The sequence below is a fragment of the Rhinolophus hipposideros genome, assembly GCF_964194185.1.
Source record: "Rhinolophus hipposideros genome assembly, chromosome: 4".
NCBI classification, from domain to species: Eukaryota; Metazoa; Chordata; class Mammalia; order Chiroptera; family Rhinolophidae; genus Rhinolophus; species Rhinolophus hipposideros.
The window spans coordinates 86,818,059-86,890,147 of NC_138050.1; positions in this window are offsets into that span (position 1 = coordinate 86,818,059).

The following is a 72,089-nucleotide window of genomic DNA, read 5'->3' on the forward strand; positions in this document are numbered from 1 at the left end:
ATTTTTGTCTCCAAAATTCTCCAAATAGAATTTCAAATTCTCATTCACATGGAATGAAGGATGACTTACCTATTTGGAGAATTTGAGGAAAAAATAACAGTTCAGAAGCTACAATTTCTTTCTGTATTTTATCTGCCTATGCAAAGAGTGTGATGGTATTCCCAGATCTAGTTCTGTTTTTTTCAGGGTATGTGGGCAAACCTTATGAATTCTACAGGAAGAGCTGGAGACCAATCCTGCATCCCTCCCCATGTGAGAAGTGTGGAGGCACCAGTTTGGGGGTGTTTTGTGTTTCAGTCCCAATCGTTCAGTTAGATGTAACATCTAAGTATCAAGATTTGAGAGGAAGTATATTGTAGGGGTCTTGATTGTGTCATCACAGCTACACTGGGTTCTTTATTCTTATCAGCGATAATCTTTAAATCTCTACTTGCCATTTTGCTTCTTTTTTGGTCTGTACCCAAAGGGTTGTGAGTCATTTCACTTTCCTAATTCAAAATAGCTGATTTAGTAAGTAGTAGGAAGTCAATTAAAACCAGCTCTTACATTTGTTATTCCAAACCATAGGTTTTGATTTTATACCTTAGCACTTGCAATTAGCAAAAGGAAAATATCATTTGAGGTGAATATGAAATCATTGCTTCCTTTACCTCATCTCTCCCCTTAAATAATCTGTTACTGTTAGCCTGATATTTTAAAAGTAATTTCACAAGATTTGTTTTAAGTTTTCTAGACTGGATAGGTCCTGACTAGCTTTTACCTTAAACTTCTAAGATTGACAAAGGCTAAAATTTAAAGATTATAACTGTATATATTATACATGTATATAAATATATATGTATGTATTTTTACATATACATAACTATTATGAAAAAGAGAAAGAATCCTTATTAAAACTTCAACATATATGTGTGAGCATCATATGTCCCAGTTTTTAAACTTCATGTATGTGTCTTAAGGTTTATAAAAGATTCCCTTTCACTATCACTTGAAAATTGTTTTGAAAGTGGGACAAGAGTTGCATAATTAAATGACAAAACAAAAACTACATTGAATCCTGTCGTCTCAGAGCTGAAGGTTTTCACAAATGATTTAGTGTTAGCTCCTTATTTAACATTAGCAATGTGTATTTAGTGTTGTGACTTGGCCAAAGACAGAGACCCAGGTTTCTGACTATTGAGACTGTATTCTCCACTACCCAATTCTTACAAAAAGTCATAAAATACTATGGGGAACTGATGATATTTATGTCAATCATATCATTATTTCCAGATTTTCTTCATTAGCATTATGAAATAATGCATTCAGCTATTTCCCTTCCATCTTTTCCTTCAAACACAACATTTTTCCCTGGCAAATAAAAAATGCATAAGAACACTTGGATCTGTCTTCAGGGTTTCTGTCTATTGGCAGTTTAAGATAAGCATACCAATAAAGGGAGATGGCTTCACAGCAAGGTATCTTGGCCACATTTCAATTTTTGTCTCTTATGAAGGAACATGGCTTCCTCTCAGGAAACTGTACTACAATACAAAGGTTAGAGCAATTGCGAAAGCCTTATTTTTAGTTATCAAAAATGATACTTCAGGAAAGACTATTCTATAGTTTCTCTTCTATATATCGCACAAAACTTTAGCTTGGAACAATTTGCAGAAAAAATAGCCACAAAATAATATTAAGTATGTAGAGATAGTTTAACAAAGTATTGCCCTTTAGAAAGATGTAATATAACAACTATATAAGAATACTTTTAAAATGTATGCTAGTGCATTACCTAAATAATGGTAAGCAGTGTATGTGTTCTCAGTTTATCACTTTCATACAAAGAGATGCCTGTAAAATACCTAACAAGATTGATTGATTTCTTTCTGTTTCTCTCTTTCTGTCTTCCTTCCTTCCTTCCTTCCTTCCTTCCTTCCTTCCTTCCTTCCTTTCTTCCTTCCTTCCTTCCTTCCTTCCTCCCTCCCTCCCTCCCTCCCTCCCTCCTTCCCTCCCTCGTTTCTTTCTTTCTTTCTTTCTTCCTTTCTCGTTCTTTCTAAACTTTCTTTTTTAAGGAGGAAAAATAAATTATTATTATTATCTGAAAAATGAATATAAATTTCTAGATGCCAAATGTAACTTTCCCTCATCTTGTTTGCTTGGATTCCATGCTGATGACAGTGGAAAACTAGAATGAATTGGTGATGTTGAAGATTTTCAAAGAAAGCAGTTTGACTTACTTCAAATCCAAATATTTCATGACAAGTTAAATAAAATATGAACCATGTCTTCCTAACCGATAATGGAAATCGATTAGAATCTGGCTTAGTTAAAACTTCTCTAGATATGTATAAAGAAAACAGCAGTTCAAATTCATGGAGTTATTTTATGCCATGACTTTTTCCCTTCGTTGCTCCATACCTACCAACATTGCTAACTTCAAGGCACTGATTCCTGGGATGGATAACTCTATGAGGCTAGTACCATCACTATATCCACTTTTCAGAAAAGTTATGAATATGCTAGGAACATGAGTTCAATGCCAATGACAACGTTGAATTCTACTTGAAACTGGCTAAATGCAAGATACCCTTTTGTTCAGTTATTGCTTCTAGGTTAACAACTTGATAACAATGATTTATCCTAACAGTGAAAGTACCGCGATCTCTACTACCTTCCACCAAGTACATCAATTATATTAGAACAAAAGAGGGAAACTATGTAGCAAGGTCCACTATACACTCAGATTACAAAGCAATATTTCCTTAAAAATTATTTTGTATTTGTGAACCTGTTTTTTATGAATTCTACCACATGGGTTATTGTGTGTGTGTGTGTGTGTGTGTGTGTGTGTGTGTGTGTGTGTGTGTGTGTTGTTGTTGTTGTTTTTGCAACATAATATTTAGACATAACGTGTGACTTTTGTATTTTTAGAGTTCAGGCCACATTCGGTGCTGCTCCTAACCAAGAAGATAGCTGGCCTACTGTTAGAAATGAAGTGTACTGATCCATTTCTTTTGTATTTTCTTTCTGCTTCAAAATGATGCATTTAGCTCTTGGCAGGAAAATACGTGTTTTCATCCTGAACTGGCATCTGGAGTCCTAGCCACTTGTCTGTTTTTGATGTACCCATAGATAGAGAGTGGTCTCTTCACCATGACCACAAACCTCCCTCTACCTCCATGTTCTCTTGGCTTTGAGGGAACTCTGGGTTCCCTGCACACCACATGCTGCCCTTGAAGAACAAACATCACTTAAATTGCTTTCTCCTGCCAAAGTCACTGAACAATTTTCCTATACGCTGTTGAAAATGAACTTTTTGGAATTTGTCCCAAAAGCTTGCAGATAGTATTTACCACTAGCTGCCTGTTGTCAGGGGTTTCCTACCTTGGCCTTTCTCACTTCTCTACAGTCCCCTGAGGTAAAAAAAAGTTGGGATTTGTCTTTTCCATACTTTTATGATTCTGTCTTCTTTATTCCTTTCTTGGGCATCTAGTAAAATTCTAGTATGCCAGTTGGCCAAGACAGAAACAGAAACTTGAAAATCCTTTACTTCCCAATGAAGTCCGACTTACAAGTTTCTTATCTATTATTTGGGGAGTCAGAAACTAAATATTTCCTTTTTTTAATGTGTTTGAGTTTCTGATCTAGCATTTCTGTAAGTTCTCCCTATTCCTCAGACCCCTCTCCTCTCTGATGGTGACTTTTGAAAAGGGCATGAGCACCAAAAGGCAATGAGGAAAATATAGGAGTATGTTTAAATCTGTTTTCTTATTATATATTTCTCTACTAAATGCATAATTTTATTAGTTATGTATTAATAGTTTATACATTTTAATGCTTACTTTAGATTTGATTGCTTAAAGTGTAACAGATTATAAGCTATGACTTATTTCAGCTCTACAAAAAAGGTATAAATATGAAGAAAAATGTAAATCAGGTACTTGTAGTGGAGAAACAGTTGGGAACATGGGACTAAGAAACTCTGAAACAGATTGCAGGTCATATAGATTCACTAAATTTTACATCAGATTTTAACTGTATTCCAACATTGAACAACCTGACGCAAATCTCCCCTTTGTTTTCCACATACTACCACTCTAGGGTAGACCTCCCTTATGCTTCCCTGAACGGAGATAGTACGCTTCACATCCTAAACCCCTGCCTCTGTTTCTGTCAACTTTTTTTCTCCCCTGGACATGTGCATGTTTAGTTTTCCCAAAACTCAATTCTATGCTCAAATTACAGCGGTACTGTTTTGTTTTGTTTTTTTTTTTTTTCCCCTCCAATAATTTGTTAGTGCATTGCTCGGGCATTAACTCTTTATTGCCAGTCAAAGCTTGCTATACCTTCATTCCTCTAGCTTTGTCACCATTGTATTTGTTTATTTGCTTTTGATAATCTCTTCTACTCCCTACTCATCAGTCTATTCTTCCCAGAGTTACACTGCTGTTGCTCTTTTCATTTTCTTCACAATTACGATCGTCTTTTTACTGATAACTCTTAATTATTTCCCATCTAATCCACTGGGCAGCCTCTTTCACTTAACCACGTGCATGCAATGTAGATATTTCAAACTAAGAATCCCAAAAGTGAAAGACTCTTTCCCCAACATCTGAATGTTCTCTGTTTACTTTATCTTTACTAATGGCATCACTGTTCACCTACTTCCAGTCAATAGAACAATATCGTGTCTTTATATCAGCTCTAATTCCAAGCTAGCTTTTGGTGAACAAAATTCCTTTTTTATAGCTTTATTGAGATATAATTGACAAATAAAATCGTAATATGTTTAAGACAGGAAAATGGTTTTTTGTTTGTTTATTTTTTATGACAAAGCATATGACACAATATTTAGGCTTGTGAGCTAAAGGCTCTGAGGAAAGTTTTCTTGAGCTGTCTTTATGAAGTATTGAGTGAGCTGTTTATATACAGAAGTATAAGCTTTCATCATGATTAGGCACCTGATTCCCCAGATGAACAAACTGTTTGCATGGAAAAAGAAAGTTTCCAATAATTTCCTTAAAGAAATAGTGAAGTTATTAATGATTTATAGCTTTACGTCCTAGGCAAGAAATTCTTTGAGCAAGCTGCTACTTTGACACAGATATTTTCAAATCGAGTTCCATCTGGTGTGATGATGAGGATGGGCTCAATTTTCAGTCCCCGCCTTGTGTCATTACCCAATCTGAGCTGATTCAATTCATTTTATTCACTTGTATACCAAAAAACAAGAGAGCACAAATTATAGGAAAGGACAAGTTTCTGTCTCATGTGAAGAGAATGCAGAACCAGATAAAGGGTATCAGCCAAATGACCTAATTTAATTATTTATTTTCCTGGATTTATTTCATATTATCCAAGTTCACAGGAAAGTCTAGGGCTATAAGGGCTACTGCATTCTTCCCCTGAGATAGCACATGCTCGTTCTCAAGAAGTCAATATTATATCTAGGGATGTTCTGTTTTGGTCAATGGCTTATCTAATCTCATGAATTTCTAGGGCAAGTAGTACTCTGGCCTCAGTGATCTTGTGTGGCTTCTTAGTTCCCATAGGGTTATACTGTTACAATGATCTGAATCACAGATGGATAATTTGTCTCCATTTTTGGGACCCCTTGTAAATTGTGAAATGAAGAGAATTGAAGACAACCCTGAATTCCCTTTTGTTGGTTAAGTTTTGGGGTTATAGATCATGGTTAGGCATTTTTCTTCTAAAATTTAGTTATCAAGTATTCAGTCTATTTTTATGATAGTAAAAATCAATTTGCAAAAAAGACCCTGGGTCCATTTGAATATGAGACTCTCAGGAAGGCTGACAACTGTACCAAGATAAGTCTCTGTCATATTTCTGCAGTAACCTATAGGCTTCAGTCCTGCAAATCAAATACCAGTTGTTAAGGCCTCACCTCACAATCTGGTTTTCATAAAATGTACAATTAAAGGTAGCTAACTAGTACTGTAGAATTTCAGTATCGTTCACAAAGAAGAGTGAGGTGCTGACAGTATCAGATCAACTACTAAAGATCTGAGTCAGAAAATTCACCTAGTGAGCCTTGCTACTAAATTATGAAAGACACTGTATATATGAGGTCTAACAATTATGTTTGTGAACTTATCCTAGAAAAAATGCTGCATACCTCATTGCTGAATATCACTACAGTCACCCTCAAAGTACTCCCCTTGGGAAGCTATCCACTGACACCAGTGCCTAACCTACCCTTCAAAGAAATTTTGGAACTCTTTTTTCTGGAATGGCCATTAGAGCTGTCATCAGATTACCCTTGCTGTCCTGAATATCATCAAAATGTCTTCCTTTCAATATTTCCTTTATCTTTGGGTAAAGAAAGAAGTCAGTGGGGGCCAGATCAGATGAGTACAGAGGGTGTTCCAATACACTTATTTGTTTAAAGGCTTAAAAAGTTCCTCACAGACAGTGCCATGTGAGCTGGTGCATTGTCGTGATGCAAGAGCCATGAATTGTTGGAGAAAAGTTTAGGTTGTCTACTTTTTTATGCAGCCTTTTCAGCACTTTCAAATAGTAAACTTGGTTAACTGTTTGTCCAGTTGGTCCAAATTCATAATGAATAACCCCTCTGATATCAGAAAGGGATCAGCACCATCATTGCCACAACTTGGCAAACTTAATCGTCAAACCTCCTATATATAGTGTCTTTCATAGTGTTTTCCCAAGCTCTGCATTTTTGAAGTTTGGTTACAAATACATGTTTCTACAAAATGGCCCCAGATTTTTTTTGTATAAGATATTAGAGGAAGTTTTATGTGTTTAAATGTCTTTTTGTAATGTTTTCTTCTAAAATTGTGTTCACTGGTCGAGAACATTAAACTTGAAGCTATTTGTTTCTCAGTGGAATTGGATGAAACCAAAAAAGTTGACTGAATTTTAGAAGCCAGCCAAGTCATCAGGAAACTGTAGCTAAATACTGGACTTCTACCAGGGAATAGCTAGGGATGCTAAAGCAATAATCAGGAAAAGGGCCTCTTGGGCATCATCATTAAGAGCTAATTAGTGTCTTCTAAAATTGAAACCTTAAACCTGAAAAGAGAAAATAAAACAGTTATAAAAATGAAGAACCTTAACATGTATTAAAGCGTGTTTCAGGATCTTGTTCCCTGGGTCTTGGGCATAAGCTTCAGCTGTACTTAGATATCTACATGAGCCTGAAAGTGTCAGCTTCTGGATAATTTCTAAGAATTCTCAGTTTAAAGTCTACTGACAAGAGGATAGTTTGTGTCTCTTAAAATAATAGTTGTGATTCCAACAATCTACCTCTTTCAGTTTTGCTTACATGCTGGCAATGTCCTTTTCATAGGAGTTTGCAGGCTTTCTTTGGTTTCTCTTCCAGAATGTCAGGTCTCTAGGAATTAATCATGCAACTGTTAATATAATGTTGTGGAAGGTTCAACTACATGTCCTGATCAAAATTGGTATTTTGCCAAAGTCCCTGAGTACAGTATCTGAGTATGTTTGAAGCTTGTTTGCGATGGAGGAGAGTTGATGATCAGAGTGATGTCCCTGGATCAGTGTATTGACCTATTACTAAGTCATAAGGGGTAGATGAACCACGGAAAGAGTTAGTTTCTTTGACATTAAAACTAATAATAAATCTTAGGCCATGGAAGATCAATATTAAATGCTTTGCAAATTTTAGTTTCAGAATTATGTAATTTTTCTTTCTAACTTTCTTCAAGATTGAGTATAATTTGGACAGTGAGATTTCTAAATAAGTAGCAAGGATTTGTATTTCTCTGTATTATCGTTCACTTCAAATTAGTGTTCCTGTCACTGCCGTGATAGACTGGAAATTCCTGATTTGGAATGAATAAATAATTTTGCTAACATTAAATCAGTAGCCCTCCATCAAGTAAAAGCTTCATTATAAAAGTAAGGAAAAAATGACAAAAACATATTTAAAATTCATTGCAAGGAGTACTATGTTAAACTCATTTGAATGTGTTCAAAGATACCCTAAGACTGGGCCTTTTGTCGATATCCCATCTTGACAGGTTTAACAGGATAACAGTAATAAAAGATGAGACACAAGGCTGAGATTCCTCAGCTGTTTTAGTCAAACCGTCACTCCCATATTGGTTGAATGTAGTATCCTAATTATCTTTCCTGTGATGGAAAATTTGGTGGAAAATTAGTCCAAGTTTCTTTAGGGGGACAGGAGGTAGCGTATCTGAAAGTATGTGAGTTTATTTTCATGTAATGTATAGACAGATTTGTTCCAGTATATATATATTTTTTTTTCTTTTTTTTTTTTCCAATCATGGTGCCAGTCTCTGGAATTCCATAATAGCTTAGAACTTCTTTAAAGAATTGGACTTTTTGGAGTGTTAAAGGGGCCAAGATCTTAATTAAAGCTCCTGTTTTTCATAATGATGACCTCATAATGATGATAAAACCTTTCCCTTTGCCTCTCCAAGTTATCTTTTTGTGTGCAAACTTCTGATTATATAATGACTATATACTTCAAAAGTATCAGTGTAAAGAGTTCTGTAATCTATTCGATATTCAGAATTGAAATTCCTGGTGATATCAAGAATGCTTGCTGCTTTGAAAGTATTACAAAGTCATATACTAAATGCAAAATATGTCTGCTACTACAATAAACATTAGATCTCTTATCTCCAGCCATTTGTCAAGGTCTAGAGTCTGCATTGTGTTCTGTCACCTGTGCTGATTGGGTCTCTAGTAAAGAGACATATACTATGGACAAGTTGAATTCTGTTGTGATAAATCTTGAAAATTTCCTGTTATGATCTTCAGATGAGACTAACACATGATATTATATCTAAATTTTCTATAGGAATTTATAAAATAAATATGTTTAAAGCAGCAATGATAAATCTCAGCATATATCAGTTATTTTTATCCCCCTATTCTGATTATGGAAATGACGTGTTACGACGTAAAGAATTTAATAAATGCATAGAAATGTGTGAGGGAGTAATAGAATTTTATAGGAGATAAACCTACTAGTTGATAACTATTGAGCTTTTAAATGAGTAACAAAAACTGCTCAGCATGAGGAACTATCAAGGATAAAAGACAATTGAAATCCCAATTCACAGAAGTTTCCATTGTTTGAGCTAAAGTCCTTATTAATGTGAAACAGGGTGGGTAGGCTAATGCCACAGAGTAAAAAGAAACATTATAATAAACTGTGGGTGTCTGATGATTCCCATGAAGTCAAGTCAGAACAGCATGGCTTGCACAGATCACTTATTCATGAATGAATGGGGAGTTATTAAAGAGTTCATTTTAAATCATCAAATGGTTGTTTCTTGCTTAGAGGTTAAGTCACTGAAAATTTGGTTAAATTATACATATACAGAGTGATTTCAAAAAAGTAATGAACCCATTGCTTATACTGGTCAGTAGTAAGATCCAGGAATCTTCTAAACATCTATTGACCAGAATGGAAAAAAAAAAAAAAAAAGATATGAAGTGTCATATTTTAAAGATTCACATACTTGGAATATATTATGTTCTGGAGTAAGTCGCATCTTTTGTTTTGAAAAAAATATAACTTTGTTTTAAAAGCATGTGTTGAGCTAATTAAATGTAAATAATCAATCTTAGCCATCACATTATTTATAGATCATAATAAGAGGTGATCCATATATTGAATACAAGAACCATAGGGATTAAGGTCTTGGTTAAAGACTTGTGGAAAATGTAGAGCATCTTAGTCAACCTTGGAGCCATAATGCTACAGGTATATTTTAGATCTGCCCAGGAAAAGGCCGATAAATAATTAATGAGGAGAGCATTAAAATAATAAAAGCAGAGTGCATATAAACAATTATAAAATGTATAGGCTTAGCTGGTCCTAAACCTAAAAATTCTTCTTGGATTCAGTATCATGGAAAGCAGGGGATTGCTATCTTCCTTTTATTGTCCTGGAGAACTGAACAATATTTTTCCTGTTGTGTTTTGTTTCTTAGAGGATAATTACAGTGATCGCCATGAGTACAAGGTGTCTTTTTTTTTTTTTTTCCTGTTTGTTTGTTTTTTCCTACAGGCTTTCATTGATTGGTTTTGGTCCTTTTTTGCCTTCTTGTTCTAGAGGAAAATGTGCAAACTGGTAAATGTATGAATGAGATAATCTAAATATTAATATATTCAAAACTAGTAAGTCTGCTAATATCAGCAGAATATCCAGACCATAAAAAGTCCATGAACTCCTGGAGATCTTTCATTGGAGTTTAATTCAGACACAAGCAAAGTAGTAGGTCAAGATTCCAATTACCATTATCCACTGTATAACGAACATTTAGTCTACAACCGACCACCTATACAACGGTTGTCCAATAAGATTATAATGGATAATAAATAAATAGTTTGTGATGTTGAAAAAAAAGGCTGGACCCGACTACAATATTGGATTTACTGCTAGGCCTGGGTGGTTTAAATACACGAGGAGGCACAGCCATGTGCCAGCTCACACATGCACAAATACACACTCACTTCCCTTCCCTCTGTTTCTTTTTATTTCTCTCTATTCCCAGTCCTCTACCCTATTTCTCTCTCTCTCTCTCTCTCTCTCTCTCTCTCTCTCTCTCTGTCTCTCTCTCACTCTTGCTCTCTCTCCTTCTCCCCTCCCCCTTTATTATTTCTCCTGTCAATCTTTATCTTTCTAGGTCTCTATTTATCTGTGCTCTTCCTTTCTCTCCTCTTCTCTCCCTACCATCTCTCCCTTCCTCCCTCCCTCCTCCTGATATCTACTCCATTTCCAACAGTGCTTCCCTCCACAGTCCTCCATCTGCCTCCCCATATGTGTAGAAATCGTGCATGCACAGGGTGTATATTTTGTACCATGTTTTTACTGGACCTTTCCTGTGTTAATACATGTTTAGATACACAAATACTTACCATTGTGTTTCAGTTGCCTACAGTATTCAGTACAGTAACATGCTATACAGGTTTGTAGCCTAGGAGCAAGAAGCCATACCATCTAGGTGAGTAATAGGCTATGCCCTCCAGGTTTATATAAGTGCACTCTATGATGTTCACACAATGACAAAATCAACTAATGACACATTTCTCAGAATGGATGCCCACCCTTCAGTGACACATGGAAGTGCCGATGACAGACCTGATTATGAATAGAGAGAGTCCTCTCAAGAAAGAGGACTCCATGAGAGCATTTAAACAATTACAAAATAAATGCATTTCTCTTAAGTTGTCAGGAGTGGTTTCAAAAGAGAAAATAATAATAATAATAATAATAATAATAATAATAATATTCTTTGGTTGGAGGCACACTGGTGAGATTTATTGTCTGATGAATACATAATGTCTGAAGTTTGTTACACAGATTTCTGCCACTTGAGTAGTCAATCCTTCCAAAGGATTGTGTTATAGTGGAAGAATGTAAGGTTAGTATTGTATTGTAGTATTGTAGTCCATGATATCAATATTTTTTTCTAGTGTTGTCTTTAGTATTTAGAAAATAATTATTCTGGAGAGTTTAACAGCAACAACAACAACAACAATAACATCATCTGGGTTAAGTGCTTGGTTCTTTTTCAGAGCACTTGCATTGTTTACCCACATTATTTTGTGTCCTTCTGTTTCTTAGGAGCAAAGACCAATCTCAGATTGTGAGACAATCTTAACCTGTATTAGTCAGGGTCTTCCCTGAAATCAGAAACAATGAGATGTGTATAGTATAAACAGAGAGATTTAAAGAATTTGGCTCATGTAATTATGGAGGCTGAATTTGGCTCATATGATTATGGGGGCTGACATGTCCAAAATCTGCAAAGTGGCCACCAGGCTAGCAAACCAGGGAAGAACCCATGTCATAGTTCTTTAGGAAAGCTTCCTGCTGTAGAATTCATTTTTGTTCAGGGGAAGTCAATCTTTGTGTGCTATTCAGCCCTTCAGTTGATTGATGAGGACTACTCACATTATTCAGAGCAATCTGTTCTGCTCAGAGTCCACTAATCTAAATGTTAATCTCATCTAAAATCACCCTAACAGAAACATCCAGGATAACATTTGACCACCTATCTGGGCCCCATGGCCAAGCCAAACTGATACATAAAATTAAGCATTGCAAGATCTAAAAGAATAACAATATTGAATTTTATATATTGTTCATTTCCATTATCAAGATATCCTTCACAGAGTACATTTGTAATTTCAATTTCTTTTGGAAATATGCTGCCCCAAAAAACAAGAAAAAAAACCTTTTAAAATACATATAATTTGATTTTTTTTCTAAGACACTTCTCTAATAAATAATTGTTCTCACATCGAAAGTTTCCCCAAGTGGCCACTATAATTTTGGTAAAATTTTGTCATTGAAAAAGATAGTTGACTGGAGGCTGAGCTTGTCCTATAAATATGCCAGTCTGGCAAGACTTGCAGGGCTTGTTGGCCCTTGGGACTAGAATGAGAGTCAAATGTATTTATTCTCAGTTTCTTGTCTATGAACTTCCTCTTATAAACTCACAATAGCAAGTAGAAAGGAAAGGACAGTCTAAGAGATAAATGATGATGCTCTTGGTAAAAGGACAGATTTTTACTGACCTAAGACCAAGAAAGTAGCGTTTTAAAATTGATAAGATGAGCAGATGATTACTTTATTTATTTATTTTTTCCTAGGAGAGAAAATTGTCTCAGAATGTGGGAGCTTAATGAAAGAAATCGGTGCTCAGTCTCAATGTGGGACCTACTTCATGCTCGTGGCCAAAAAGTCACTCCAAGCATGAGTCTCATAGAATCTCTAGTAATACAATCTTCTGAAAAGAGTCTTAGAGTCTTAAGCCTTAATGGTCATTTTGGCAAGACTTCCAGGGCTGTCTACTCTTGACTACTGACCAGAAGTCTAATTAGCAAAAAAAAAAAAAAAAAAAAAAAAGAAAAAAATGCTACTGATCAATTGGTGCTGAATCTATAAACTTGCAGCATCCAGGGAGAGCTACACCTCAGAAGAGCTATAATAATGAATCAAAATAAGGAAGATAGGAAAATATGTTAATGGAGGTTTAGGGTATACGTTCAACGGATTTACCATAGGCCGTCTTAGTCAGGGCACTGGTTGCCTAAGTTTGTACACAATAGATTAGAATTGTTTCATGTGGAAAGATGAAGGTCTTAAGACAAATATGAGAAGAAAAATGTTGTTCTGATAATTGGGCTTTGTCCAGGTGAAAAACCTATTGTCTCTCTGAAAGAGCTGGCTTAATGAGCATTTTTATTTTATTTTATTATTTTATTTTATTTTATTTTATTTTATTTATTTTATTGCTAACATAAATTGTAAAATTTCATGAAGCAAAGAGCAAAGATAGTAACCACTTTAGTCTATCGGGTAAGAATTTCTTGAAGCAAACAGTTGTTATTACAAAGTTGATCTCAGTTCTCAGTCAGAACATTTGTCATATCATTGTAAGTGGTCTCAGTTATCACTGTTATTTTATATTGTTTTATGACTCATTATAAACTTATGTTTAGCCTCTCATAGTGATATATATTATTGTACTTATTAGGTTTTTGTCTTATGTACCTTTGTGTTCTGTGAAGAACCTAGTATAATTTAACACACAGATGTTTGTTTTAAATAAATAAAAAGTCCAAAATGTTTTTTTGGTTTAAAGTAAAGATTTGATAAGTTTAATTTTATCTTTGGTACAAATTGACCTATTAACCAAAATTAGTTTGTTTAATTAAATTTCATATTTTGAAAGATTGTTTTCGTTAAAAATTATTTCAGTAAATTGATAATTTGAATTTTTATTAAAATTATATTTCTTTTTCATTAGGACATTAACTTTTTCTTCAGTCAAGACCTAGTGAAATTATTAAAATAAGAATATGATAAAAGTATAGGTAGGCCATTGTTTACAGAAACTGAAGAGCGAAGTTCCCCTACCTGAAAAATGTTTTATAGATATTATTTCCTACAAAAAACTTTTGAAAGAGGCAAGCTACAAGAAATATATAAGCTGGACTGAAACTATTTGAATTGTTACTCTTGATCCTCAATGATGGAGTAACATGGAGTTGAGGTAAATACTCTGACTTTCATATTAAAATTACTTTCACAATTAAATTTCTTGCTAGTGTTTATTTGAAGGTAACAGGACCAACAAAATGTAAATTTAACACTAATACTAAAAGAGTTGGACTAAAAATGGTAAAGTAAGGTATTGAGGTTTAAAAGTAATCATAGGATGTTTGAGTCATAATGAATTTCATTATATCTAAAGATATGTGGAATAAATGAAACATCTTAGACTCTTTGGTTAAGAATTTAAGTAACATATTAAGTTTAATGATATGCTCTTTTATATTTTTGGTGTTAGTCCTAAAAGTGGAGAGGAGTCTAGTATGCGGCTATACAAAAAGATGAAATACCACCACTTGACACAACAATCTTGAGATTATCATGCTAAGCAAAGTAAGTCAGACAGAAAAGGTCGAGAAACATATGACTTCACTCATCTGTGGCACATAAAACTGAAATAACACAAACAAACAAAAAATTTCAGACAAAGACAATAGTTTGGTGGTTACCAGAGGGTAAGGAAAGGGTAGTAGAAGAAGGTAAGAGGTCAAATATTTAGTAATGGAAGGAGAACAGACTCTGGGTGGTGAACACACAATGTGATATATAGATGATGTATTATAGAAATGTACACTTGAAACCTATATACTATTACTAACCAATATCACCCCGATCAATTTAGTAAAGATTAAAAAAAAAATACTGGAGAGGACTCTACTGAATTTTTAAGTTAGCCTTTCCAGTGAGCAGTAACAGCATGTATTTATCTGGGATTCATGACAATCTTGTCACAATCACAGTATTGTGACGGGAAACTTAATCATGTTAGTTCTGTACCAACTTAATGAAAAGTGGTTTTATTTACCTCATTAGGAGAATATTAAAATCATTTAAAAAGTTATTTCACTGTCTTTGACTTGAGATTTCCCCTATTTTTTATGAACTCTGGTTGAAGTGGAAAAGTTTTTAAATTTAATTTTAAGCAAAAGATTAGCTCTATTCACTTATTCTCCTTCATAAGGTTCTTTGCTTGTCCATTCTTTTATGAAAATAATCATTTTCTTTCTCAGTTAGAAAGTGTGAAAGGTACTTATCTGTGGAGAATAATAATAACAACAACAGAATGCCGTTTCAAAATGTGATGAAATGTAATTAAAAATTTATAAAAATCCATAGTGGATAGATAAAGCAAAAGCACAGTTTTTTTCCAACATATATTTGATAAATGATGTATTAAAGCTACATTTATTTTACGTGAGTTCAGCCATTCAATCACATGACTCCTGAAAAGTTTTTTAGGTAAAATATGATAAAATACCAGTTTGTTCACCACCCAAAGTCAAGTCTCTTGTCAACTATATATTTGACCCCCTTTGCCCTCTTCTACTTCTCCTACCCTCACACAATATACAACAGATGTAGTATGGAATTTGTACACTTGAAACTTACATTATGTTATTAACCAATGTCACCCAATCAATTTCATAAAATTAAAAAAAAAATTAGTGAAAAATATCAGTTTGTGCAGCTTGGCTCTAATATACACTTTTCATAATAAGAAAACATTTACTGTGTGATCCAAAGAATTACTCTTACCAGTTGGATAATCATAAATGAACTTCTACTGAAATGTTCTCTCTGTTTCAGTATTAGCTAACAAGAACTAAATTTTCTTTTATCTTTTTTTTTGACATTTTCATAGAATAGAATAGCTGTTGTTTATTCATCAGTCATGACATTCATCTTCTAATTTGTTTTAAAGGACATCTGGATATATTCTTGTATTTCTTATATTCAAGATGGGAAATACACTGCAGTATACATCCTAACTTTTAGATTTTGTATTATCAAAACTACTTTTCGTCTGATTTAGTAATTCTTGATTAATCAGTATGTGAAAAAGGACACAAATATATTTGAATCAATTACACGGCACCCTGTCTTTGTAACCTGTAACTCTACTGTTTTCAAATACCGATATATTTCTCATAACTGTCACACTGTTGACATTTCAGATTTCCAGGAGATCAGTATTTCCCAAGGCATTTGAGGGTAAATGAAAATTTGAATATCCACAACACACACTTAAAATAATTAATCTACATTTTAATGGCACATGATTGCACTTCTGAAGGCATCAAACTCTACAGAATTTTATTTAATTATTTATATAAACTATATTTTCAATTGTGGGATTTCCTTGAAAATCACATAAAATTTTCAAAAAACCTTTAGAACACAGAAATCTCGGAATATTGTATACTTAAGCAGCTTCATACTTACTATCTAAATGATGGAAATGCATAAGAAAACAAAACTTTAAGTTTTGTTTGCCTGTCTGACTTATAATGGTTTTAAATATGTATGATATCATTTAGCTGCTACATTTATTGTAAACAATGGTTACACATGACATAATTTCCTATTTTAAATGTTAATAATTGAATATTTAAAGAGTATTTTAATGAATATGTAATGGTAACATGCAATTTTTTTTAGATTTTTTTTCGTGATTTTTCTTTTTTTTTTTTTTAGTTTCAGGGGTACAAAACGATGTAATAGGATGGGGGAGAAGGTAAAGGGACTAGAACACATGTAATTTTTATTTGTTGTATAAGATTATTTTTACAATAAAATATAAACTTCTAACTGAAGCAAAAAGGAAAAATAATGCTTCTAGAAATACTTCTTTTTGCTGCTGTTTGCTTCATGCTTGTAATGCCATGGCTTCTTAAAAGTGAAAGTGATAAATTACTATCAGTCTGTGACAGTTTTTTGATATGTCCCTTTGTACATGAGAAACTAAGTTGAGACCACCTGAACTCATTTCTCTTGGGATTTTGAACTATAAAAAATGGTTTTGTTTTGGACTCGGTAGGGCTCTGAAATGAAAATGCCATTATGTTGAGGACAGCACATCAATCTAATTTGCTACCTGGATTTCCAGTTTCATCCTTACCCAGCTGAGACTGTTTTCTAATATGCAAGACAATATCAGCCTTACTTCATTCACACTGTAATCATATTTTCTAAGTGACTTTTATATATATTAGCGGGGTTGGAACATAATTTTACTATTTAAGTTGTCACTAATGAATTAATCTAAAATTCTGAAAAAGGGAAGATTGAAGTATGTGGGTGCTGTGTGTTTTTGTGAGTGCAGTTGATATACCAGCCAAGATGACACAAAGGACATCCCTCCAATAAGCAAATGAATAGGTGGGAACAAAAAGCTATTATTATACTTTGTTTAAAAACAAACAAACAAACAAAAAACAGCAAAAAAGAGGTTCTCTAATTGTGTAGCAATTTTAAGCAAAGTAGGAGACAAAACTACTGATCTCTGCATTTCTATTATAGCATTGTGATTAAATATAGATTTTATACTTATATCAGTGAAATTCCATATCATTTTATCACCCTAAAAGAACTTAAGAAATATAATCATATTATGTTAATTTTACAGTAATTGTGTCTATGAGGAATTGACACATAAAATTCTTATTAAACAAGAAATCTAAATTGACGAGTGTACCATGATCTCATATTCATTTTAAGTGCCTATTACACATGCATATAAATGTTTGTTTTAATGTTTCTCTAAACTTGCATGTAATAAATCTGATGGGATCAAATGCATATATATGAATATGTACACACACATACACACAAATGGTCGAAAGATGCATTACTCTGCCAGCATTTTGTTTTTTGATGGATTAAATGTCTATGTTCTAGACAAGAGTTCTGTTAATCTGAGGTACATAAGTCCTTCAGTATTTGATGTAAAATTCTCTGGTGTGTGTGTGTGTGTGTGTGTGTGTGTGTGTGTGTGTGTGTGTGTGTGTGTGTTTTAGAAGATACATAAGTATCATCTCATAAAATATAATAAGCCAAAATTCTTAGAACTGGTAATCTCTAAAGTAATTTTATTATTCTAGAGCTACCATTATTAAAATTACTCTTCTATCCATTTAAACATATGTATATGAGGAGAAAAGAACTCTTAAATTGTCTGAAGTATGCACAGGTATCTTAGAGTGGCATTCCTAGGAAGTAGAATTCAAGGACAACAGGCATCTCAGTTCTTCGTATCAATTATGGTTCCTTCAAATGATACTCAGCATATATTTTTAAAAGCCTGAATTGAAGTAACTATTTATAGTTTAGGCAGACTTTTGTATTTTTAGCATTGTAGATGGAATTAGGTTGTTTCATAGGAGGTTCAAGCCACTCAGGGACTAATCACAGCAGGAAAACATTCTTAACACTGAATCCCAGTATGAAGTTAGTCACCTGTGAGAAGCTGTAGTTCTAGAGTGATGCAGTACTTTCATAACCACATGAAAGCAGAGTTGTAAAGGGATTCAAAACCTGAATTCATTATTTTCCTTCCTCTGACCTCCTGCTAGATGCCTGCATTGGTTGAAGCCAGCCAGAGCCAGAAGGAAGGGAATCCCAGGTTATGCATTGTGTGGAGCACTCAGTCTCCCAGTCCTCAGAGCAGGAGAGGAAACGATGGAATATATGAGTTAAGAGGAGCAAAGGAGAATAACCACCAAAGGGTACCATTTTCTTAAGGCTTATTCAAAGTTATTCCGAACAAAACTACTCAATCAAAATTCCTGTAATTAAACACAAGAATCTACAACACCAAGGTAAATTTCTGAATATTAAACTTTGGAAACCTCAGAAGAATTACCTGAAATACTCCCAGCAAAATGACTAAACTTTGCATATCTTTGTTTATCAACATATTTTAACAGTTTTCCCAAAGAAACAAGCTCCCAGAGATGAATTGCAATATTTTCTTAGAAAATGTTCTCATACTGCTTGCAGTTTTGAAATAGCAAGGTTTTCTTTTTCTTATTCCTTGTATGAAAAAATACCTGTTAGTACCATTGTTAAATTAATTTCCTGCTCAGTCTGTATTTCTACTAACAAAATACATTATCTTGCTTATAAAATGACTTTAAACCTGGATAAAACATGAATATCAACAATGATTTCATTAAAAGTACCCACTTTTATAGTATAATTTTCAAAAAAGGTAATATTGTGACTTTCATGAAAATATATAAAATAAATATACATCAATTATTTTATTTAACTCATTAATGAGGAAACCAATAAGATGTTAAACCTGGTAATATAATGTTTGACAGTTTAGGCAGAGTTTTGTATGATTTACAAAACTGGTTAATGTCTAACAGGGCCATAAACCATAATCTTTATTGTTATTGGTCCCAATGGATGAAAAACACATCCATCTCTACTGGTCAACAATCTACAAGTCAACCTCTGCCTCTATAGAGTTGTAAAATAGACAATAACACATCAATCCCAACACTACGCTGACAAGACAGTCAGTATTCTCTTTTACCTATTTTTGAACTTAGAACAATTTTTAGATACTTAATAGCCATCCCAAAAAAAATGGCAGGTCAACAGCATGTATAATATTTGGAAGCATAGGCACTTTATCATTATCTAAATATAGTAACTGAAGTAAAACTCCACTGGATGAGATTTATTTAGATATATAAATTAGATATATTTACGATATACAGATGCTCCTTGATTTTAATGTGGTTACATCTTGATGAAACCATCATAAATTGAAAATATAATCAGTCAAAAATGCATTTAAAACCCCTAACTTATCAAACATCATAGATTAATGTACTTTAAATGCGCCCAGAAAACTTACATTTGCCTACACTTGGGCAATTATGAACTTGAGTTTCATCTCAAGAGCAATTTCCTTCCTCTTCTTTTTTCTCACCAGAAGCAGGAGACAGAGATAGGCATTTTGTAGACATGATAGAATGTGAAAATATAGAACATAACATCCATAAAATGCTGGCAATGCAATACACTGTATTATCTGTTGTTCACCCTCATGATTGCATGACTGGCTGGGAGCTGTGGCTCATTGCCTCTGTGCATCAACACAAGACAGCTTCATTGGCATTTTGCTGGCCTGAAGAAAGGTCAAAATTCAAACTATGGTTTCTACTGAATGTGTGTCACTTTCACACCATTGTAAAGTCGAACAGTCTTAAGTGGAACCATTGTAAGTCTGAGACCATCTGTATTTCACTGAGATAAATATATTCAACAAGTATGTTCTTATATTAAAAATTGCAACAGAGAAAATCACAAGCAGGCAAAGAAGATGAAGTTTTAGTTAACTAAATGTTAAAAAAAATAATATTTAGATCCTTGTGATTGTAAAACATCTTGAAGTCCTGAGTGAAGGTGGGAACGGCATTGTGTTTATAAAAGAAAAAGGCATATATAGTACAATGTTGGTCTCAATTGTCTCATAATACAGGTAATTGTTTAAAGAAATCCCCTGCACCCAAGGATAGTAAGTAACACAAAAAAGAAATAAACATTGTGTGGTAAATTAATGCCCCAGCATGTAGCAACAACAATAAAGGCAGTTCGGAATGGAAGAGTCAGGAAGACTTTTTGAATCAAATAAAATTTGAAATGAGACTTGTAAGAGAATAAAATTTGGATTATAATAGGAATTCTGAAAGGCAGTAAAAGAGATCGAAATGATTCATGATGTGTCCATTCCCAAATAATGAGTATTGATTCTATATCAAGTATTGTCTAGCCACAGAAAATATAATGGTGAGCTGGGTGGATGTCTCTTACTCTAGTAACATTTTTGTTATATGTGCCAACAGTTGGCAGGCAAGTAGTTATGTTGGCTATAGTTTATTTTTTAAAAAAACTTCAGTGTGTAAATAAATAATATCACCAGGCAAGCTGTTAATGAAGTAAGCTCTGTTTATTACCATTTACTATAATAAGGGAGAGCACAACTATGACAGAATCTTAGGAGTATCTTGGAAAGGGAAGAAGGTCCAGGACATATTTAAAAGGATTGGGCCTGAGATCAAATGTTGGAAGAGAGCCCGTCAATTAGGAACTTGTTGAGATTGGGCACAGTATGTGATCTTATAGTTATGAATCGATTAATCTGCAAAGATAGGGTCCTGAAGGATTATTGATAGTTAATATGGTGCTTAAAAAGAAGTGTTACTTAGCTGAGTAGAATGTTGTCACAGATAAATTAATCTGCAAGAATTTCTAGAAGCAAAGTGCGATACGACTACTTATGGGTTTATAATTGTTTCCTTCTTTATTAGTTTTCTACCAAAAATAACAAAACACAAATGGTCTCAGTTCTCAATCTTAAGAGATATTATACACACACACACAAACACACACACACACACACACACACAAACACACACACACACCATGTTTCCCTGAAAATAAGACCTAGCCTTACCATTGGCTATAATGCATATTTTAGAGTAAAAATTAATATAAGGCCCAGCATTACACTATATTATATTATATTAGACCCGGTCTTATATTAAAATAATATAATATTTTATATTAAATATAAATATTATAACATATTATAATATTATAACATTAAATATAAATATTATAACATTAAATATGAATATTATAATTACAATATAATATTAATATAAATATTAAATATTTATAGTATAAATATAAATATTATAACAAAATATTATAATTAAACATATTATATTAAACACATTCTTATATTAAATATATATGAGAGAAACATATTGTGAAGACCTTGAAGCAGGAAGAAAATATGACATGACCTAAAGAATGTCAGAGGGCTTTTAAGACAAGAACAAATTTAAAAAATAGAGAGAAATCTAAGAAGCATCAGGTGAATTTGGGAGGTTGGAATTGTCAGGTCTTTTCAAGTTCCGTCAAAATAAGTCACAGAGTTAGGTATTGTTCTAAGTAAAATGATGAATCCCGTAAAGATTTCAAGAAGGGCATATATATGATCTGTTTCAGATATGAAAGGAATCCTCAAGTTGGTCTGTGCAGAATTAATGGATTGAAATGGAAAAAGAAGGAAACCAGTTCAATGGCTAATGGTGATAGTCACTTAGACATGGTGCTTGAGAGAGGAAGATGGATACAAATAAATATATTTTGAAGTGATTAGCCTAGATTTTGAATTTGCCAAGAATTATGATAGGAGCTTAGAGGAAGACTGTGAACCAGGAATAAATATTTCTAAGAAAGATAGCAGCTCTCATTCTTCTTTTCCCAAAATCATCTACCTCAGAGAGGTAGATATCTTATGGCTTTGTGTGTCACTGGGGAAATGGCATCATCAAGGAATAGCTACATATCAGTTAAAGAAAGGGATTAGAGGAACGTGTGATAATAGTGTGAGGATATCTTGGAATTTTCTAATAATTAGGGAGAATTCAAAAGATAAAAGTGGAAGTTTGTATGGAACTAAATGGTGGCAAGTTTTATCAGGTTAATGACAATACTGAGTCATATACGTTAAGAATGGATTTTCAAGGAGACTTGTACCTAAATTAAATAGGAATACAAGATCTAATAAAATTAGTCATGGAGATATAAAGTATAGGTTTCCTTCAAGAGCCTCTGAGAAACCCATTAAAAATTTCATGGAAGGTTCACATAGGAATCATTTGAGAAAAGATTAAAGAATGCTAGGGTAAAATACTTACTTTAATCTTATGGCTTGCATTACATAAACGATTATGAAGATAACTTTGTTTCTAAAACAGAACTCAGCCCACTGCTAACAGCTGGTTGGTGACCTTGAGCAAGATATTAAATGCCTGCTCATTTAACTCTATAATTGGTATGACAACTGATTTCATGTCCACTTGATGCTATTGCTTAGAGACAAACCTACAAAATAATGTGTTTAGAAAGTATAAATATCATAAAAATATGTAGTCATTGTTTTTTGTTGTTATTTACCTCCTCATTTTAGGGTGTTGGCAAATGTTCAACGCAGTAGTACTTCTTGTTACAATTTTCAAAGCACTAGAGAGAGAGAGAGAGAGAGAGAGAGAGAGAGAGAGAGAGAGAGAGAGAGAGAGAGAGAGAGACAAGAGAGATTAGAAAGTGAGGGGAAGAAGGGATAGTCTTATTCTGGTTTTATAACTATGACACTTGTGAGCTTTTGCTTTCCAAGAGAGGGATGAGACAGACGCACTAAAAGAAGCAATGTTGGAGAAGGAGCACCTCTTCTCTTTACAGTGCATCTCCAATTCCTGAACTTGTTCCTGAGACACAGCTCCATTGTTAGCCTTGCATTTTGGGAGATACCATTTCAGAATTTTTACAATAAGTTCCTCCCTTTTTTTCTAAAAGCTTTTCAAACTAGGCTTCTGTAACTTGGACTCAAAAGAATCCTAAGTCCAAAGCTATTACATTGCCCTTAGAATGAGATACAAAGACTTTGCATGGTCTCCTGGCACCATCTGGTGCTTCTTTCCTTCCCCACTTCATTTCTTGCCAGTCATCTCCTCACTCGCTCTGACAGAAGCAAATCATCTGCTTTCCATACCCTCAAAGTTTGTCTTTCTCATAAAGTCGCTGCACTGTTTCTTCCACTTTGTCTAGAAAACTCTGCTTCCAGTCATTTTCCTAGCTGACTCCCCTAGGTAATTTAACCAGAAGGTCAGCAGCCTGGAAGGCCTTTTTCTGACCACCCTCATAAAGCAGCCTTCACATTATCACTCTCCATCATATCACTCTCTAATTTTTCAATTAAAATTTAAGGTTTGTGATATTAGAGACATTTTATGTTTTATATACTACTGTTTCCATGTGACCTGAAGTAGGGAATAGACCGTAATTAGCATCAACTATCTGTTCGATGAATAAAAAATAAAAATGTAAGGTATGGACTTTTATAGATATTTCAGGAAGAACGTTACATGGTTGTAGTTATTTTAGGAAGTTACAGAAGTTGTAGTGTTCAATATATGTGAGAGTATAGAGGAGTCAAAGTCAGACATTAAAAATTGTTGCAGCAATTGGAGCCTCAAGTGATGATGATTTTACATGAAGGAAATCAATTAATATGACATAGAAAATAAAAGAAGTGATACATTTCCAAGAAAGAGGTAACTGGCTATGAAAAATGCATCTATTTGTCTAGGTTAAAAAATAAATGTAACTTGTTAGTGGATGAGAATTGCTAATTTTAAGCTGATTCTTTACATGCTCCTTTTGAACAAGAGCTAATACATGCTTGGTGCCAGGTAAGGGGAAGATGTGAGGAAAGCATTGTATGTGCATATTAATGATGTAAAACAAACACATGCTGTGTGTTGTTCTTATAAAAAAAAAAAAACGCCTAAGTTATGACAAAATTTCAAGCCTACATGCTTTTGCTTTGAACTGTGCAGACATCAGATGTACACTGCATTTTAGAAGAGCCCTTTTTTGTTTGTTTGTTTTATATTTATATGCCTACTTTGCATGTAGGCATATAAATAAAATAAAATGTTTAAAATATTTTTCTTTTTAATTAAAGAATTCAAGGAATTACAAAAACATTTTGTGGTAGACTAACAGTGAGAAAATTAAAGTCTATGAGAAATGTTAGACATGATACCAATGCCAAAGTTCATGAAAGGTTTTGGATTCTCCTTGTAGCTATTAAAATAGATCAATCAAGAAAGAGTAACATTCAAAAGAATAGAGATCATTGATGATAATTATTAATACCCAGGAGTTCACAGTGGCCGTCTACCCCTCCTTTGTGGTAGAGAAATGCTGTGTCCTATGGAGAGTAATAATAAATATGGGACACTTGGGGGCAATTCTAGTACTTATTTGGTCAGAGAAATGGTCAGAGCAATCCATAAAAAATAGAGGATTAAGGAAATTCTATATAACAGAAGTCCCAGAGAACATGGTGTCAGGGTGTCGGGGTACAACATCTGGAGATTGTTTTACAGCTTGAATGTATAACTCTGCTCAAGTCCAAACTGATTCCTTGTGTTCTGTTTTCTTTCTGACAGTAGACTCCTGGACTCATCCAGCTTTTCTCTCTTTTTAGGAATGTTGACACATCTCATATTCTCACTATCTTTCTTAATGCTTCTGAAAAGAAGGCACAGGTAATTTCATTTAAAGTTTAGCTGCTAACTAGTATGTGAGAACATCTCTAGTTTTAAGCCTGAGTCAGTTTCTCACCACTTTTGTCTCACTCCCATTAGCCCCCTGTTAATTCTCCCCCTACACAGATCCCCACATACATATCCAAACCCTTTTTTCTGGTGCAATCTTAACAAAGCTGGTAAAAATATTTCCTTCAGTAATTTGTCTTTTAGAAAACCCGGGGTATAATTCAGGCAGAGCAATAAATAACTTCCAAACTCGGATGGTTATTTTCCATGTTTTATGATATCCCAACTTTGTGAGGGCTTTCTAAGATACAGGATTAATGAAAGCTAACCCTTAGTAAAGTTCTTACTAAATGTCAGACATTGTAAAATATTATTACCTATATTTATTTTTTTAAACTTTCATAGCATCTCTATTAGATAGAGTCTATTAACATTTTTTACTCATGAGGGGACTTACTGATAAGTAGAAATGCAAGGCACATGACAAAGGCAGGATTTAAACCCAGAAACAGGAGTTCAGAGACTTTTTTTTTTTAAATCAGTATATTATATTAACAATTAAGTACTTAAAAAAATCTTAGATTCAGTGTATATGGAAGTTACACAAATCAAGGAAGCAAGTGAGGGTGGGTCAAGTTTGGTGAAAGACCTAACTTGGTTACATGAGATACAAAGAGAATGATGGGGGCAGTCCATCTACCCAAAGATTATTGCATTCTAATATGTTTTCTGTGACTAAAAATAAAGCGATATTGAAGAAGGAAAACTTTAATTTATCTGAGTAACATTTTTTAAAATTATTACTAAGAAGTTAATTTGGATTATAATAGAATAAATAACAACCCCCACCATCACCACAATCACAAAAAAGAAGATGTATATGGAAGATGCTGTTTCATAATAATTTTCCAGGAGTATTTACACAAAGCCTAAATAATATGTGTTATTACAGAATTTTAATGATTTTTTTTATTAGAAACTCTACAGGCTATCTATTTATGTGGTAACAATTAAAAATGGACTTGTTTCAATAATGTTATAATCACTATGTATGGTGCCAGGTGGGTACTAGACTAAATGGGGAGATGATGGTATCAATTATATAAATGTCTAACCACTATGCTGTATACCTGAAACTAACATAAAGTAACACTGAATGTCAACTATAAGTCAAAAAAAGATTTTAAAGAATTGTGAATTTAAAAATGGACTTGTGTTAGACATGACCTTGCTTTCCATTGAGAAATTCAATCTTCAAAGTCAACTGTATACACACACACACACACACACACACACACACACACACACACACACACATAAAATCTGGATTATATTTTTTAAAATGACATTTTGATTTCTAAATTTTATTAATCTATTTTATATAGAGAGCACCATACCCTCTTCAAGTTGTCATATGAAATGTATAATCAAAGATAATTTTGATGCTGATGATGAAATAGAATTTGGTTAATTTGGTTAAAAGTGAGTTAATTTATATAAGACTCTATTAGGAAAGAAATGGCAGAAAAGTACAACGTTTTATAAAGATAATGAAATGAGTTTTGATTATAAATAAAAAAAACTTAGCCTAGTTTTGTCCTGAAGTGTTTCTTGTTCTAGAATATATAGAGGATAAAAAAATACAATATTTAAGTAGATACAGAAAATTGTAGTTCTTAGAAAGTAAATTATTTGCCTCGCTTTATAGGAACTGCAAATAATAAATCTAAAGGCAGTATAAATGTGTGAATTTCTTTTTACCATGTTTCACATTTTTATGTAGAAAGTAATTTTAAAAAGCAGGAGGGAGCTTGTGAATTCTTTGCTAACAAATACATACTAATGCAAAACTAAAATTTTGTTTTCTCTTAGAACTGATAAATTGCTCTCAGATTATTTATATCTTAACAAGTGGTACTAAAATTGTAGTTCTTATCTTCTGTACTGTCTTTACAGATAGAAGATTTCATGTCTCACAAGAATAACTTCTAGTCTGCTGATTTTGTCACACCCTTGATTGTGGGAAAGCTAAGGTTCCTTAAATTCTGTTACTTTCTATTATAATATTACATAGAAAGAAATATTATATTGCCACTTTGATTAATAAGTAATCAAATTTGTTTCTCGGTAACTGCAATCATGCTTAATCAGGTTACCAACTCTACTGATAATTTTTGATATTGCCTTCCCAAGATCAAGCTAAATTTAGAAGGAAAAAACCAATTAGTTTATCTTTCACTACTAAAGCTATCTTTGAATTTTCCCAGAGGTCCTTTGAGACAATTTCAAAGAATTATTCTTTCACCGTATAAAAAGAAGGACATGTACTAGATAATTTGATTTGTTTAGAATGTTTCATATTTCTCAATTAGATCCAATACTGTTGTAAGATCTTCATGGGAAGAGTTGTTCAATCAAAGGAGCAATTTTATAAAATACTTTAACATAAATATTTCAGATTGTGCACTTGGCAGAATAGATTCCACGCGTGAGTGTGTGTGTATGTATGTGTGTATCCTCAGTAAAAACAAGTTCTTTATAGCAAAATGTAATTAAATTAATATGCGATAATTATTTTATGCAAAAGAAAATATTTACTGTCCTACATTCCAGTACACCTTAAACTTACACAATGCTGCATGTCAATTGTATTACAATAAAGCTGCTGGAAAAAAATGAAAGAATAAAACAACAAAAAGAAACAATAACAAAAAGTTAATCACAATTATTTAGCCATATTATCAACAAGAAGTTTTAACTTTCTTCTATTGCTTATCTGAACACTTAGCTATATAAGCTACAAGCTAGACATTGTGTCTTCAACAAAGAAAAACAGTCTCAGAGCCTCATGGAAAAGATGATACCAAATGCTTTTAATTAATGTTCTTTCAAGAAATTGATTCATTAACACAAGTTTTAGAGCTTAAACTGACATCACTTAGACACCTATAAAGAGTGTACCTACTACAAAAGCAGTCAGAATTTCCTTTGTTATAGAAGCAGGCAACAATAGGATGCTGATTGGTGAGCACAGACTCCAAGGAACAAGAGTCATTTATTAATGATCCAATGAGAGAAATTTAATTGCAGTTATTTATTTTTTTAGAATATTATCAATATTATTTGTAATGTTTCACTTGCTCATATTTATATAATTCCTTCTTTCTTATTAGTCTTCTAACTCTCAATTAATAGAGACTATCATTATATAAATGAAATATAACATTTTAAATGTGATCTAATTCTCACCAAAATTCAGAATTTAAATAAAAAAATTTAATTAATCTTCTACTGTTTTATGATGATGTAGTTATTTGAACAGAATAAATAAGGAGCATGCAATCCATTAATTGTGCAACAAAGGTTACTCCATATAGTATGATATTTGAGAAGTGTTCATTCGCCTGTAATTATGTCTGACAAGCTCACCATTAAGGAATAAGTCACATACTGATAATGTAGAGTCAATGCTTATAAAGCTCTTCCAGGAAAAGTCACCTCATACCTAATGTGTGCATATATATTCCTGAATCTCATAATTGATGATGAAGATCATTTTCTGGCAAGCCAGTGATTTTGACATTTGAGGAACAAAACAAATTTTCAACAAAATCTATAAGAATTGTAAGAGAAAGCTCTAAAGATAAATTTTGAACTTGGTTTTCTCGCCTCCAAAGGGAAGAACAAATAAGTCTTTTAAAATGTCTAATTCTATGTTCCTTAATGAAAAAAAACAAAACAAAAAACAACTCTGACCTCAGTAGCTGTTCATATTGTACATTCACAGAGCACGTTTACATTTAATTGACACCACTTGTTCTATATATGTAAATAATCAGGGCAATAAAATAAAATGAGCATTTTTGTCATCAAGAATAATTTTAGAACATTATTTATGATCAAAAATCAGGGACTGTTAATAAAAAAGAAAATTATACACAATTTAGAGGTAGGAAAAGAGAGCAGAGTACAACTTTCCAGTGTCCTTCATAGTCATTGTAAAAGGCACACTTGGTGATCACTTCAGTGAAGGGGGACCTGTGTTAGATGTAAATATTTACTATTAATTAAGGACACAGGATCTGTATGGGTACATGCCAACTTGGAGACCTAGACCGGGGGAAATATGAATAATTTCTGTCTAGTCAAAGGTAATTATAAGGTTGCAGTTTTATTGCTCTGTAGGATATTACCAACAATTTTATATGTGACCTAGTAAACTCTTTCTAATATTTGTTTTATAAAAGTATGTATTATTCTAGCCCCTCAAAGTGTTTTTAATCCTTATTGATGATTTGGAAATACTGCTCAGTATATCTTTATTTTATATTTTTACAAAAGTCATGTTTTTAACTTTTGGGAAACTATACTTTAACAAGTCTGAAATTTCAGCACTTATTCAATGATAATTGTTTTCATTGAATATATATATATATATATATATATATATATATATTTTTTTTTTTTTTTTCTTTAGAATTTATTTGACTCAGGTTCCCTAGCATCTGTGGCGCTGCCAGACCCTCAGAAGAGTCAGAGCTCTATTTGTTCCTTGGGCTTAATACTCACCCACTTAGAATATGTGCCAGGTTTTCTGAAGTCAAAAGGCTAAACAGAAAAGAGAATGTGCTTTTATTTATTTTAGAAATAACCATATCCTCCAGCAAAGCAAAACGACAAATATTTACAAAGCCTGACTGTATTAGTTACCCATTGCTGCTGTGATAAAATACCACACACTTAATGTTTAAAAAACAACACTAACTTATTATCTTGCAGTTTTGAAGATCAGAAGTCCAACATGTCTCATTGAGTTAAAATCAAGGTTTCAGTAGGGCCATGTTCCTTCTGGATGATTTAGAGGAGAATTCATTTCCTGAACTTTTCCAGTTTCTAGAGGTCACATACATTCCTTAACTTATGGCCCCCTTCCTAAATCTTCAAAACCAGAAACAGTTGGTCATTTTTTTTCACATTGCATCACTTCTCACATTCTATCTTTCTTTCTCTTTTAAGACTACGTGGATAATCCAAGATAATCTCCCTGTTTTAAACTCAACTGATTAGTAAACTTATTTTCATCTGTAACCTTTAATTTTTCCTATGTATCATATACATTCACAGATTCTGGGAATTAAAACAGACAGCTATGGAGGAGAAAGACGTTATTCTATCTACCTTACTAACTAAAATAGGAGGTTGAAAAATTAACTCATATAAAATAAAGGTGTCTTGGAAGTATAGTCCTTGGTAAAGTCAAGAATATTTCTTGTCTGATTCATTCTTTGATTTATTCACTCAGAGGCAATATGCTGTACAAGAAAAGCCAGGATATAAACGTCATGAAGAAGGAAAAATAGAGTTTGAATTCATTTACGTCTTACAAGGTATGTAATGGTGGGGAACCATTTAGTCTCTTTGAGGTCTCCTTCTTAACTTTTTAATCAGGAAAAAAGATGACTGCAATTAAATCCACATCAGAGTGTTGATACGAGGACTGGGTATATGATAATTAATATAAAACAGTCTCCGGGTGCCAAAGAAATGTCATCAACAAATATCAGCTATAAGCAGCATAGCACAGTGCCTGACCTAAATAGATTTTCAGTAAGTAGTGTTTATTCATTAATTAAATAATTTACTTAATCATTATTCTCTCAAAAAATGTTTTAAGCTCCTGCTATTACTATGCAATACCAAGATGCACACAATATGTAGCACATGTCATTTCTAAAGTATTAAAGTAACTTTGTGTGATATGACTAAAAAAAACAGCACTGATGGTGTATTGAAATTCTTACCATTTCTCATTTGATAGTTTTAAGAAATTAATCTCAGAGAGATTAATAAAAATTAGCTGGGTCCTATAAGAAAGTTAAGAAGTGTTATAATGGAAGATCTCTTATTTTCAGACTATTGAATTTCTTGTGAGGATAGTTTTTTTATTAGGTCTATTGTGAATTAAAAAAAAATTGAGTTGCCATGGCATCATGAGTCTCCAAATGCTTTACAGATTTAACACCTCCTACCTTGTATCCATAAATTAGCCACAGACTTCGCTGTATTGTCAGTACTGTCTTTTAAAATCAAGTATTCATATAACTATGGGTGTTATAAACTGACTTGTGAAAAAATGGATCTTATTTTACACAAGATGTATATTTCTGTCATGCATTTAAAGGTTTAAGGTATGTATATGTACAATGTATTAAATTCCTTTAAATTATTAAGTGATATGAAATTTTATTCAGTTTCACAATTTATACCTTAAATAATTTATATTTCTAAAAGTGGACTCTAGTTGTTCATTTTAATCACATAGTAAATAAAATTTTGTTCTTTATCCTAGCTCAGAGAAAGTCTTGTCATCACTAGGAAAGCTATTTCCCTAAAAGTTGATTTCCAAATTCCTGAAAAATGCCAAAACATTTTTAGTTTAGAAATGTTTGTTGAATATTTTACACAAAGTGTTTAAAATAATATTATCTTCTTTAAACAGAGTGCCTTCCAAAGATTATTTTATCTTTCCTGATGAATAAATCATGGTTTGACACATTGCACTATAATACAATATAATTTGTTGGACCTCTTAAGCTATGCAGATATTTTCCTTCATTAAGAAGTTCCCGATCACAATTCCTCAAAAACATTTTGTTTTAGTTGAAATAGTATTAGACTACTACTCAAACACACAAAGTTCCCAACTGTCCAATAATAATTTTAGGGATATGGAGCAATTTACCTGATGTTTTTAGGTCTCAGTTGGCTCATTTTGAAAAGCGTTTGACATCAACCTCAGCATTCCTTGTTGAAACACTTCACACCTACAAATCCTGGTTTTTCCAGTGCATGGGAATCTCCTTCATGGGGTGGGGAATTCATTAGAGATTTCACCCAGGTGGGTGCAGGACTGAGATTAATTGTGTTGCTAGGAAACCAGTACTAGATTTACTTGGGATTATTTCTGCACAAGTTGTATGTTTGGAACGTTATGACAAGCAAGAGATCCAGTTGTCCTTTTCCTTAAAGACAATTAATTAGACAAGTAACTTCACAATAATGAGTAGGGATAAGTAGTTCTCTAATTGTCAAGTGCCACGTAATTAAGAAGACATAATTTTTGCCACATTCAGGGTTGTGGAATTTTTCCCGATTGTTGGAGGAGTGGTGCTCAGTGAAGGGAAATTTTGCCCGAAGCAGGGGACATCGGGCAATGTCTGGAGACATTTTTGTTTTTCAAGATGGTGGGAATGGCTGTGCTATTAATATTGAGCAGGCAGAGACTAGGGATGCTGCTAAGCATCTTTAATAGAATAGAATACAACAAATAATTATCTAGTCCAAAATGTCAATAGAGACACTTTTGAGGAGCCTTGATCAAAACAAATTCAAAAGTTTGAGATTATCATATTTGTGTTCTTTTGTGCCACTCTTATTATGATACTATATTGGAATTGGCATAGATGAGACTATATTTAGAGTGTCAGATAAAATGTCCAAACTGGACACTTTAGTAGCCTGAACTAAACATTATAAGAAGGCATGGGCAATATTAAAAGATATTGGAGTAATTAAATATACTTTATGATTAAATTTGTGAAGCCAGAAAGTAAACAAGTTTTCTGACTATGACAACAGAATAGATGGTAGTTAAAAGAGATAAATAGATTCCAGGAGAAGAAGCAATTTTGGGAGAGAAGATTTTAGTTGGATTGATTCTTAATTCTCTAATGTCCAAATAAAAATAGCCAACAGATAGTAAGACAGAATTTAAGATAAAAAAAAAAAATCTGACATATTTACTGAATATATAGCTCTTAACATAGTGCCGAGCATACATTATGTGTTCAATGTTTATTGAATGAAATAATAAATATACGAAATATTATTTTACGCTTTATCCCTTCACCTAGAAGAAACAAATGTGTGATTCCTCAAACACAATAGAAAACCTTACTGCCCTGTTGATAATACTTTGCCACAAGTTTCCCATCTATTCAACCAGCTCATCAAGTCTGATTCTCACTTTACCACAGCTTCTCCCTTCTGGAGAATCTGCAAACATATATTTTTGGGTGATTATCATCTTTAATATAGCCCTTAGTTCAATCTTTAGACTATGCTACCAAGATCCCCATATTCCTTGACCTTAAACCTGAATCCGTCTGAGATATGGCAATCATCATGCACATGTCAAGGCTGTAGCTGTACCATTTTGTAAAATGACACTGATGTTTTCTAACTGTACACTTTGTATATTCTTATAGAAATTGATGTATATAGAGACTTTTGTAATAGCAGACAGAGTAATTATCTCTGTAAATCCACTCATCCATAAAAGCAATGAAAATTCTGGGAAAATATCAAAATTATATTTTTAAGAACTCTAGAAATTTAATGAAGACTTGTAATAATCTGAGAAGTGCACATTCAAGGAAAACTGCCGAACCTTGGTAAAAACATCAGAGTTGTGGCTTTTTGACTTGCTCTGTTCACATTTGCTTTGCCCAGTCCCAGACAGTCTTAAATAACTATCTATTTAGCCTTGTAACTCTGGTAGCTGTGGAAACAAGCAGCCTTGAAGTTACCAAAAAGAGCATAGAAATAGGATCTCCTCAAAAATATATTAAATATTAACTTAAAATGATTGGAATTAACTATTATTTCCCATGGAGATATGTTGCCGTTCTTGTCAAAGATAAATTAACTGTATAGGAGGATTTACTTCTGAAAATTAAATTTGTGTCTATAGATCTACATGTTTGCTCTTATGCCAATATTATACTGTCTTGATTTCTGTAGATGTGTAGTGTAGTAACTTTAGAAACCTGAAAATATGGGTCTTCCAACTCTTTTTTTTTCCCCAACATTATTTTGACTATTCGGGGTTCTGTGAATATCCGCATAAATAAAAGGATCAGTTTGTCATTTTGGGCAGAGATGCCAGCTGGGATCTTTGAATCTACAAATTTTCTTGAATCTGTAGATCATTTGAGGATGTATTGCATCTCGACAGTATTAAGTCTTCTAATTCATATGTCTGAGATGACTTGTTCTATTACATAGATATTCTTTGATTTCTTTCAACAGTGTTTTCTAGTTTCAGTATATAAGTAAGTCTCCTTGGTTAAATTTGTTCCTAGATATTTTACTCTATGGATGCCATTATAAATGGAACATTTTCCTTAATTTCCTTTAAGGAATGAAATTCCTTAATGATTGTTCATAGCCATTGTATAGAAATACAGTTAATTTTTGTATATTGATCTTGTAGCATGCAACCATGTCAAACTCATTTATTAGTTCTTGATAATTTTTGCTGATTTCTTAGTATTTTCTACATATAAGATCATATTATCTACAGAGATAGTTTGGCTTCTATGTTTGCAGTCTAGATAGATTTTATTTCATTATCTGCCTAATTTCTCAGACTAGAATCTCCTCTTCAATGATGGAAAAAAGTTGGCAAGAGCTGACTTCCTTGTCATATTCCTGATCTTAGTGTGAAAGCAGTTTTCTACTAGTAAGGATGAGTTAGTTATGGGCTTTTGGTAGATGTCCTTTATTAGGTTGAAGAAGTTCTCTTCTATGGCTAGTTTGTTGAATAGTATTATTATAAAGTCATGCTTAATATTAACAAGTTAATTTTCTGCATTTTATATGAACATACAATTTTTGTCCTTTATCCCACTGATATGGTGCATTATAGTAACCCACTTTGGATGGATAAAACCTGCTAGATCATAATGCATAATCTTCTTTATATGTTGTGGTTGCTGGATTCAATTTACTAGTATCTTTATATATATATAAATATATATACACATATATATATGTCTGTATATATGTATATATATGTACATATATATGTATGTACGTATGTATGTACATATGTATATATGTATATATATATGTGCATATATATACATACGTGCATGTATATATATGTATGTATATATATATATATATATATATATACATACATACACACATATGTATTCATGCTTGATATTGATCTGTAGTTTTCTTATCAAGTATTTCTCTTGTTTTGGAGTCAAGGTAAAAGTAATCTTTTGAATGAATTGGAAATTATCTCCTGTCTTGTTTTTTGGCAGATATGGTGAACAATCGATATTTCTTCTTTAAAGCTTTGGTAAAATGCATAGTGATGGTATCTTGGTCTGGTTCTTTGCAGATAGATTTTAAATGACAAATACAGTCCTTTTGATTGAGGGAGTTGCCTTGGGTAAAACATTTAATGGAGAGCTAAAAACTCAGCAATCAGGATATTTTAATGAAATATTTAAAAGTGAAAAATTAATACAAATTATCCATAATTAACAAATATCAAAATACCAAGTGAACATTGCTATTGAGGTGTTTTTTTTGTTTTGTTTTTATTTTTGTTTGCCTCAGACTACTTTATGCCTGTGCAAGGCGCTGAATGTGTGGTTTATCATACTGGACTCTGGAGTTGTGAATCTTAGGCACAAATTCCTATAACATACTTATGGTATAGTAAGCACATAACCACCTCTGTAAGTCCAAATTTTCTCATCTATAAAATTTGTATGATATCATCGGTTTCTTGATAGTGTTTATGACAGGGTTAAAGAAACAAAGTTCTTGGAACATCTTTTGGCAATTTATAAACATCCAATACATGACATACATAGTTTTAGCTCTTATTTATGGTTATAGCTACATGTAGCTGTATGTAGCATATATGAATATACATATAATGTGATATATGTATATATATATATATATATATATATATATATATATAAAATGTCAATAAAAAATAAATGATGATTAAGCAGAGAAGAAGCATGAGGTTTATTCAATTTATTGCTGTGATGAGAGGACCGCATTCACAGAATCTTGGAAATGTTTCAGATATAACAGTGAGTAAAAGGTGTTTATTGGATTTAGGAATGAAGACTGGATGATTTTAAGGATAGTCTTAAAGGGAAAATTAATTTTGTTTGGGGTGGTCAGAGTTTGACATAATATCTTTGTATCGTGTATCAAAGAGAAGAAAAAGCCTTGTTGTGAGTCTTGGCGAGCACGTCATTAAACCAGACAAGTAAGCTATTTGTTGTTTTCTACCCATCTTCTAGGAACAGTGATTTCCTAGAGCATGTTGATGTTTTATTTATTCATTTTTTATTGTTATTTGCACTTTTTAATACAGAGTCAGGAGATATTATCTTGCCTTCACTTTTTTCTCTCTCTCTATTGCACACACGTCTATGCGTTTATAGAGGTATTATACACACACAGATAATAAATACCTAAAGTTGTTTTAAGTGTCCTGTAAAGTAAATTTAGGAATTTCTAAAATGTTTGATGCTCTAAGCTAATCTAAAATAATTTCCCCACTGCTAGGGACTCTGTTTGCAGTCACTGCTCCAATCCTCCTTGGATTGGGCCCTTGTAGGTGCAGCAACACCCCGTGTGTAGTTATGCTCTCTTTAGATAAAATGACATTTATTGTGCATTATCGTTTTTTTAACATAAGCTCAGTTCACTGTAATGTGTGATACTTTTTTTTAAAGTTCATTAAGAATTATTAATCTAAATTAAAACTCATTGACAAACAAGTGACTATCTTTGAAACAGGGTAGTTTACAGAGTCATTGATGAGTGTTTATGTGTGTGCTTTTTGTAGTTAGCTAGTATGTTTTTAGAAAGCTACTGCTTAACTGGAATTTTACTATGTTCTTTCAAGGGATATTTTTTAAACTAGAATCAGCTAAGATTTTTTTTTTTTTTTCAAAAATACTTGCAGCCATCTAACTAAAACAGCAAGGCTAGTGGCATGTAAGAGAGATGTTGTAACAAAGCTTGGGACCCAGGAGACCAAGTTGCAGTCTCTTGAAAAGCTTATTTGCAACAGCAACTAATCTACTATGTATTTTGTTGTTGCTATTAAGCTGTGGAACAAAGAGTTTAAAAGATAATACCATTTGTGCTACTCTGTGGTTTTACTTTAATAAACATATGTTTTTAAATGCCTTATAATTACATGTTATTGAAATTACAGTTAAATGAAGGAAGGAAATATGAATTAGATTAAAAGCCTTGCAACTTCTGGAGATTTTCTTGAAGAATAGTATACAGCTCTATTTTTTGTTAACTATCAATATCTGAAACGCATGAGAAAGAATACAAAAGTCCTTACATACTGTGCCTTTCTTTTCTGATGGCAATTAATAACATTCCCATAATTGGTAAACACAGATACGTGAGTGAAAGTGCATAAATCTTCACCAGATCATATAACGTAATTATAGAAAGAGGAGGAAAACTAGATCTCACAACATGACCAAAAGTAACAGCACTTAACTATTTCAAGTAAAATGTTTTTTAATTCTGACTTTGCGTTTGTGGTCATGCTGAGAAAAAGTGATACTATGTTGACAGTATGAAAACAGACACATAAAGAACTTGGAGGAAGATGGATTTGTTATTGTGTTGTTTCTGGATAACAATGATCAAATCATACATATAAAATACAACAGTCACGTTCTCCATTGATAAAAGTATTTCAGCTTTTCTAATTGAATGTTAAATAATAAGAATTAATTAGGTTATATCTAGAAAGTGATTTCATTTTTTGGAAGGGAGGTACTATTAGAGCATTTGCGATGTTCACTGGTACTACATAGGCTTGCATTTTTAAGTCCTACATTTATTTATTTATATTATTGCAGGGTGAGTATAAGGTAACTATTTCTTATGTTTAACTGATGAGATTACGTAACAGGAGTAAGTAACAAAACGTGAAGAAAGGAAATAAGAACAAAGAGAGAATCTGTGTGAGAAGAAAGGGAGGGCCAGAGGACAAACAGGGATCCACTCATTTATTTGCTATTCATCTGTATTTATAGAGCATATGAGAGGCCACAAACTCAATATCTTGAACTATATCTAGACCATATCTATATCTAGACTGCCTTAAATTCAAGTTACAGGATGTTAGAGCTTAACCAATAATGACCTTCAGGAAATACAAAATCTCCTTGTTGAATTGGAAGGCAAAACGTATTACACAGTGCTGTGGGGTCATTAAAACCTGAAATTTATCTTAATAAGTGTAAAGACTGAGTGGTTGTTTGAAAATAGAATCAAATTTGAGTGGGAAACAGAATCCAAAAGGAAATAATTTAGAAGGAAATTTGAACAGATTACTGAAAATGTAAGGATGTTTTGCACAAGACTTTTCTAGGGAATACAAGCTTGATGACCAAAAGGCAGCCATGGTCATAGATAACCTATGACTTCATTGATATGACCTTCTAGAAAAAGAAAAAATAATAATAAAAATAAAAAAGATACGGACTGTAATTGCAGGGGCTGATGATAGGAAAAGGGATTATGATGAAGTAATGAGAAAACTGTTGTGGGTTATGGAAGCAACCTATATCTTAAGTTAGACATTAGTGTCAAAGTTCATTTAACTTTACATCAAAAAGGGTAAACTTTGTTCTATGTAAATTATGCATTAATAAAAATTACTTTAAAAAATTTAAAAAGGTTAGTGAACCAAAATTTAAGTGGTTAGTGATATTCATACTGGAATGTTCAGGTTGACATATACTGATGTCTGCATTGTATTTTAAAATGCAGCAAAAAGCTAACATGAGTTGAAGAATGTCAGAAAGATAGAGAGGTATCAATCAATAGATATGTTACAGCAAACATAAAAAACATTCATTGTTCATTGTATAGTTTTCTCAAATGTTGCATATATTTTTAATTTTTCTTAAGAAAATATTGAGAAAAATTACACACACAAACCCATGCATAATTATAAATGCATGGGAAAAGTTTTGGAAATACAGTGCAATCACACACTACAAGAACTACTCCTAGCAATGTGTATGATAACTTGGGAACCAGTGGGACATGGATGGTAACTTGACTTTTGTCCTACATATTTCAAAAATTTTATTTTATCATAAGACTCTATATTTTATAATTTTAAATAAAATAAAATAAATGGGGATGGTAATGACATTGTTTCACAAATATATTGAAAATTGGAGGTTGTAGAAACAATGGCTTTAACACCATGTAATTGATAGCTAAGAGAATTCGGTCCCCTAATCACATAATCTTAAGGGTTAACAGAGTTAAAGGCACATCAATGTGGGCCCTTACGAGAGGGGTCACAGTAAAGCTTTTCAGCCCTCTCTACAATTCTTCAGTCACCCTCAAAACGTTATTGAGAGACCTCACCATCGATATGATTTTCTTGCACAGGAATAGAATAATTCTTGCAAAAGGAAGAGTACACAATTCTGGCTTCTCCAACTCCCCCACCCCCTCTTTTTTAATCCTCTTTTTTATTTCCGTCTGTATGGCTGAATCAATGGGATAATTGGAAGAAGATCTGTTTCCTTCCATAGATCCTTTGCTCACATGAAAGGCATGTTATGCCATGTCTCAAGGTTCTAACCTATGTACTCTATCTGTAGGTATTAGTAGATTATGATATGGTGTGGAACTATGAGAACAGAAAATGCAAATGTTGACATCAGCCTAAAATGTATCCTTCATCAAGTTCTAAAAAAAAACAAAACATTGCATTGGAGGATTAGACCCAAGCATAGAATACTTATATAGAATGGTATTAAAAAAAAAAAAAATCATCCACTGTTTTTAAATCTTTCACAGATATCTCATGAGAAGTAGTAGAGGTAACTCAGCCAATTCAAGGGTCAGGTACTAATGGCTTTCTACATGTAAATAGTACCTCAAGAAAAATCAAACTGCATTCTTTTCAAAACACATATTAAGAATATTTGTTGTTGGTCAAGTTCTGCGTAGACACTATGTGACACATGTATTCATCAGTTGAAACAACAGGAGACAGGGTCAGCCTGACCAAATTGTAGACTGCAAGTAAAACTTATGGTGATCTTCTTTCAATCAGATATCCATCATATAGATCTGTGGAGGATGGGAAAGATAGCTCCTAACTTTTCATTGCTATATGATACTAAACATCTCCCCAAGTCCACATAAGAAAGGAACAGAGCTGGGTTATGCACTGGGATCTAGGACCAATAGAAAGTAGGAAAAAAATACAAGAGCTTATAATAGTGATATTTTAAAAAACAAAATTATGAGGCTGATTAAAATCTTCTACTAGTTTTTTTGCACTTAAAATGATAAAAATCCATATTATGGACGTGGCCCTGAGTGAATTCTCTCCTGCCTCCAGCCCCTCCTCATCTCATGTCATCCTCTCCATGTTTTTCTAAGATTTAGCCACCCTGATTTTTTTTCAATTGTAAAGCACACAAAATTGTCTCCTGTTCCAGAGTCATATCCATAGTTGTTTTGTTCTGCTCTTGTTATAAATCTTAGTCTGTTGTAACTTTTTTAGAGAAAGCTTCCCTACACCTCAGTATCATTTAGGTTCCTTTCAATACATTCTCTCATAGTGTCAGCTGTTTCCTTCATAGCACTTATAAACATTTTTGATGTACGAAACTGTTAACCAACTTTCTCTCAACTGATCATAAATTCTAGAACTATGAACACAATTGCTTTGTTTGCTACCACATGATCATTAACCCACACAGTAACTGCTGCCTGTTAAGCAACGAGTAAATATCTGTCCAGTAGCTAAATATCCTGTTATTGATATAAATACCATCTCTTTCTTGAGAACAAATATCACCTTGCTATGTGCAATGACAGAAATCCGTGGCACAGAATTGACATATTGCTCTTAATATATGAAACTCGATAATAGTTTCAAAATAGACAGCAAATAATCATTAATTAATCAGTATTTATTGAGCTCCTACTAGGTGATTGACACTGGGTTAATCATTATATTTGTGGATCTCAGTTTTCTATTCTGTAAAATTAAAGTATTGTGTTAGGTGATATCACATATTTTTAGGCACTTATATTCCTGACTTACAAAATATTCTGTTTGCCTATCAATGTCAATTCCATTAAATTAGGATTAAAACAATAATAACAACAAAAACAACAAAAAACAGTGTATTGCACACTACATTCCTTCAGGGAACCTGTTAAATGCAAGCATTAAATAGCAAAACCTCAATTTTACCACAAAAGGTTGCAACAAATTCTCAAATTTGAGAAAAATATGCCGAGATAATATTGAAAATGTATGCTTAAAAATATAAGATAAATATGTCTTTTGTAGACTTCAAAAGCTTCATTAAAATTAAAATTGATGGAACTGATGCTTGTATGTCAGAAGATTTCTAAGGTAACCAAGACCGTTTTCTAGTGAAAGAGGAAAAGAATTATGATTGACAAGCTCATGTTATCTCTAAAAGAAATAGTCTGATACCAATTTTATACCAGATATAATATTTATTGATAATATTAGGCTATCATTTTCACACCTATTATCACTCAGATTTTAAGTTGACACTCCATATTTTCATTCCAAAATTCACCTAATAGAAAACCATACAGAATGATATGTTGAGGGATGACGACATAATGTTTCCACAGAATAAAAGTAATAGATAGATCATTTCTGAAACGACAAAAAACAAAATCAGTAGAATGCATGTTGACTTGTTTTATTCAGAATTGAACATCTTTAAATATCAGCATTTATAATGGCATGCCAAAGAAAAAATAATATCTTACTTGAAGGTAAAAATAAACGATAAGGGAAATTCAGGCTTATTAACATCTCAGAGCATTTCTGGGACTGATTTAATTAAAGATCGTGGAATAAATTGTACACTGTTCCTCAAAAACAAAATTTTATAAAAAACCTTTGGTATTTTTAGCCTACATAGTACATGAAAGTTTAATTTTGTTTATGTGAAATTTTCACATGCTGAAGAATGCCATATTTACAAATCAACAAATTATAAATGATTTAGAATATTAAATCAAACTTATATTTGTAAAATGTTTCTATAGCAATAAGTATTCTTACATATAATTCAAGATCTTCAATAGCCCCAAGGTAGAAGACAGATCCCATGGCAAAAATAATTAATTTCAATAGCCATTAAAGATGACAGGATTTGACTGCTTGGGTTCATTTGGCTGTTTTGACTACCTAGGATAAAATGTCTTCTAACACCATATTTTATTTACTTTATTTTATTTTTATATAGAGACATGGTATATGGGAAGTTGTATCTGAAGATAAATGAGTAACTTCACTTCCTACACCCTATAACATATAAACAGTCTCTAAATACAGTTAGTAAATATTATTATATCCCTCTTAAGTTTGTTCCGCGTCTTTAATGTTTCTTTCTTTACTAGAGACAAACATTCAAGACAATAAATGCATTTAGTAATAGAGTGATAATATCTGAGGTTTCCGTGAAAATTCCTCCCAAATCATCTCCTTTATGAAACCTGAGATTTCTAGGACTGCTGTGTTCTCCTCCTGAGGGTATAGAGAAGAGAGTGGAGGAGGGTAGTTAGGGCAGCTGGAAAGGGGGCTGATGTTTTCAAGTATGCTCAGCTCTCTTTATTTCTTTTAAGAGCTTGGTTACATATTGTCAACAAGACAATAACTTTGCAATGTTTTCAAATTGTTGCCACGCAGCAGCCTACCTGTCTGTCCCCTCGTACCTACCCTTAAAGAAAGGAGAGTCTGTGAGATGGATCCTTTCAGGGACTTTGCCTCACCTTTGTGCTTACACCTTATGTCTCCCTGTTTGGCCCCAAAGGATGGCTGGTTAGTCAATGACGGGTAAGATTCCTCAAGGAAGGAACAACCTAAGCCAGGCACAGTTGCATAGGGGCCATCTGGAGAACTCACGGGATTGATAGAGGTGGGCACAGACCCCCACCTGCCCTGGCTAAGGAGAGCTTCTGCCTCAGTGGCTACATTAATTCCCACATCCTGCTTGGGAAGAGATTCAATGATGTGATAACATCAGCTTTCCATCTATTCATATTAGAAAGTTTCAGCATAAAGGTTTTGTCCTTTGGGGAGATACTTACAATAATTACTAAGACATCTTGGGACTTTTGGATCCAGCTGCCTGCAGGCAAGCATGACTTGTTTGAATCAGTTTCTTAGTATAATGTGTGAGATTTACAGATCTTGAGATTAACAAGCTTTACTTACTTTACCTCCTCATTTGTTAATCAATAAAAGCTATGTGTTGGCCCAATTCGGGGCTCAGTCCTTTGAGGCTCGAGTCCCTTGGCCTCGCTTGCACTCTATTCTTGGCTGCAGTCTTTCTTAACCCTGCACCGCACTCCTCGCTTCCCACAACTTTTGTCGTGCAGGACACGACGTCAAATAACCAGCAAAATGTTTTCAAATACCAGTAAAATGCCCCTCTTCCTCTGAGATAATGATTCCATGAGCAATTATACTTCTACTTTGCAAATTTGTCCTGATGTTATCACAGAGGTTCATCCACATAGGTTCACCTATACCATGGGCAATTTCTCCAAGTTCAACTTTTGTTTCATAATGAGACATTCATATGTTGAATTCACAAGGTTTTGGACAATTTAAGAACCCCTCATGCAGGTAGAAAGCAAGGACAGATTGATCAATAACTAAATACTTCTTGCAATCGCATTGGGTAGGAAAGAAAACAGTTTTATGTGTTTCTTGTAGCCTGAAATTTCTATTATGTTGCAATAAAAGACTATATAAATTAAATGGAGTACAATTGTCCTTTAAAAAGAAGACATCCCTAATATTGGATAAGCACTAGAACAAAGGGTATAGTGTGTAGGGAAGAAAGATGTTGAGGATGAAAGCAGTTGCTGTTAAGGTTTCAAAGTGAAGCATTGGTCTTAAAAGTTTGACACTAATATTTACCTGTATCTGATGCCAAGAGCACAAGGTAGACAAAGACTATTTTTGTTGTTGTTGTCGTTGTTTTTTAAGGGATTGATGAAAATTTACAAATACCAGAATCTTAAGACCCATTAAGTTTCTTGAGACCCAGAAATCTGGCTTTATTTTATTTTATTTTTTTCTTTTTGATGGAAGGTCTAACTTTCTCTTGCTTTTAAGAGTAGCGAGCAAGTTAGATTGGTCAGACTATTCCCAGGTATCCCCACATCATGGCTTATGGTGGGGTGTCTACTTTATAATGAAAATAAAACTTTATTATGTCGGGTCAGTTTTTAAGTGAGTGACCCTCTGTACTGAGAGGATGCAAAATAGAGGGAATAGAACGTGTCAGTTAATGAGCACATGTTCTGTACTCTATTATAGAAGATACTGATTTTACTGTATCATTGCAAAGACTCTTAGAGGACAATGTTATTGTCTATAGCTCAAGAATAGTACAATGGGACTCGGAAATTCAGTAACTTATCCATGTAACCCCAGCCTAAGAGACAAACCTAAGACTATGTTTCTAACATCAAACTCCGTTTGTGATAGTACACTGCCATTCAGTATACTATGTCAACTATATGTCAAAAATATGTACTTCCAGGACTTTTTTTTCCAAGTCAAGTTGTTGTTCTTTCAATCTTAGTTGTGGAGGGCGCAGCTCAGCTCCAGGTCCAGTTGCTGTTGCTAGTTATAAGGGGCACAGCCCACCATCCCTTGCAAGGGTCGAACCGGCAACCTTGTGGTTGAGAGGACGCACTCCAACCAATTGAGCATTGGGAGCTCAGCGGCAGCCCAGCTCAAGGTGCTGTGTTCAATTTTAGTTGCAGGGGGCTCTGCCCACCATCCCTTGAGGGACTCAAGGAGTTGAACTGGCAACCTTGTGGTTGAGAGCCCACTGGCCCATGTGGGAATCCAACTGATAGCCTTCGGAGTTAGCATGGAGCTCTAACCACCTGAGCCACCAGGCCGGCCCTTATCATAATGTTTTAATTTCTGATGTAATGTTCAAAGAAAAAATAGCATAAATTATCCATTCATTTTTATATTGTGCAATATAAATTTGAAAGGCAAATGTAAATACAATTTATATGCAAAATCACCAAAAATATATAATTTGTATTGGGTAACTTGTACAAGCATATGTATTTTATTGTTGACAGAACAATGGAGATAATGCACTAAACTAACTGAAGTGTTTTTATTTCACTTCATGAGCTGCTCATAGTCTAACAATACTCTGCTTCAAGCTTACTGAAGATTAAAACAGCGTTTAAAAAAATGAAAAAAAAATATCGGTTGGCTTATCTTCCCCTCTCCTTTTATGTCTTCATTTCTAGCATAAGTAGCTGTCTACAGGAAAAGCAACATAAGGAAGAAAGGATATGATTGAGTTTCTTGGTGGTTCAGGTTTTGTTAGAAAGCTATTGTTTTCTTCCTGTGTTTGAAGCAAATTATGGTTTGAATGGAAGGTGTAGCCCACTAAGGTATGTTTTACAATCAAGGAGATGACTGATATTTAGGGAAAAATAATGTAAAAGGCATAAAACTTATACTATGTTTTGATATATGGGTAAGATACAGGATATAATATACTGTAAATCTTGAGAGTATCACGTGTCAAAATCTCTTTAGTCTACATTATTAGTTCCTATAAAATCAGGACTATCAACTACTATGAATCATAAAGATAAATGTTACATATTCATATTTTTATTCCAGCAGGTTGAAAGTAATCAGATATTTGTTGACTACAGTAATTTTTAATACATATATTAGGATCAGAACACATTTTAGCAGGTCTCTTGCAATTTGTTCTAATCTAAGACCACAAAATGGCAAGTGCTTTTTTTTTCCATTATGATGACACAATGGTACTGAACATATATTCAGAAAAGCATGTGATTCAATATCATTTAAATTATTTTAAAGAAAAGCCCAATATTTCAGCTTAATTTATAATATTTGAATTTCTTAAAATCTGTAGTGTGCAATAAAATATAAACTTTTAATTTAAGTGTAAAGTTATCTTTAGAACACAGAAATACTCCAGGTTAAGGAGGAAATTTGCACTTTGTAAAACATTTACAAACATCTGCCTTTAAATGCACCTGAGTCAGTGGCCATTTTTATCTAATTTTGTTCTGTATATTTGATGTCTCAGGGAGAAAGAAATAATAAGTCTTACTTCATGAACACCTGAACAAACCCCAAATCTAGATGAATGACACTATTACCTGGATAGATAATCCATTTTTCTGTAGTGACAGTCCTCCCTAATATTTCAGTAGTGTTGCTTTCTGGATGTAATGTTAGATGTCCGAATCTATGCGTTAGTCCCTGAAGTGACAGTTAAAGAAAGGTATTACAGATGAATATTTAATAAAAAGCAAATATAACACTCATAAAGCAATATCCTTTTGGTATAATTAAGTGACAAGCCAATAAAGAAGTAATATTCTTATTTTAATATATTTATGATAAAAAGACAATGGTGTTTTTCATCTCTTTTTCTCCAAACTAGATCTGAAGAACATTTGATAAAAACAACTTTAATATAGCAGATATTTTCAAAAAAGGTAGGGGCAGCAGCATTGAATTTCCATTTATTATGTCACATAACTGATGTCCTTGGGGATGCCAGTAGAACTGGGTAATATCACATATTCATAGCAAATAGCGGCTTACCCAGGAGGCTTTTTCCTGTATAAATACTACTATACAATTGATATAATGACATGGTAAATGCTATATGATCTTAAATGAATACTACAGATCAGAATACCGATGCATAGATCAAAAAAAAAAAAAAGGAGTATTTGAAACCTCAAAGCCCCTATTGAAGTTGGCCCAATCTTTGGGCATTACATTGTATTTCTAAACTTTTCTCTTCAAAAACTTATACAATATATATACAAGTATATAAACCATATATCCGTCTTTTATTTTTTTGAATGTTTGCCAAAAGTATTTATTCTTCCATTCAATTTTATAGAAATGTAAGGAATCCCATAACATAAAATGTTATTATTTTCTTTTCTTTATGCTTAGGTTCTATCTGGTATCATTCCCTTTTAGCCTTCAAGCTTCTTTAAACATTTCTTTCATCAGAGATTTTATGGTGACTAATTCTCTCAGCTTTTGTCCAGCTAAAAGAATTTGCCTTTACTTTTGAAGGTAATTTCTATAGGATATAGAATGGCAGGATTCCTTTCTTTCTCTTTCAGCAATTAAAAAATAATACTCCTTTGTTGTCTGGTCTTCATTGTTTCTATTGAGAAACTAACTTTCTTTCTTGCATGAAATATGTATATACATATATATGGATATATATGTGTGTGTATATGTGTGTGTATATGTGTGTATATATACATATATACATATATACATACAGATATATATGTATATGTGTGTATATATATATATATATATATATATGTATGTATGTATTGTTTTTCCTTTGGCTGCTGTTGTCTTTGGCTTTTAGTCATTTGACTCTGATATGCCTATGTGTGGCTTTATTCGTATTATTTTGATTGTGGTTCTCTGAGCTTCTTTGGCCTGTAAGCAATTTTTGAGTATCATTGGCCACTATCTCTCCCTTTCATTTTTTCCTCCATGTGTTCAGTTTAGATAATTTTCATTGAACTGTTCTCAAGGCCACTGGCACTTTCCTAAAGTGTTCAGGGTACACTTAAGCTATTCAAATGAGTTCTTTATTTTAATTATATATATACATACTTGATTATATATATTACACATATATGCATCTATATACATATATGCATACTATATACATATATATACATATACATATGCATACTATACATATACATATACACATATATACATATACATATACATATAGTATGCATATATACATATGCATACTATATACATATATATACATATACATATATGTGTGTATATATATATATATATATATATGTATATGTATATATATATATATATGTGGTGTGACTGAATAAAAATGGTGAATGCCGAAGTGATGTTAATTGTGTTTTTTGACACTGATGCAATTGTGCGAGCTGAGTTTGTACCCAGGAACACTACAGTGAACTCTGAATAGTATAAGGGCTTATTAGAATGTTTAGGAAACAATGTACATAGAAAACAGCCTGAGAAATGGGCGAAAAGTTTCATCCTCCATCATGACGACGCTCCATGTCACATGTCACTTGTTTTATGGCAATTTATCAAATAAAAACATTATAGTGTGGCCTCATCCACCTTACTCATTGTATCTGGCACTGTGCAACTTCTGGTTCTTCCTGAAAACCAAAATGACCATGAAAGATACATGTTTTGAATTGATTCAGGACATCAAGACAGCCACAACAGCATAGCTAAAGACACTCATGAAAGAGGACTTCTAGAGCTGCTTCAGAAAGTGGCAAGAACAATGGATAAGTGTGTTCAAAGCAAGGGGGACTGTTTTGAGTGGCATTAATGGCAATGTGTCTTTTAGTGTAATATTATTTTTACATAAACATTCATATTTTTATCATACCATATATATATATATATATTTACATATTAAACAAATCATATGTATATATGATATATACATACATATGATATATGTGATATATATACGATATATCACATATATATGGTTTGTTTATTTTATTTCTCTTGACCTTCTCTTTGAATTTTGTGGGACATTGCTTTGCACAAAGAGAAAACATTGTGAGAATCAGCATATACCTGCCCACCCTCATCTTCAGCAGCCAACGTCTTACACTGTGTGACGTCCTGGGATAACTTAGGTGGATATGGATATGAGTGATCTTGTCCTTTGGTGCGGTAGCTCCATTAACTTAGCAAGGGACTGTGGGATGGAGTAAGTGGGTTGTTTTCAGGATCCACAAGATTCTAATATTTGACACGATCTCACTTGTCTCCATTAAAGTTATTTAAAACACCAGATTATTCCTCCTTACACCCATATTCATATTCATATTTATATTCATATAGGAGGCAACACTCTCAAACTCATTTTATAAGGCCAGCATTACCCTGATACCAAAGCCTAATAAGGATGCTATAAGAAAGAAAACTTCTATATCCATAATGAAAATAGATGCAAAAATTCTCAACAAAACACTAGCAAACTGAACTCAACAACATATTTCAAAGGATCATACGATATTATTATGTGGGATGCATTCTTGGGGTGCAAGGATGGTTCTTCATATGCAAATAGATAAATGTGATACACATTAATAGAATAAAAGACAAAAATCGTATCATTTCAATAGATACAGAAAAATGCATTTCACAAAATTCAGCATCCTTTTGTCATGAAAACTACAATAAATTTGTATGGAAGGAAAAACACCTCAGCATAATAAAGTCCGCATATGACAGATAATATCACACTCAACAGTGAAAGACTAAAAGCTTTTTACTCTAAAACGAGGAAGAAAAAAAGGGTACACATACTCCTATTCCTATTCAACTTGGTCCTGGAAGTCCCAGCCAGAGCAATCAGGCAATAAAAACAAATAAAATACAACCAAACTGGAAAGGAAGAAGAAAAATTTTCTTTGTTTGATGATGTCATAATCTTGTATATAGACTAGCTTAAAGACTCCAGCAAAAAACATAGACCTAATAAATGATTTTAGTGAAGTTAAAGGATACAAAATTAACATAAAGAAATGAGTTTCATTTCTATACATTAACAATGAATGAACTATATGAAAAAGATATAAAGAAAACAATCTCATTTACAGTACCATCAAAAAAGAGTAGAATACATAGGAATAAATATATCCAAGAGAAATAAAAGATCTATATATTAAAAACTACTAAACATTGATGAAAGAAATTAAAGAACAAGTAAATGGGAAGGTATTTTGTGTTCATGGATCAATAGAGTGGCTATTGTTAAAATATCTGTACTACCCAAAGCCAACTATAGATTCAATGCAATTCCTACAAAACAATAGCATTTTTCAAAGAAAAAAAATCAATTTTATAATTCTAAATGGAACCACAAGGGACCCTGAAAACTAAAAGCAACCTTGAGAAAGAAAAAAGCTGGAGGCATCACATTTCCCAATTTCAAGCTATATTACAAAACTATAGTAATCAAAATAATATGAAACTGGCATAAAAACAGACACATTGACTAATGGAGTCCAGAGATAAATTCACACATATATGGTCAAGTAATACTTGACAGAGGAGCCAAGAATACTCAATGAGGAAAGGATAGTGTCTTAATAAATAGTTTTGGGGAAGTTGGATATTCACATGCAAAATAATAAAATTGGAATCCTATCTTACACCATTCACAAAAAATAACTAGAAATAAATTAAGATACTAAAGTGTGTGACCTGAAATAAAAAAGCTCCTAGAAGAAAACATAGGGAAAAATATCCTTTACATGGGTCTTGGCAATGATTTTTTGGATATGACACCAAAAGTATAAGAAACACAACAAAAATTAACACTGGGATTATATCAAACTAAAAAGCTTCTGACAGGCAAAATAGACAACAGAATGAAAAGGTAATCCGTGGAATGGGAAAAAAATATATATATTTGCAAATTATATATCTGATAAGAGTTTAATGTGGTTTTTTTTGTTTTTTTAAATTTATTGGGGTGACAATTGTTAGTGAAATTACATAGATTTCAGAGTTTAATATTGAAAATACATAAGAAACTCATCAAACTCAATAGCAAAAGAACAAACAATCCAGTTAAAAAAATGCACAGAAGAACTGAATAGACATTTTTCCAAAGAAGAATACAAATAGACAGCAAGTACAGGAAAAGGTGCTCAATATCATCAGTTATCAAGAAAATGCACCTTAAAATGAAAATGATATATTATCTCACACCTGTTGGGATGATATGGTGTGGGATGAATGGCTGTGTATCAAAAAGACAAGAAATAAGAAATACTGTCAAGATATGAGGAAAGAGGAACCCTTGTGCACTGTTGGTGGGAACATAAATTGGTACAGCCTCTATGGGAAATAGTACAGAGATTCATTAAAAAATTAAAATTAGTACTACCATGTATTACAACAATCCCACTTCCAAGTATGTATCCAAACAAGTGAAATCATCATCACAAAGAGATTATCTGCCCTGGAATGTTCATTGCTACAATATCACACTATGGAAACTACCTAAGTAAGTGTTCCCTAACGGATGAATGTATGAAGAAAATGTGGTACATATATATGCAAATGGGATATTATTTGGCCAAAGAAAGAAGGAAATCCTGTCATTTGTGACAACACAAAGGACCTTCTGGGCATCATGCTAAGGGATATGAGTCAGACAGAGACCAATCCTGTATGATCAAAGGTTACACACTTTCAGTTATAACATGATTAAGATCTGATGTTCAACGTGGTGACTATAGTTCAACGTGCTGTATTTTATATTGAAAATTGCAATGAAAGGAGAGCTTTAGTGTTCTCGACGTAGCAACAAAAAAATGGTAATTATGTGAGGTGAAGGATATGTTAACTAACTTTCTTGTTGTAAGTAATTTGCTGTATATATATATATATATATATATATATATATATATATATATGTATCAAATCACCACATTGTACACTTTGAACTTACACAATATTGCAGGTCAATTTTATATCAACAAAGTTGAAAGAAATGACCACATTTGAAGAAAATTAGAATATGTTTTTTATTGAGGATATAACATGAATAAAGATAAAGTTCCTGTCTTTAAGGATTATAAGCTTAATTGAGAATGAATCTAAATTGAAGTAGTTAGGAATAGTTGAGACTTGCAATATTATATACTTTCAAAGAATTTAAAGGTCACAAAAATTGCTGGAAATATATAAAAAAAATTAATCCATGAGACAATGTTGAAATAAATGGAAATTTTGTAAAAACCTTTCAAATGGCTTTTCAAATTTGTTTTCACTGTATTACAGAGAAATATAAGCAGATTAAAAAGCAGTAAGTCAAAATAAATTAATTCAAGGTGAACATAATTTCCCTTATTTCTTGTGTCCATGTGACAATATGGATGCACATTCCATGTTGTTCAAATAAACTCTATAATTATCCTTAATTATGTTGGTGCAGAACATGATTTTTGTTCTATTTTTTTAATATCTCAATTTATCTGTAGGCTTTATCTCTATATAACCATTTTAGAATATATATTTTTGTCCAATGGAACAATACATTTTGAAATGCAAGATATATGTTACAAAAGAAACCATACTTTAATTTCAGTATAATTTAAGAAAAAATAGAATACCATGAATTTTAATTTTACAAATAATTACTTAGTTTGAAAACAAAAAGATCTTTAATTGTAGAGAACTGGCTCTGGAGAATATAGTGAAACCATTAATAATTTATCATTATGTCACTCTAATTAAAAAATATGTTTATAAAATAAAAACACATCATTATTATTCCAGTGGTTATATCTGTACTTGTGAAATATTTAAAGGAAACTATATTAAAACATAAAATAATGACACTTCTGCAGCTGCACTTAAAATTAAATTCTACAATTAAAAGCATGACTAACCACATTATTCAACTATATGTTTTATATATATGTACACACACACGTTTTATATATATATATATATATATATATATATATATATATGCACACACACACAAAATAACTGATATAGCCAATTAATTAAAACTGAGATTTGATTAATATCAAACATTTTTGAAATATTCTATAACTAAGTGAGAGATCTGTGTAATATTATGTTTTAGTTAATAATTCAAAATATGAGGATAATCTCATTTACATTTATTTTAAGTAAATAGTGAATTTACCTTAAAATAATAATCACAGTTTAAAATTAATATTGATTTCCAAAATCTTATATATTTCATTATTAAAATACTTTAGGACTTAGTTTCCCAAAACTTAGTTTGATTGTATAAAAATCTGATTAATTATTCTGCTTTCCATTTTTGATTGGAAATTTAGCTGCAAATAGTAAACTAGCATTGTTTTTTATGCTGTCTGATAATATTAGCCTGCATATTTTAACAATCTGATGATGACTAAATACTCAAAAAGAGAAACATTTACATATTCCTATTGTGTTTTCCTATTGACTTTCATAAGAAACTATTAGAAATCTATGTATTCATCGAATTATATGCTACAAATAGGGAGAATGAAAAGGAGCTTTTATTACTTTTACTCTTGCAAAAAAACAGACAATCATAACATCATATGATTTTAGATTATCATATTAACTAGAATATAAAGTATCCAACTGAGGGCATAAAAGTCATTTTTTGGCTGCAAAAGTTTCTAGACTCAGTGATAAAGCTGGATTGATGTCTGTTTATAATAGCAATAATCCCTACAAAATCAGTCATTAGCGCAGTTAACAACTAATTTGTTGGAGTGTTAACTGCCCTTGGCTTTGCCTCAAGCTGTTAGCAAACTGGTTATTAACTGCTGGTTACAATTGATTTCTTGGGGCCCTATTTAACAGAAATTTGATTTCAGTTCAACACCCACAGAGGCTAATTTTGATTCAGTAAACAAGTAAGTCTCTTTTCTTAAGGTTAGCTTGATAAAATATCATTCTTCCATTTTTCGGTTTTGTTCCATAGAAGCTATGGGTTGCTCTGAAAGAAATGGTGTGCTTCAGCACTTGATTATCCCAACGTGTAATCTGCACTGTGGACAGGAAGCTACAGTCAGGACAGAATATGGAGAGACAGAATGGTCTCCTATGGGCAAAGGTGTCAGACAAGCGTGTACTGTGTCTCCTCATTTGTTTACTCTGTATACAGAACATATCTTACAAAAAAGTGCTTAGACCCAAAAGAAGGAAGCATGAAAATTGGTATAAGAAATATCAATCACTTAATATATGCAAATGACACCCTCTTACTGGAAGAAAACAACAATGATTTGAAACAACTACTCATGAAAGTGAAAAAGGAAAGTGCCACAGCAGGAGTGCATTTAAACATCAAGAAGACACAAATAATGATTATAGAAATAAAAATACATGACTTTAACACAGACAATGAAGACGCTAACATTGTTGAAGATTGTGTTTACCTCGGTTCAGTCATCAATTCAATGGACACTGCAGCCAAGAAATAGAAAGAAAAGACTGAGGCTTGGAAGGGCAAAAGCTAAAGAATTAGGAAAGATCACCAAGAGCAAAGATGTGTCGTTACAGACCAAAGCTAAGACCATTCACCCCCTTGTATTCCCAATTAATACGTATGAATCCAAAAGTTGAACAGTGAAGAAAGCTAATAAGAAAAAAAAAAAAAGACTCATTTGAAATAAGGTGTTGGGGGAAAGCTCTCCAGATACTCTGGATCCCCAGAAAGATACACTAGTAGGTCTTAGAGCAAATTAAGCCTGAAACATTGCTGGAGGCAAAAATGACAAGACTGAATCTGTCCTACTTGGGGCATACCATGGGAAGGCAGAGTTCTTTGGAAAAGACAATGATGATAGGAAAAACAGAAGCAGCAGGAAAAGAAGACCAAATGTGAGACGGATTGACTCCATAAGAAAGCCACAGGCATGAGTCTAAGGAGCTGAGCAGGGCTGCTGAGGACTGGGCATGTGGACATCACTCATTCATAGAGTCGCCAGGAGTCAGAGCCGACTTAACAGCACGTGACACATGACATATCAAAACACTTTGTCCAAAAGTCAAGGAACATGTGTAAATGTGTGATTACAGATAATTAGATCAATGTTTGTGTTTTTCAACCCACGTGGCAGAGCTCACAACAATAAAGGTCATATAAACAGTGAAGAATAAAATGTCTTCAGTTTAACATGTTCATATACTACACATTCCCAGGGGTGTCCAGTGAATGAAACCACCATACTTTATATGTTGACTTATTATATTACATTATTCAGCCATTTAATGGTAACAAAAGTAACGGCTAACACTAGTTGGGTATACCAGTGAAATGTGTCCATGTGTTGTCCTAAATACCGAGTCAGTGGTAAATTATAATAAATAGTCATTTTATCTTTGGTAGTTCCTTGCTAGTTTGTTTTGGAGTTTAACCTCTGTTCATGGATTGCCCCCAGTTCTTCAGAACTCTTATTTTACTGCATGCTCTCTTATACTGAAGAGCACATGACAGCTGTGAAAATGATCACAAATTTATGGAGTGCTCAGGGGAGCAAGTGAGCAAGTTAATGGAATTAAAATTATGAAAAAGGTATTCAGAATCATAGCTACTGTCTAGATAAATGTTAGAGAGATTGTATTTATAACTAAAATAAGAAAGAAAGCAATATACTACTTATTCTTCAAGTTATTATTATTTTGGTAGTGATGGCAACATAGAATGTTACTGTATGCCTTTTATATATGTCTAAATGCATAAATAAATTACACTGTTGATGTCATACTAACGTGTCTCTGTTTAAGTAATGTCCTGCTAACTATTTTTGGTTTACACAAATACCTTACTCTTCAAATAATGGCAAAAACCATTCATTTTTAACCATAATGCTGTGATCAGAGAAATTTCCAGCACTAATTACAGAAGTACTCTTCTGACATGTAAAATGTGAGAGGGCCAGAAGATCCTATCTTCTCTGTCCTTTGATTTGAAGATATGTTTGGTGATCCTAATTTAAAGGCAGCATACACTTGAATGCATCTCAATTCCACACGTCTCTTTAATTTTATTAATTTTTATATTGCTACTATTTCTCTTCTTTTGGATAATAAAGCTGTATAACTTTTTACTTTTTGCCTGAGGCAAAGTACAAATATTTGATTTATCTTCTGTACTTGTCTTTCTTTTAACAATATGAAGTTTTTCTCAAACAAGTGCAATGCTGAGTGTGACCCCACAGGGAAATTGTTTTCTTTTTAGGGAATGTGTACAAAGCACTTAATAACTCATGTCATTTCATGATTTACTGTATATTATATTTTCAGTGACTACAGTTAACTTTCTTGGTCTCTAGATGCCAACATTTTAATAAAAACAAGACATTTTCAACAAAATGTCAGAAACAAAGTGATCAAAGTGCTGTGGGAGCAGTTTGGCAATAGTTTGAGCTTTGAATTTCCTATTCACTTTCCAAAACATTCACTTAAAAAGCATTTATTGAAGCTGAACTGCCTTTATCAGTCTGATCAGAGCTCCATAAAGAGCATGCATGATTCAACTGCCTTCCCAAGCTTTAAAAAATATAACTTTGATATATGCCTCACAAGTGCAGTACAATAGTTTTCATGCTCACGTTTGTTAAGATTTAGTGTAGCCATTAAAGAACAGAAGGGCTCTTTGGTGGCAATCGTCAGACATACCAAATACCCCAAAGCAAAACCTTCTACAAATCAGAGATTAAGGTACTGACAAAAATTTCCACTTGATTGCAGTTTTCCCCTTTAAACCTTATATCAGGAGTGACTATCTTTCCGATCAAATCTCTCGGGGAGGTGAATAGATAGGTTTTCTTCTCTTGGAGGAAAATATCAACTGAAAGATAAAAAGTGACATTTTATGTGCCTTGTCCAAGAGTCAGTCGATTGATTTAAAAAACGGTATGTGAGCCTGACCTATACATGAAGTGTGTGGCATGTTTCTTCTCAAGCATTGATCACTTAAGACTTGACTGTTTGCCTACTGCAATGTAGCTAATAATCTCATTTCATTTAGTTTGTGGCTTTGAATTCTTATCATGGCTTTACTGATTTCTCTGGGACCTATTAGATCTTGCTTTTGCTTGCTTTTGCCGTGCAAATGGCTATGGAAATTAAGCTTGTTGAAGCACTTTTCCTGGGCAAACATTCTTTGCTTTCCATCAGTTCATGTGTCAAGTGGTTTGCATGCAGATAGGGTACATTTGGAAGCAGTGGGTGCCATCAATCTTCATGACTTTGCTACACACACTATTTCACCTCTACCTGTTTCAGAGGGGGATTGTAAAGGCTGGCTGAGCAATCAAGCTATTCCCCTTGACTGACATCAGGTATTTCTAGCTAACTTAACTTAGCACTCTGGGGTCAATGTGAAGTGCTTAGAAAAATTGGGCTCTGGTGAGGTGGTCAAATGTTTCCCCCATTTGACATATTTGCCAACTCTGTTAGCTTTCAAAATTGTATGTTTGAACTTCATCCAAAAATTAGAAGCAACACGGGAATTCTGTTTGCTTATTTGTATCCTCTAGTCATGTTACTGTCCAAAGTTTTGTGACTGGTTAGTACCACAGCTGTTTTATTTCCTACATGATTTCATTCAGTGATCTCTCATGGAACCAATAAGAGATGACACGTTAAAAAAAAAATGAGTCCTTCTATGTGGGATATTATGCGTAATTTGTTTGCATTCTAACGTGATTTACAGAAAATGGATTAAACTTCAATATTTGCAAGCCAGCAGTTGATATAGATTGAGGAAATTATAATATGTGTAACAGTAAAAAATACTCATCATGCAAACTATTATTTTGTGTTTATGTGTTTGTATAAATGTGTGTTTTTGTGTATGAGTACATACATAGAAAGAGATGTGCTTTCCATGATATCATATATCAAGGTTAGTGAATTGACCAATAGCGTGCAGAGTTATACACTAACTCTGTATATTATTCCCAGTTTATATATTAAAAAAAAGTTATAGTGATCTTATATTATATTGGCTATATAGTACCCTCGAGTTTTATTTTTTTTATTAAAATGTATCTTTTTAATCAAAATGCATCTTAAAGGAACTCTTGATGGGAGAGTAAGAAAGCGTATCTTTACATTTTAATTTGGAAACCATATCTAATAATCACTTGCATTTTTTAACTGAGTTTTGGTGTAAATATCAGGACCATATTATATGTGATATACATGAATGGGTATGATGAAAGAAGAAGGTAAAATTTTAACAGCTGCACATATATTCTAATCAATAGTCAAATAGAAAGATTCAAACTCTCCAAATTAATAAAGAATTCTTTAGTAATTTATGTGTTCTGGTGCTTTGGTTTATAAGTAAAAGTATGTTGAGTATCACATAAAAAAAAAACAAAAAAAAACTTCTCAACCACTCTTAACTTTGAATTGGTAATGAAGTTACAATTGTGAAAAACTATGTGTGTGTGTGTGTTTGTAGCTTTATTAATGCAGATATATAATTCATAATGCTCACTTGCTGAAAATGAGTCACTAATAGAAGGTTTTAGATAATATACTTTAAGGAATACATTTTGTTTATGCAAATTAAAAGTGATTGCTCTTGGTGTTAAAACTCTTAGAAAGTATATAACTATTCTTATAGTATGTAATATTATTATTTAGCCCTATTGTTTCTGAATAATTTGATTCTTAATGTATTCAAATTAATAAGTATTTACTGGGAGTAGTTAAAATGTTTAAATATATATTTTTTACAATTTTATTTATGCTTTGCATCTTCTTTTATTAATAATTGGACATCTAAATTGTATCTAGCTTTTATAAATTTCTTCCTTTGAGGATTGCTTTTCCTCCTCAACTCACACTCTAAGTCTGATCATGTGGCACCAGCAGGGAACCGTCATATCCTCCTACAAGTCTGGATATAGTTGATTAGTCCAGAGATGGCCAGTAGATAGAAGCTGAACAATCAGTTACTCTCTGGAACTTTGCCAGGAGGTAAGCAATAGAATAAGCTCCTTTTTTTTGTTGTTGAAAATTACCTTTTACTACATCCAAAGTACTTAGGTAGTATCTGGCATATGGTAAGTGCTCAATAAATTCTAGTTATTGTTATCATCATCATCATTATTAGCAGATTTAAAGAAAAGGAAAGTTAAAATCTTGGTGTTAACCTTCAAATACTAGCCTTATAAACAGAATACAACAATTTTCTTATATCTTGCAGTAGGAAAGCAGAAAATAACTGGGGATATGGCATAGGATTTAATTGTCAGAATAGTTGAGCCCCAAAGAAAATTAAATTGCCAAACAAAGCTGGTATGCTATGTGAAGGTCATGGCCTTGGTGAGAAACAGTGGGGTCTCAAAACATGGGTTAAGGATACCTGGTTAGATTCCTGGAAAATCTCATAGATTTAGTTCTTCTGAACATTCTGGTGCTGGTGAAATGGGCTACTCCTCCACATTGTTCACTAACATACCTTTCTTGTCTGAGATGTTGCAGAGTTCTCTCCACTGCAAGTTTCCATAACTCTTCTCTAACAGGATCTGAAACCACTTCTCATTAGACCTATAATTAGAGTTAAATTACAACATTCCCTGCTGAAGATAGGCTGGCCCTTATCAGAAAAGGAACTGACATCCAAAGAATCTGCACAACTGAGGTAGTATGTGCCACCAGAATGCAGGAGAGTGTATGAGGGACTCAATTTTGAAGTTCCTTGATTCAGGAGAATTTATTGGTTTGGGATTACTGACCTGGAATACAGAATTTAACAACTCTGAAAGGACCAGAGAATATAGTACAGACTTGATACCAGGAAGACTTATAGAAACACAGCAAAAGCAGTGTCCTACTTTAGTGATGCTGAAATGTCAGAGTCACCATTGCATACAGTGAAAGAAGAATTAAAATACCCAGGATTCGGGCTTGCTGGAGTGGCCACTTTATGTAAGTGCTTAAAATTTGTAAGATGACTATATTGCAAGCAAAGATGCAGATAATATACCAGTCCATTAATAATATGCTAGTGAATGGGGCATCAGCATCACGGAAAGTTGGACAGTGGCTTTCCACGTAGGTCACTACTGACTGTATGAGAGGCCATTATGGAGGGAAGCTTACTGAGAGAAATTAGGAAGATTGGACTCTGAAACAATGGCACTTAAGTATTGACAAGTTAAATGGATGCAATTTTTTTGTGATGTGTGGCAAAGTGCATAGGAAGGTACGGGAGCCTAACCTGAAGATAGTATTAGAAATAGCATCTGTAGTTATAGAACATGACACCCCAGGGGAAAATAACTGGGCACGCTACAAGGATCCTACTCATTTTGTAATATTCAATGAAAGAAAAAGTGGATAACCTGCAGGCTGATGTATATCACCCTAATAAAGACAACACCTCTTCCCCAGTTCTTGGAACTGTTTTTGGACCAAGATTCCTTTTTTTATTATTATTAATTTTAGGTGTGCAAAACAATGTAATGGTTAGACATTTATCATTTATATCCCTCACAAAGTGATAGCTACCCTCCCCTCATCTACTACCCTTCTGACATCACATACAGCCGTTACATTTCCATTGTCTCTATCCCTAATGCTGTACTCCACTTATGTAAGGATATTATATATATATATATATATATATATATATATATATATATATATATATATATATATACACACACACACACACATATATATATATACATATATACACATATATGTGTATATATGTAATTGTAGTTGACATTCATTATTGTTCAGCTTAAGCTTCAGGTGTACAATGCAGTGATCAGGCATCTACACCATTCCTTAAGTGGACAAAGATTCTCTGATTTAAGAGTTTGAATCTTAGAAGGAAGAACCCTCCAACACCAGTGCAAGTGTACAACTCAGATAACTATGTCCTGAAGAAAGGGAAATGTTCAAATACTCTGAAGTGTCTTGGATTCAGGGCCTAATTTCTTGAATAACTAAGAATGTGGGAAATCGTAATGGCACCTCTATTAGAACGGGCATATATGGAGTACATGTAATAAGCACAATCATGTCCAAGGTTGATCTCTCAGTCTCCATTAGTTCTGGAATCCACTTAGTGGTCATTTTCCTAGTCCACAGATTTATAATTAGAATTGACATGATTGGTCGTTCACACAGAGCTCTTGGCCTGTGGGTAAGAGCTATCATAGTGGCAAAGGGAAAGTGGGAGCTGCGGTAATTTCTTTCCCCAGCCCTAGCCAAAAGAGTATACTATATTTTAAAACAAAACAAACAAACAAACATACAAACAAAACCATTATCTTTTCCTGAGGAAATGATAGATTATATAGCTGCATTTAAGGATAGAAAGAATGCAGGGATTATAGTTTTGGTCATATCTCTAATTCATTCTCCAGACAGATTTTGAAGAATGACAGTGGATGACCACAGATCCAACCAGGTGGTACCCCTGATTGCAGCCACCATGCCAGATGGTCTGCCTTTGCTAAAGATTAACACGATCTTGGCTACATGGTGCGTGGCCATTGACTTGGTGAATATATTTGTTTGTTTTTCCATCATTGTGACAAAAGTGGATCAGAAGCAGTTCATATGCACATGAAATGGGCAACAGTATAGATTATATATACATCAATCCCCAGGGAGTGCTAACTCTTTCGCCTTCAGTGTTAATCGAGTACAAGAATATCTGCACTGCCCGATCATCCCTTAGAATATCATATTGCTCTTCTCTGTTGTTGACATGAGGCAAATCAGACCAGACGAGGGAGATTGGACTTCCAAGTTGGAGTCCTAGCTATGACACAAGCCTCTGAGGATGGGAAATAACCCTATACAGATTTGCCTACAAAATCATTCAAATCGTTAAAAGACCACAGGTGAGGAACAAGCTCAGACATTACTCCAAAGGAAAAAAATAGCGTATTCTGAACCTCTCACCATGAAGAGGGGTGCAATGCCTGGTAGGTCTCTTCAGGTCCTGGAGGCAACATAGCCCACAGAATACTATACCACACATTGGTTGATATGAAAAGCTGCTAGCTTGATTTTGGGTCCAGAGCAGGAAAGGACTCTACATCCTGCCCAGGCAACAGTGAAAGCCGCTCTGATGTTTGAGATCTAAATTCCCGCAGACACTGTGATATTAGATATAAGTGACAGGAAAAGATTCTGTGTGCAGTTTATGGGAAGCTTTGATGGGAAAAAACAAGTCGGGGTGGAGGGGGGCTATTCAGCAAACAGTCCTTAGCTGAATGTGCCTGGAATATGATCTTAGACTCCCCATTCTCCAGAACTGCAAGAAACAAATTTATGTTGTTTATAAACTTCTTAATCTGTGGTATTTTGGTGTAGTAGACAAACAGACTAAGTCGATAGGAGCTAGAAAGTGAGGGCAAAATCACAGAAAAAAGTGAGAGAGTGAGGGGCACTGAAGGTAAACTCGGCCCAGATCTCTGAGTGAATCGCATATGCGCAGGGCAGTTTCTGAGCAGCCCAGATATGGCTAATGTGAAAATAACTGAACACAGATTCTAGCTGCCACAGATTCACAAAGGGAAGAGTTCGTATTTGAGTTCAGCCAATTGCATCTGAATTTTGTTTATGATACCTTGTAGAGACACATGATTCTGTTATGATCTTCCAAAGATTTTGAGATTTTGAAAGTGTGCGTGCGTGTGCGTATGTGTTCTCGTTATGCAATTATAGTATTAGCATAAATGATGATGTCTCCTAATAAGTAAACAAGACAGTGTATATTCTAGGCTTTCTAAATTTTTTTAAATATCTGAGCTACTGTTTACTGGTATTATGACTAAAGGCATTCATCTAAAGTTCCTGATTTTAACAATCATTTTTAGTTTTGGTTTTCAGGGTAAATTGTTTTATCTTACAGAAGGTAATATTCTCCTATTCCTAGCCTGTTATTATTTTTCATAGATAAGTCATTAGGAAAGATGGTCTCTGTCAAATGTCATTATAAAGTTTATTATTAACATATAAATTCTCACCTTTAATTTGTTACTCATAGATATCCTGATATGTAGCTTTGTAGCTAAGTTGTAGCTAAATTCTGCTTCAAATCAGTAAGTTACATCCTATTTTGTAATTATGTTCAGGTTTCTGTATAATGTTCTCAGGAAATTACATTTATTTTGGGCCACTTTTATTGACTTTATTGAGACATAATTTACCTAAAGTAAAATTCACACATTTTAAATGTACAATTTGATGGATTTGGAAAAATGTGTGTACCAGAATTGTCATTAAAGTTTGAAACTTTTCTCTCATCTCACAAAATTCCATGTACCCATTTATAATGAATTTCTGATTCCCAGTCCATCCTTCAGACACTACTGATCTGATTTACATTATATGCCGTAGATAAGTAACTCTACTTCTATAAATTCATGTAAAGAGAATCTCACGATAACAGTCTTGGTTTATTTTGCTCAGCATGTTGCTCTTAAAATTCAGTTATACTTTTCATATGTCAGTAGTTCATACGTTTTTTTTTTGTTTTTTTTTTTTGTTGTTACTAATTAGGATTCCATCATATGAACATCCCCCAGCTTATATCCCTGTTGATGGGTGTTTTTTTTTTTTTTTCCGTTTTCAACTATTAAATATAAAACTGCTATAATTATATATAAGTATATTTTGGACAAGTGTTTTCATTTCTTTTTATAAATATCTAGAAGTGTATTTCTTGAATTATATCTGCCAAACTGTTTTCCAATGTATTTGCATCATTGTGTACTTATTCTTTCGAAGACAAGAGTTCTAATTGCTCAATATTCAGGCAAACAGTTAATATGTCAGTATTTTAAATTTTAGCCATTTAGTGAATGTGAGCTTGTATCTCATTGCTTTTAATTTGCATTTACCTAGTGACAATTTATGTTTAACATTTATTTGTGTGTTTACTAACCATTTGTATATATGTTCTTTTTTTATGGTGTTTGTTCAAGTCTTTATCTCATTCTCAGATTTTAAATGTCTTAATATTTAATCATGAAAGCTCTTTAGGTATTTGTACATAGGTCCTTTGGCAGATATATATTTGGAGGGAAAGAGGGAGGGAGGGAGAAAAAGTGAGAGGGAGGGAGGGAGGGAGAGAAAGAGAGAGAGAAAGAGAGAGAGAGAGAATGTTTTTTTCCTGGTTATGGCTTGCCTTTCCTTTTTAAAAATTATTTTTTTAATTTCAATTACAGTTTTCATTCAATATAATATTATATTAGGTGAACAGCATGATGGTTGACATGTTATAATTTTCAAGTGATCCCCTAGATTAGTCTAGTAACCTCCTAGCATTAGAGACAGTTATTATAACATTCCCTATGCTGTATTTTACATACCTGTAAGTATTTTGTAATTGCTGGTTTGTACTTATTAATCTCTTCACTCTCTCACCCAACACTCAATCCCCTTTCATTTGGCAATTATCAGTTTGTCCCCTGCATTTATGAGTCTGTTTCTGATTTGTTTGTTCGTTTATTTAGTTCTTCAGATTCCACATATATGTGAGACCATATGGTATTTGTTTTTCACTGACATTTTACTTTCTATAACACCCTTCAGGTTCATCCATGTTGTCCCAAATAATAAGGTTCTATTCTTTTTACCAGACAAGTAATATTCCATTGTCTATATGTACCATTTCTTTATTCAGTCATCTGAATTAGACATTTTGTTTGTTTCCATATCTTGGCTATTGTAAATAGTGCTGTAGTGAATATAGGGGTGCATATATCTTTTTGAATTAGTGTTTTGGTTTCTTTGGATAAATACCCATGAGTGGTATTGCTGAGTTATAAGGTGGTTTTATTTTCAATTTTTTGAGGAACCCCCATACTGTTTTCCATAGTGGCTCTGGCAATTTGCAATCCCAACAGCAGTGCACAAGGGTTCCTGTTTTTCCACATCCTCACCAACACTTGTTGTCAGTTAGTTTATTGATGATGGCCATTCTGACAGTTACGACGTGATATCTCATTGTGGTTTTAATTTGCATTTCTCTGATGATTAGTGATGTTGAGCATCTTTTCGTATGTCTGTTGACCAAGTGCATGTCCTCTTTGGAAAAAGGGTTTATTCTGGCAATCTGGCCACTCTTTAATTGGAGTGTGTGTGTGTGTGTGTGTGTGTGTTGAGTTGAGTTGTATGAGTTCTTTATAAATTTTGGATACTAACCCCTTTTCAGATATATCATTGGCAAATATCTTCTCCCATTCATTAGGTCATCTTTTAGTTTTGTTGATGGTTTCCTCTGCTGCGCAAAAACTTCTTAGTTTGATGTAGGCCCATTTATTTATTATTTATTTTGTTTCCCTTATCCAAGGAGATATATCAGAAAAAAATATCACTAAGAACGATGTCAGAGGATTTACTGCCTACGTTTTTCGTTTTTTTTGTGTTTTTCCCTAAGAGTTTTTGTTTTCAGGTTTTATATTTAAATCTTTAATCCATTTTGAGTTTATTTTTGTATATGGTGTAAGAAGGTGGTCTAGTTTCTTTTTTTTTTTTTTTTTTTTGCATGTATGTGTTCTGTTTTTCCCAGCACCATGTATTTCCCTTTCTTTTTTAACTAGTATCTTTTGAAGATTTGGGTGTTTTAATTTTGATGATAATTTATCACATTTACATGTTGACATTTTATTATGTCTAAATAATCTTTGTCTACCCAGGGTAGTGAAGATTTCCTCCTATATTTTGCTTTTGGGGTTTTAGAGTTTTAGATTCTATATTTAGGATTATTGTCTAACTTCTATTTACTTTTGTGTATAGTGTGAAGTGAAATTGAAGTCAAGGTACATTTTCTTTTCCACATGTCTATCCAGTTGGTACACTTGACAGGTTTGCTGAAAAACCTATTCTTTCTGTGGTGAATTATATCGGCATTTTTTATGGACAGCTATTGTATTTTGGTTTATCTTTCAATATTTTTGGGGGGGATTTTGATGAGAATATCACCTAAAAAAGTGATGGTTCTCTGTCTTTACCTTTCATATATATATATATATATATATATATATATATATATATATATATATATATATATATGATTATTTTTTTGAGGGCGGAATTACTCATTATCACAAATTTTCTCTCACATTTATTTATTAATGTGTTGGAAATGATAAATCAATGTCTCCAGTCATGATTATTGAAAGTAAAACTTCAAGAATTTTGTTCTTATACACTGTCTGACAAACTGTGATTTGAATATTTCACCAGAGGCTTCTTCACTAATATGCAGAAGCTCAACAGATTTGCAGGGATTTTGGTTCACTCAGTAAGGCTGACATCAATTTTCAGTAATGCTGAGTGTTCACATGCTTTTGAATACATCACAGGCACAGTCTATACACTAATTATTGAATGTTTAATTTTAATACTTATTGTGTCCTTCTTTAATATATCCCCTCTTTACAATTAAAAGGGTTTCAAAAAGTCATTTGGGTTTTTAAATAATACTGGATGAACATAAGTTCTCTTCCAAAGGTTAAAAGAACCTATAATTCTTTGAATAGAGAAAACACAGATCTCTTTGATAATTGTTAAAGGTCATGTTTTAATCTAGTGCCTCAAACTGATAATAGGGAAGAGCCATAAGACTATTGTTGAAGGTCATAACATCATACTAAACTCCAAGTGTATTAGAATAAATTCAATTAACATGGTATTTATCTTCTGAAAATATGGGTTTGGCCAAGTTCAAACTCATATGTGATGTGGATATTTTTAGGGAGTTATGTATCTAAATCTTTTGAGACAATTATAATAAAGAACAAGATAAATTAAGTAGATTGCAGTGTAATTCAATCATTCTTAATAGTTGTGAATATTACCTTTGACGTATGTGGTAGAAAAAAAGGTTGTTCCAATACATGTTGGTTATCAAATAATATCTTAACCAGCTTTTTTATTAAAAATATATTTAATTTTTTTCTTCCTACATAATATTTATTTCCTTCCAGTTGAAGTATATAATTAATTGTTCTGATAACAACTATGCAGGATGAAAGCAAAACAATTCTAAACTTAAATGCTGTGGCATTACTTTTCTCTCCACACATCCAGAATGTTGGACTAAACTAAAGCTAAAACCTAAAATTTGTGTTAAAGTTGTAACATTTTATGTTCCCAATATAGAATTCAATATTATTCACTGCCCACAAACAGATTTAGATTAGAAGAGTAATAATGAAATACTTTGTCTAATTACTTCAGAATGTTTTGCATGCATAGGAGATGGGATCCAATAATTTCACTGGTTTATAATTTTTCTTTACAATAAACCCTGTGAGACAGGCATTTTTATGACAACTTATTAAAAATGTCAAACTATGGTTAAATTAGTTGTCAGATTTATCATATAAATTATAAATAGCTAAGAACTAAGGCAAAGATCTTCTTGGTTTCCCTTACCTGGTTTGCCCTATGGCTCTCTATCCCCTTAAATAATCTTCCTCAAAGACGGGCTTCAGAGACTAATCATTGCTCTGAAAGTGTAGGTCAAAGAGCAGGTGCTGAATGGCTTGTGGGAAGTTAATTTAAAATTAAATGTGGAGGAATAAAGACATAATGAGATTCTATTCTCTACAATTTAAGAGAGAAGCAGAGAGGCCAATGCAAATAAGATAAAATTATTTTCTTCTTTCTTATTCCTCATCAACTCACCTGAAAACCAGCACTTTAGAAATATGACGGTTACTAAAGAAAGACCTATAAGTGGAAGATATTTTCCATTTTATGGCTAGCAGGAAGAAATGCAGTTTGTATTCTCCAAGCTATGACATTGCTAATAGTTGCCAATCATGTGGTGGAGGGAGAAGGAGAGAAAAAACAAATAATGTTTATGCTACATTAGAAACCACTCTAGATTCTTAAAATGGTATCAGTTTTCACTGACTCAATTCATATTTCATAGAATTTTATTTAAATTACAGTATTTTGTCCTCACAATGTCCCAGTCTCAAGAAACTGAGACTCACAGAAATCAGTATCTCAAAATTCACACAGCTGACCTGTGGAAGAATTGTTACTAAACCCAGTTTAATTTTCCCCAAACTTCTCATTGTGGGGTTGGAGGGAACAAACACCAAAAAGTCACCCAGAGAAGGTAGGAAGCAAATTTTCGCCAGAGAAGGTTTTGTCTGCAATTATGTGCTGATGTTTTTCATCTTTTCTAATCGCTCCTTTGGCATCATCTGTCATGTGGGCAGATATGACTTAGTACTTGTTGTGCGTTGAAATCTAGAGATTTTTAAAATAAATCTATTGAGGATTGAAGTTGCTGTGGCCTAATTACATCTTTGTTCAAATGTATTAATTTGAAGCACATTTGATACACTTTATCTTCCTTGTGACTTTTAATCCCCAAATAATTTATAGATAGATTTGTCCCTGTCCTCTTTTGATTTATTTCAGGGCTCCAAATTTTAAGAATTGCCAATAAAATATGGTAATAGTTTCCAATACTAGTAATAATAAAATCCTTCATAGAATAAAATTCTGTAATAAAACTAATAAGAAAATTTTGCTTTCAGTAATAGGAGTACATTACATTAGACTAATCTTGCAGAACGCAATTGTAAATTTGTAATAGAATATACTAACAACCATTTGGAATAGGAAATTGACACATCTTAGAGTAAATAAATACAGGCAAAAGGAGTCCAGAAAGGAGTCCAATATAATAAAAATAAAATTGCACTGAGGAATTTTACTACACAACTTTTTGCTCTGGATTCTGTCCAGAGCAAGCAGCATAGGATGGATAGACCAATAAAATGCCACATTACTAACTGAAGAACTACAGAACAGAATTGTTCACTGCAGTGCTATTTATAATAGCAAAAATATCAAAGGAATCTAAGGGCGCATCAATAGATGGCTGGATAAAGAGGAAGTGATACATATATGAATCTATACAACGGAATAAAAGAATGCCATGAAAAAGAATGGACTCTTAAAATTTGGGACAACATAAACTGAAATCAAGGGTATCATGCTAAGTGAAATAGAAAGAGAAACACCCTATGATATCATTTATATGTGGAATGTAAAGAACAAAATAAATGAACAGATAAAACAGAAAACAGACTCATACAGAGAACAAACTGATGACTGCCAGATGGGAGACAGGTTAGGAGGTTGGGTGAAAAAATTGAAGGGAATAAACTTTAATTAAAAAAAGTATAGATTAGTAATTACAAAATAGTTTTGGGGATGTGAACTACAGTGTAGGGAATATAGTCAATGATATTGCAATGAGTATGCATGGTACCAGTTACTACAGTTATGGGAGGCTCACTTTCTAAATTATATGAATGTCTAACCAATATGCTGTACACTTGAAATTAATATAAAATAATGTTGAATGTCAGCTGTGATTGAAAAAATTCTGTTATTGCATATCTAAAATATTTTTAGATTACCTGATAAGACAACTAACATGTTTCTGTATTATAAAAAGTGAAAATACCAAAAAAAAAAAAAAATGATATTGAAATGAAAACAATAAGGGACTTGTTATACAACATGTACAGTGGTTATTATAAGTATAATTAACTAAATATTGCTCTCTACCTGATATTTTAAAAATTATTTCTTAATCTTATTTTTCAGTTTATAAGTGTAGATGTTATAATTATGTCAATTTCACATTCAATCATTATTGACATTCTATTTCATCATTGGGCTCTAGGCCAAAGCCTTATCAATTTCATTTACATAGTTATAAAAATAGCCCAGCCATTCCTATTTATTTTGCTAACTCACTTCCCCAAGTCATCCCTTCTAAATCCTAAATTGTTTTCTTTTAGCCCCCATATTATATTAATACCCTTTTTTATGGTTTAAGATTCTTTCATATTTTGGCATTATTAGGTTTTATTAATCAAACAGGTCAAGATTATTTAGTAGTTCCAGAAAGACTTATATGTTATTCTATTGCCTAAGTAAGTTGATCTAAATTTGAGAACAAAATATTGTGCACACTATATCAGTGTTGACTAAAACACTGGTTTCCCCCCAAATGCTGATATTCTGATTCTTGAAACTTGTGCATTTGTTACCTTACATTGTCAAAGAGACTTTGCAGATGAGATTAAATTAAGGATCTCAAGATGAGGAGATTATTGTGGGTCCAATATAATCACAAGAGTCCTAATACCAAGAGGGAGCCAGCATAACTAATCAACAGTAGATGTGATGATAGAAACAAGAAGTTGAAGTGATACAGTGATAAAAGCAAGGAAATGACTTCTCCACAGACTCTTCCAGAAAAAAAAATATATAGCCCTGCTGACCTCGTAATTTTACTCTCCTGACAACCAGAACTGCAAAAAACAATAAATATATATTATTATAAACCACGAGGTTGGAGATAATGTGTTATATCAGCAAATAAAAAAAAAAGATAATATAGATTTTGGCACCTAGTTGTGGAGTATTATTGTAACAAATACCTTAAAAATGTGGAAGTGGTTTTCGAATGATATAATGAGCAGAAACTGGTAGAGTTTTGAGATTCTAAGAGAAAAATTGATACTTGCAGTAAACAGACCTGGTAGAAAATATGGATGTTAAAATCTCTGTGGTGAGAGCTCAGAATGAAATGAGGTGCAAGGTAGAGAAAACTTATATGCTCAGGAATCCTCTAAAAGTTGAAAAGACAAATGGATTTGCCCTTCAGAAACTCCAGAAGGAATCCACCCTCCCTAAACCTTGACTTGAGACCAATAAGTTTGACTTTACAGTTCAGACTTCCAGAACTGTAACACAATAATTTATGTTGTTTAAGCCACTGTTTGTATTAATGTGTTACAGTAGGAATAGGAAATTGACACAAGTCTGAAAGCAGCTGTTTTCAACTTCATTCCCAAACCTATTATACGTCCAAGGTATTTCAAGCAGTGTGATGAGGAAATATTAATCTTAGAAGGATTGAGGTTGCATTCATTGGGGTCAGTAGGGATTTCTGGAATTAAATTTGGTGGACAAAAAATTTTGATAATGTAATAATTTGTTCTGTTTAGCAAGAATTATACATTGGCATAAAAGTTGACAGAATTTCAAAGTGTGAGTTGTAACAATGTAAATATACTTCACTTTAATCTTGTCCACTAAGGTCCATTTAAGACCATGCTGTACTATGTCTTTCTAGCAACAAAAGGTCAATTCAATAACTAACAACCACTTTAGGCAGGTCAATGGGAGGGTCTTTGCACAATACATCTCATTCTATAGCTAATTATATTATACTGAATATCTTTTTCTATAGTTAACATTTTATTTCTTAGTTTCAGAATATTCTAATGATAGTGAAAAAAAGAAAAAAAATAAATATATATATATATATATATATATATATATATATATATTGTTAGTTATAAACTACCACTGTCTTGGAGTAGTTTGAGCTCTGCACATATGTTCTGTGAAATATGTCAATGTCTCTATTCATGAGACAGTGAGACAATTTATGGGACACAAGATAAATATTTATCACAAAGCCAATTGTAATTAAATCTAGTGTAAGTCTGATAAACTCTTTTAAATGCAGCTTTGATTACCAATTCAATAATGTGAATGTACCATTCCCTCATTTAACATATAAGCAAAAGATATAATGCGAGAATACTGATCCATTTTTGAGCACTCAAAAAGGTAAAATTATTTTTAAAGAATAAAATTAATTAATGCAAATTAGATCTATATGCTGAGATATGTGGTTATATTGTTGGCATATACCATGTTTACTTTATTGGGAAAATAATAATTACTCTATCAGAAAGGATAAAGTCTGCTGCCCCCCTGATTGTTTTCTTTACTTCTTGGCTTTCTGTTTATTCTTCTTTTTCTACTCCAGTAGACAGAAAATTTTCACTTGCTAAACCTAATGAGACTGCAAGCTTCCGATAGTATGACTTTATAGTCATTTCAAATTCCAAAATTGACTTGAGGTTCAATACACCAGCTTCTACATTTACCTAAACTTGAGCAAACCAACATTAATTTCGATGAAATAAATTTGAATATATTTTTTGATATTTGATGTAAATGTAAAAGAAAAAAAATACATTGTGCTCTTAATTAACATTTTTATGATATACTTGGCATAACTTACTTCCAATAGAGTTGTAACTCCGAGTGACCTATGCTGGAATTTATAGTCCCTATTACCACACTCCCTATGGCAGTATCTGCATGAAAGTGCAAATTATTTCAGCTAAGCAACAGAAGCTTCCTTCCTAAATAACCTCAGTGCTATTCTTCAGACAGATACTCTATAATACCAAAGTGAGATGTTTTGCCAATACAGTTTCATCCTGCTCTAGTTGCTTCATAAATATGGAAGGGTTTATCTGCTCTATTTCTCTCCCCTCTCTTTCTTGCTCTCCCTTCCTAAAAAATGTAAGATGATTTGAAAAAGACAAATTTTCAAGAGTGATGAGTAGATTTCTGTTCACTCTTTGCTGTGCAGAAACATTAATGGACACATCAGAGGCAGTGTTGTCTTCAGATGGGCTTGTTCTAGTGAGTTGATAACGGCAATCCCAAAATT